Source organism: Amblyomma americanum, chromosome 10 (assembly GCF_052857255.1).
Source record: "Amblyomma americanum isolate KBUSLIRL-KWMA chromosome 10, ASM5285725v1, whole genome shotgun sequence".
NCBI classification, from domain to species: domain Eukaryota; kingdom Metazoa; phylum Arthropoda; class Arachnida; order Ixodida; family Ixodidae; genus Amblyomma; species Amblyomma americanum.
The window spans coordinates 104,151,383-104,223,471 of record NC_135506.1 but is presented as its reverse complement, the minus strand read 5'-3'; the positions used below and the strand labels follow the sequence as shown (position 1 = coordinate 104,223,471).

Sequence of the window (72,089 nt, the reverse complement as noted above, 5' to 3'; positions counted from 1 at the left end):
AAACAAGCCTTAATAAATAATCAAAACCGTAGTTTGCTACAACGCCCTTTGACTGCTTTTAGAGGTCATTACGCTGCATTCGGCTGTGCCTACGCGACTTTCTACAATAGCGTAGAGAGAAATATCCTTATAATAAATTGGATACACAATTGGGAAAATTCGTACAGTGCTTGTCTACTAATCCACATCGTCTATGAGTGTATTATTAGAAGCTGCATTTAAGTTAATTGGTCCGACAGGATTAATTGCCCCAGTGAAAGCGTTCCTTTGAGTTAAAGGCTTCGGGCTGTGCATGGTGACAGCGTTGCCACAGTCGTCCAAATGAAGTAACTTGCTCTGTTAGTGCATAACGCATTAACCTTAGTTTGCAGTACGCTTGCATGCCTGGAGTAATGTCCAGTTTTTAATTCTGTCAGAAAAAACTTTACTTCATTGCACAAGGCAAAGTGTATGCCAGAGGACCTGCCATTGTACTGTCCCCTTAAATAGCGAGCAGCCGTACCAGCATCATCAGCGTTATCAGCAACGAATCACCAGATAATCCAACAATCCGCTTTCTATGGTTGTGCAGTATACGAAATTTAAAAGTGGCAGTAGCAAGGCGTTTCTTGGTATCTGAAAAACACCCAAAATCAAGTCCGCAGAGTCGATAGTTCGTCCAAATAGCCTGAAGTTTCGGCTTTTAATTCCTTATTACACGCGAATTCAAACCTGAAATTACGGCTGACTATTGATAGATAATGCATCACTAAGGAACACACATGCATGCATGGGCATACAATCCGCCTGCGAACTCTGCACAGAATGTCATGCCACTTGCATTCGACCCTTCTGTTCCCCAGTCCAGACGCAATTCTGAACCAGTGACCCCCGCTTCACCGCAGCAGTCGCTCTACAAATCGAGCCGAGCAGGACGGAAAACTTATGGTAGGGCGAGAGCGAATTGATCAATAAATCGAAGTGGGAACAGTTTTGGTCAAATGTTTCAGAGAATCCCCCAAGGTGGATTAAATTGGTAGTAAGGGAGTAATTTCTCATTCGCATCCACTTAAGCGCAGCCACACGGCTATAAAGGAATGCTATAGAGCTTTGCCACCGACTCCGCAGTTCAAAAAAAATTTCCTGGTCCGAGGCTCGAACCAGGAACCACCGCTTCACCACAGCAGTCGCTCGAACCCCGGACGAGGACGAATTTCTTTTTAACTGCGAATTTTCTGAGAAAAATCTGTATAGCTTTCTTTGTAGCCGTATGGCTGCGCTTGGGTGGATGCCATTGAGTAACTGCTCCCTTATTACAAATTTACCCCACCTTGGGGTTTCCCCTAAACATTTGATGAACACTGTTCGCACTTCGAGTTATTGATCAATTCGCTCTTAACCTAACATAAGATTGCCGTCACGGTTAGCTCAACTGGTAGACCGACTGCTCCGGTGAAGCAGTGGTCCCGGGTTCGAACCCTAGACCAGGACGAGTTTTCTTTAACTTCGAAGTTTCTGAGAAAAGCTATACAGCTTTCCTTTGTAGCCGTATGGCTGCGCTTGGGTGGATGCCGACGAGTAATTACTCCCTCATTAAAAGGAAATCTAAAGACACACCATTAACCGGAATACGGTGCTCTTTTTGCCCGACCACTACTCGAAAACGTCCCGGCAACTATTTTAAAACATCCCTGCCCTAAGCGGCCGAATGTGATGGCAACAGGGCTATAAGAAGGTTTTTTTATTTTCAACACAGCATCAAACTGCGTTCCCACAACTTCTTGCCTAACTCAAATTTGTGTATCCAGCACAACCCCTGTGGTTGATCTAATCGGTCAAGCTTGCTCTGAAGAGCAAGCAATGAGTAATGACTACACTGCTCAAACAGGTAAAGCTTTAAAAGACCGCCAAGATTCATTTATTCAATATAGGGCAGTATAACGAGCCATTAAAACGCGCACACGGCTCGGATGCTTTAAGGACCTTTGTACACAAGTATACATTACGAATAGGCGGCTTTCTCTCGGATGTGCCCCATCTATGCTAACAACCATAATTTTAGAAATAGGCAGTCTTTTTGGCAACTAGCAAACGCAGCAGATATTTTTAAAACTTCATTGCAGCACATCCTCCGCCAGTTTGTCCCCGGTACTAATTTCATTTTTTTCGAAATTGTAGAGGCAGACGATTCTTCGAAAAAAAATTTGACGGCTGCTAGCATAGTAATTTTGGGAGTACTATTATATGAATATTGAAATTTCTAATTTGACTGCCATTCTTGAGGCCCGTATTTAATAGAAAAGATATTAACCAAACCAGATGATAAATGACGCCTAAAAGCATTCGACATATCCGTAGTCTTCTGCGGAGATTGCCAAGCAGTCCGGCTACATCAATTCCATCGTTAGTACTTCAGTGTTTTATAGGCCACTGACGTCAGTCCGGTTTCATTTGTGAAATAGTCAGTTTTATACATATGCATACTGATTTGCACAACCAAGCATAAACAAGCAATCCTATTTTCTACAAAACTTATTATTTAGCGATTCAATGATAAGGACACCACATAGCGAAGAAAGCTGCATATGCTCAAAAAGCCAACTTCTCGACCCACTGCTTTTCAAAGCAATACCACCATTGCTTTACTAAAATCTGTTTAATTTAGGGTCTCCTATAAATCAGTGAAAGGGCACGGAAAACGAAGTACACTATATTGCGCGGACTACGAGCCTCAAACACCGGCGCCCATCGTTTGGGCGAAGAAATTCGCACACCTCCGCACAATATGCGCATTCTTAGTTGCCTTGAGTCGCAAGGCTCCTTTCATTTCTGACGCAGTCTAATTCTCGATCCTGTCGCTTACCTTTTATATTGCTTCCGGGGGTTAGGAGCGTTCAATGCCAAAAATTACGCCTTTAATCCTTTTGTTGCTAATTAAATAGGTTTGCGAACGCCACTTTTTAACATCTTGAACACATGACAGATCAAACTATGGCAGGCTTGCTAAAGCTTTCAGTTCTCAATGTGTATATTTCGAACACATCATTGAACTTCAAAAGCCACAACACAAACACTTTGGAGAAAGCTCGAAACATGCTCTTAAAATAACCTTTGAAAAAAAAAGAACAGCAATATTCTGAGCGGCGTACGTTATTTTCTATTAGTGCTAACATCTCTTTTGAGTTCGCTAATGCAACTCCCCGTAACAGCAAACACACAAAATATTAAACAACACAGCTGGCCGGCCACATGCACTCTAATTTGCCAGCCTGGGCCTGAGCCAATTTTGCAGGTCTGTCCCCTTTTGCACAATTAAAAGAAGTGTATTTTTGCGCAACTTCAGTGAATTGACACGGCAGGGAAATAAGTTTTTACGTACCAGCCATAGTCGGCCGCGCGCTGCTGCTACCGTTTGTCTCGTCTGCAAGAAAGAAAGGTATTAGTATAAGGCCTCGTTTAAACTCACTTCAACACCCACCATTTAGGAAAAATGTTCGTTTATTATTAGGCGAAAATTAATGGAAGCTCCTACGAATGCCACAAGCGTGGGAGCGAACGCGGTGGTGCTGCGGGCGGAGGCCAGACTCCAAATTTTCTTAACGGAGATCAGTGAATGCTTGGGAGTAGGTGCGCAACTACCCTGGGCACAAGCAGAGCAAGCGTGGAGTAAATGTTGACCAAAAAGGGAGAATTTTTGCTGCTTCTGGCGCACAAAATTGCGGCCACACCCACTGAACTCTTACTGGCCACGGACATATGTTACGAGAGGTTGATATCTTTGGCTCCGTTGCATACAGGCTTGTTATGCAGCATGCATCCGCCCGCGGGTTGAAAGCAGTTGCACTCAAACCAATGCTGCGTGATCCGAGCGGAAACGGGAATGCTTTCGAGCACTCAGACTTGCCTTAGTATGCAGCATACCATCCTGGTTCGCATTTGTCCTCCAGATGCCCTTAACGAATTAGGTTATGCCACATTTGCCTACTTGGTAAAGAGAAATCGGTATGTACTAACGTAGCCAGTGTGAATAACTTCTACGCTTACCGTATGTGCCACGTATCGTAAAAAAGGCACAAGCGTATTATGCGAGTGTACGTCATAAATAGGCATATGCGCTTCGAGGGGCGCCACTTTGGGGGGACGTGATTTTTTTTTCAATTCACTGATTTAGTGCTTGCGAGATGAGCATTTATGATATCAAATGGCATAGTTAGCCTGCTGATCATTGAGTAGGCTCACTAATGTTCCCTTAATTTGATAAGGAAAGCTAGATGATGCAAACAATTTTCATAAGATTTAAAAAAAGGGGTTTTGCGCTTGATTCTAACCCTCCAGGTTGTCTGTGTATCTTGGTCTGCATTTATTACTGGTTTATTCTATTCCTAGAAACTATACTTTCAAAGCGGCTCTAACAAGATGAATTATAAGGTGGCAGATTCAATAGCTATCAGTCCATTCCAACAGTGTCAATTCCTTCGAAGTTTTCTTCTTGTAATTCAGTTAGCCGTCCACAAATGCAACTGATTCATCCTGTCTCACAATCTAGCATCGATAACAGCGTCTACGTCTAGCTAAAAAATTACCGCACTGACACTAAATTTGGCATATCAAAAATTTCTCAGCGCTAGCTCCTTACCATCTTTTTTTCCCCGAGAGTGTCGTGATCAGAGACATGCGTAGCTCTACCCGCTGCAGCCGCCAGATGAGACTGCGAGATGTCTGCACATGGCTCAGGTTGTTCTTTGGGGGCGTCAAAGTCTCAGGTACGAGTCAGGAGCTCTCTATGCGGCGTCCCTCAAAGCCCATGTGTTGCTACGGGACATTAAACCACCCATTTTGCTATTTATACTGCTTGCTTTAGTTTTAAAACTGTTTTTGAATTCTCTGCGCGCCATTAGTAAGATTACCTTATTGGATGGCATCATAGTCAAGCTGCTGGCACTATGTTAAGTATGAGGAACCAAAGCTTACCGCGGAGGAACGACAGCTGGCTAATTTCGGTGAAAAGCTGCAAGGGATACTTTCCGCCTCGACAGCCTCGTGCTATACCGCTTGTGGGGTAATCCTCAAATGAGCGGAATTGCCCCTTCTGTCCTTTACATTCATATATCGCAGAGTCCTCATCCCTATCAAAGCGCGCGATGGTAAAGCGGGTAAGCCATGTGCCCCGGCAGGTGTCTCCTTCAAGTACAGCCATCGATGTGGCTTGTGAGACCCAGATTGCTCATTTCGTCTTCCAATCAATAATTTAACTCCCACCGAGCCCAATAGGTGGTTTGCACACAATCCTGTAAGCTGGTTGTGACGATTTCGCAAGGTCACGTGACCTAGGTGGCCCATCTGCCTCTTATGTGTCTTATGTGTGCTTGTAAGCAGACTGCACGACCCTCGTCTTAAACTGTAAATATTCATCATCATCACGCATCTTCGTTTTCGGAGGAGTGGCCGCTATACTTGCCAGTGGCAATTAAGCCTGCTTTGTCCACAGTCTCACAAGTGGTAGAGGCTGCTCTCCATCCTGCGTCCTCTCCATCGTAACACTGCAGGTCGTCGCCTGATCGGACCTTCTCCAAAGATGGAAACCGTCGATCAACATCGCAGTGACGCCTCCGTTGTCCTTGCCAGTGCCTCGGCAGGTGTGATTTCCCTTCCTGCTGATCCCTCCGCCCATCTCCCTGACTCCAACGCATCTGCTGCCCCTCCGTCATCTGGACACCAGACATGGACCGTCACCACCCTTCAGCGCGAGCCTACTACATTTGCGGGCCTCTGTGGTGATGACGTCGAGGTCTGGCTCGACCAGTACAATCCTGTAAGTGCCTAGATTCGTTGGGACTCTGCCATCAAGCTCATCCACGTCTCATTCTATTTAACCGCCGTGGCGAAGACTTAGTTCATCAATCACAAGGATGCTATCTCGGACTGAACCCACTTTACCTCGAAAATTTTTGGAACTGCTGGTGCAAGCCCGGCCATCTACAAAAAAAAGATGCGCGTTAGATGCGTTAGATGCCCGGCGAATCTTACACGTCTTACATTGAAGATGTATTAGGCCTGTGTCGACGTGTCAACAGTGCAATGTCATAGTGCAATAGAGTCCGTCACATTCTAAGAGGCATCGGCTCATTTGCTTTTACCACGCTTGTTAGCCAATATCCTAAGTCAGTCAACGATTTCCGCACCACATGTCACCGTCTTGACAACCTCCAATTGCTCCGCTTGCAAGACGCTGGGGACCCCCGCCTTTCAGCCGTTGTGAACTTGCCCACTCTCATTCGCTGCATCATCCGAGAGGAGCTGCATGGCTTCACCTTACCGCCGGTGGAATCCCATCAGCACCGGCTTCCGACATCGCCATTGCGAAATCTCATCAAGGACGAGCTCGCTTTCGTCTCTCGCCCTGCGGCACTCGAACCACCTGTACCCCTTTGTGTGCCCACATATGCCCAGGTTGGTGGGTCTCCCTTCCTCCCATATATCCTTCACATTCGCCTCCCGCCCAGCAGACTGTCACCTTTTTATCCCAGCGACCCGAAATGTATCCAGCGATTTGGCGGCCGTCTCCGCCTCGTCATATCTGCTACTACTGTGGAATTCGTGGACATGTTGCCCGTGTTTATAGTCGGCGTCAGCGCGACGAGCGTAACCAGTTTGGTCACTTCCGCAAAGAAGAAACCTACTCATCTTATGGTTACCACCCCACTTTTGCCGCTAATGTTCCTCATCACGACGACACGTACGCGTCGTATCCTTGCCAGGCAACGTTTCTTCCCAACGATCCTCCCCGATTCTCTGCGTCGCCCTCTCCAGACCGCTCGTCGAACGTCTGGTCGTCGCCCCGCCGCTCCCCGACACCGTTCCGCCGCTCCCCATCGCCTCTACGTCCAGCCTCTCAGACCCCTGGTCGCCATACGAAAAACTGAATTGTGCAGTTTCCGGAGGTAAAGCTGCACCACCGCCCACCCTTCAACTCCTTCTCCGCCACAATCGAACCTGTTAACCGTTGATGTTGAAGGCAGTCTTGTAGAAGCATTGATTGATACGGGCGCCGCTGTTTCCATCATCAGTTCTGGTTTGTGTTCCCATCTTCGCAAAGTGCGCATTCCTTACTGCGATCCTTCTCTCCGTGCTGCTAATGAAGCATGAATGCATCGTTCCGGTCTGTGTACAGCACGAGTCACTATTAACGGCATCCTGCAACACATCCAGTTCGCTGTACTTCCCTCCTGTGCTCACCCCCTCATCCTCGGCTGGGATTTCCTCCACTCCGCTCAAGCTTTCATTACATGTTGCCCTCCTTTGCAAGTTGCTGAATCCGATCTTTCTGACGCTCCTGCAGTGCCATCTCATCACATGATACACACCGCAGACCATGTACTTTATCCAGGCTCCGAAGGTGTCCTCTCCGTTGCTTCTGCTCACGTGAATTCTGGCGACGTTTTCGCCACACCTAATCCCCGTCTTCTCTCCAGGGGCATTCTTCTCGTCGCATCCGTTCTTCGCTTCGTCAATGGGACTGCCCTTCTGACTGCGTTCAATACTACGTCGGTGCCCATTGGTCTGCATGCAGACACTAAAGTCGATTCTGTGTCTACCGCTCAACCGGTCAGCGTCCTTTCCTCGCCTCCATCAAGCTTCGCCATTTCGTCCCATGCTTCTCCTACAGCTATTTCCGCTACTATCAGGAACGATCTCTCGCCTGCTCAAAAAGTAGAATTGCTACCCCTCTTGATCAAACATGCGCTTGTTTTGATACCCAGTCAAAAATTTTGGGCGAAAGCTCGGCAGCCAGGCATCGTATTCACACTGACGGATCATGCATCATTCGCCGCCGCCCGTATCGCATGTCTTCTACAGAGCGCAAAATTATTCAAGATAATGTAATCGACATGCTCAAACGCAACATCATAAGCCCTTGTTTAAGTCGTTCGTCATCTCCAGTTGTGCTGGTCCAAAAGATGGCTCAGTACGCTTTTGTGTCGACTATCGTGCCCTCAATAACATCACTCGAAAGGATGTTTATCCACTTCTTCGGATTGACGACGCCCTCGACTGTCTCCAAGGTACTCAATTTTTCTCGAGTCTTAATCTAAGATCCGGCTACTGGCAAATCCCTATGCATGAAGAGGGCAAAGAGAAGACAGCTTTCGCCATACAAGATTGCTTATATGAATTTAACGTTACGCTAATCGGCTTGTGCAATGCTCCGGCCACGTTCAAACAATGATTGACACCGTGCTCCGCGGGCTGAAATGAAAAACTTCTCGCTGCTACCTGGACGACATCTTAATTTTCTCCTCGACTTTTTGTGAGCACCTCAGACCAGTCCCTTTTCCGAGTTAAAGATTAAAAGCTCTGACTCCTTCTATTTCCGCTTTCGCATTGCCACGGTAGAGGTGGAACACTCAAGCGTGGTCAATACTATGTCCGCGACAGCGCCATCCACCTCATTCACGTTTCGCTCCCTTGCATATTTTGCGCCTTTGAAGCATGTGCACATTGCTGCTTGCATCCGCTGTTTAGTAAAAAGTGCGTTGACTCCAACGTACTTGGGTTCATTTCTTTTTAAAGTATTAGAAGTCGATTTGGGGTAATGTCACAGTCGGGGAAGGTCTTAGTAGTGTGGCGATGAAGCAGGCGAGGAACAAGGCCAAGGGGTCAGATGACGGCGTGGAGGGCTCGTCCCAGGTCTGCTGAAAAGAAGGAAACGAAGCAGAGGTAATCAGAGGCCATGAGTGTTATCCATTTTCTTATTTGTTCGGCACGATCAGGAAAGAGCGGTCTTCTTTTTGTTCTATAATGGCCTACACAAGTCGCCCACAAGCAAGCCAGCTGCTACGACTGCTGTGCAGCATACCCGCGGAAGTTTGCGTGAGGGCTGCGTGATAGACGGCGGCCTACGTACCGGTAACGTCGGAAGGCACCTGAAATCTTGTACATTTTCCTCCCCTTTTCCGTTGCACTAGCAACAACTTTTGAAGGCATCATCGTCTGCTGTCTGGCGCGCATGCTAATTACAGGGAGTTTGTGCCTCAATTCAAGCTATCACTTATCACGCTGTGCAAACCTCGACGATTCTTTGATATAGACTGAGTAGGTTGTGCCGCGAACGTATCTCTCTCATTGATTCTGAACTCAACGTCGGCGAATAACCAATGATTTTCTTCCATGCAATGATGCCTTAGTCACTTTGTGGCCTGCATTGAGTTAAGTCGCCATTAAGTCGAACACCACTCGTATACGTGGAGTTCGGTTTTGGTTCATTGTTTTGGCTTTGAAATTCAGGGTTCCACAGAATCCAGTCTGGCCAGATATGTTCATGATGAATTCTTCAAGCGCCGATCATTCGTTAATAAAGGACGTTTTGGAGCCGCTTCGGGGGCCTTGTTCACAATGAAACAAAATAAATGTTAGTAGCTTATATATATTTTATGATATCACGGAAACTGTGGAAGAATTTCAGGGGCAGATTGCATTCGGTGCGACTAAGCGTGTTTGCCTTCGTATGAATATGAAAACATTCGATGTAAAGCCTTGTCGCCTTTCTCTTTACTTTTTCAATTGTCTTCGCACCATCCCAGTCGATGTCATGGCCCTTCCAGACGGCATGATCAGGCGGTGCGTTGGTTGCCACGCGCTTGTTCTCCACATCATTTTGGTGTTGCTGCAGCCTTTTACGCAAATCGCCTGTTTCACCAATGTAGACATGCTCACAATCAGCGCAGGGAATCCTGTACGCAATTCCCGGGAACTTCTCTTTTATTACCCTTTTCTTTTCTGCACTGTAACCATTGCATATCTCAGCTTCCGCGTAGGTACATGTGCGACGTCTACTTCGTAAGATCGGAATCTGCGGGATAAGCTTTCGCTTACTCCAGGGACCAACGGTAGCGGAATCGTTTTCTTCTGTCGCTGAGGCTGCTGTGCCGGCGGGTGAGCTAGGCGATTCTCGACTTTCCGTATAAAGGAACTTAAATAGGCCGAAGACATCAGGTCACGGCGAACGGTATACACATGCGTTGCTTTCTCTTCCGGCGTAGAGTAGAGCATTTTTGCATGGCGGAAAAGTGAGAACAAGGCGACAACTTCTTGTGACAACCCGGGTGTACAGAACTGCAGTTGAGGTACATGCCAGGGTGCGTGTCCTTCTAGAGTGCACCCAATGACATGCCGGGGCTGTCGCGTTTCACCAGCATGTCCAAAAAAGGCAGACGACCGTCTACTTCCTCTTCCTCTTCCGTAGTAAACTGTGTGACAGGTTCAATGCTGTTGAGGTGCAAAAGGAATGTTCTAAGAGCCGGTTTCTTGACTATGCAAAAGCAGTCGTCTACATAACAAGGAAGACTTTCTGGTGTGGCGTGTAGCTTGAGAGGGCGCGGGACTACAGTGACTTTACGTGGACGCCACCGGCCCACATCACGGGGGTTGGTACACAGCCGCAGTCGTCCGCCAAAACATCACAGTGAACATAATTACGTTCAAAGCTCAAGACCCAAGCAGCACAAGTAATTGGCCCAACATTGGAGTCGTATTGGCAAATGCCGGCCCTACAAAGGACCAGAATGGGACCATCTTATTGCAATATTGGGCCGATGACCTGTGCTCCTTGCGACATTACTCATGCAGAAGAGGTGGCAATCGCGCTCGCCGCCGCCGATCAGGACTCGCGGGTAATCGTTACCGACTCGCGGGGGGCCTGCAGGAACATCGAAAGGGGCTGTATTCCCTATTTGGCATACCCAATTCTTCAACATAGTAACTATCTCGGGGCTCCCACGTCCCGCACAATAGTATGGACTCCGCGCACACTGGTCTCGAGGGCAACGAAGCAGCTGACGCCGCTGCCCGCGCGCTCACTCTCCGGGCATCACCCTCGCCTCCCCCCGATGCAGACTCCGACCCTAATCCGGCTTTTGCCTTCAAGGAAATCATCCAGTATTACCAATTCGGCCATGCAATCTTTCCTAAGCCCTGCCAGGGCCTCACGAAGGCGGAGGAACACTTACTCCTTCGCCCTTGTACTAAAACACTTCTGTGCCCGGCAATAATAAAACATTTCTACCCTGCGTGCACAGGGGAGTGCACGCACTGCAGTGAAAAGTCTTCGGACATTTACCGCATGGTGTAGGCATGCCAATCAACTCCACATCTTCTCACTATCTCCGCCCCTGCCCGGGAGGACTGGGAGGCGGCCCTGCTCGGTTGCTCTGACCTGGCGAGCCAAAAGGCCCTGGTCGGGCGCGCCCTAGCAGCAGCTACCGCCAATGGGCTACTGTAATGGGCAGCCCACCTAGCATTTGGAAGGAACGTACCCTTAAGGACCGCTCCACTAGCTCCCTGTATATATTTTGGAAATAAAGTTTTTCAGTCAGTCAGTCCAGTGACTCCACTGTCAAGTTCGCAGCAGTGGGGACTGAAATTGATGCTCCGATAGCCGTATCATGAACCTGGTATTATGTTGTCTTTTAACATGAAATAGGTGTTTGAAAGACAAAACTGAAGAAGCCGACTAAGGTCTGGGGTTCTTTCCGGTAGGGATGTATCCGCCTTGAGCGGATCTGTGCAAACCCTGATGGCCAGGTCAATGGGTACGCTCCTTTTTATGAAGTTCCAGACCTCAGACGACTCCTTCAGTTCTGTCTGTCGAACAATTATCTCACATTTCAAAAGAACATATATAAACAACTCCATGGCACGGCTATGGGCGCAGCAGTGAACTTGACAATGGAGACAAAGGAGTATCGCGCCTCTCAAGCTTCATGCCGCGCCCGAAAGTCTTTCTCGCTATGTGGACGGATGCTTCTGCATAATGAAGAAATCAGCTCAGAGCATTTCTTTTGCACCTCAACAGCATAAAACTGGACATACATTTTACTACGGAAGAGGAAATAGACGGTAGTCTTCGTTTTTGGACATTCTGGTGATACGCGATAGGCCAGGAATATCATTCAGTGTATTCCAGAAGGACACGCCCACTGGCATGTACCTCAACTTGAGCTCCGTATACCCGGCCTGTCACAAAAAATCCGTTGTCCCCTCACTTTTCCGCCGTGCGGTAAAGCTTTGCTCTGCGCTGGAAGAGAAAGCGACGGATCTGGGTACCATTCGCCGTGACCTGTTCGTCTTCGGGCTAACCCAGTTCTTTTGTACGGAAAGTTGGGAATCGCCTTTCTCAGCCGCCACCGCAGCAGCTTCAGCGACAGAAAAAAAGGATTCCGATACCCTACATCCCCAGAGAAAGCAAAAGTTTCTCCCCCATATTCCGATCTTACGAAGTCGACGTCACACATGTACCCACGCGGAAGCTTAGACACGCGATGGTCGCAGTCAAAGACAAAGTAAAGAAGAACATGTTCCCGGGCATTGCGTACAGGATTCACTACACTGATGAGCATATTTATTTATTTATTTATTTATTTATTTATTTATTTATTTATTACAACCTCAAAGACCCCATTAAAGGGGTATTACATGAGGGAATGGAATTCAGGGCCCATAGTTGATTCGATTGATTTTTTGAATGATGATGGGTCGGAGTGAAGTACGACAGTGTTGAGCAAGTCATTCCAGTCCTTTGCAGTGCGGACATAAAATGATGACAGGAGAGCACTAGTCCGGGCAGGGGGAGGGTAAACGGGCTTCTGGTGGTTCGTGCGGCTGGAGATGCGGTGGGCAGGGATGATAATAGACTTGATCATGGGGTGATAGTAAAATTTATGAAAAAGGCATGGTCTGGCAATAGTACGGCGGTCTGCGCAATTTGTAAGATGAACATTACATTTTAGTTCTGTGGCACTTACTTCATAGGAATAGGCCGAGTGGATGAATCTTGCTGCGCGGTTTTGTGTTGCTTCTAGTAAGTTATAAAGGTTACATTGCTGAAACAGAGGACTGGCGGAAAAGGTTACAGCAACATCACAATAATGTCAAGAACAAGCTCGTGGCAACAAATGCACTGGCTGATCATGCTGTCTCCGAGTCACATGCCATCGACTGGGTAGCACGAGGATCATTAGAAAAGTAAGGAGCAAGACGACAAGGCTTTATCTGAAATCTTTTCATATTGAAAAGATAACACATCATTAATCGCCTCGAAGACAATCTGTCCCTGAGAATCTCCCACTGCTTACGTCATATCATGAAAGATATAACCTAACTTCATTAATTTTCTTTCATTGCGAACAAAGCCCCCGTAGCGAGGCCGAAAGGTCGTCTTTACAACGAATGTGCGGCGCTTGATTTTCCGTCGTGTTGGCTTTAAAACTTAGCGCTTCAATACCCGTGGCAGGCAGCTTCAGTCCGTGTTTTGCTGATATCGTTCTAGTAAGGAACATTTAGAAAACAAAGTTAATAAACAGCTATATTCAATTGTATTTACAGCTCCAGAGCACCGGCAGTGCAAAGTTTATGCACTGAGCCTTAAGGAAAAGGTGCGCATTAGGTCTATGCATTGAAAATGTTACAAGCATGAGCGCTGACATAATGTAACTGTCTGACTGACAGCTGCTAAAATCCATGCCATATCTCGCGATAAATTTTCATCTGGCCACATCGCCAACCTGAATCTCGGTGTGCAGTGCAGCTGTAAACAGGAACGAATTATTCGTCAACCAGCAAACCGTCGTGTTTGAAACATTTGGGATAGTAAGCGGACCCTACTTAAGGCACGTTCCCGAATCACTGTAGTCGTCTGGACATTATTCAAGCAAGCCCTGCGTCCAATGCTGACCTTGTAAAAACAGCGTCAAAGTATACCTAAATATCGCTTTTTATTGTACTGGAAAAGGACTTTATCTTAAAGAAATGGAGAAGCCTGATGAGTAGTTTCTTCTCTGTTGGAAGAGAACGAAGGGTTTTCTTTTATGAAAGCATGAAACTATCCTGCAATTTGAGCGCTCTTACATAGCGGCACTTCTCGAATGTGCTGACGGGCACGTCTACAATACTGTTACACTAATAAAAAATATTGAATAAAAGAACGCTTCTGCCACCTCTGCAAATGGGTGTATGCAAAAATTACGAGCAACGTGTAGAAATGACAACATAAATAGTCTACTAGCATAGGTCTTTCCTCCAATGTAAACGTTCTCGGTACCGTCCAAGGTGATACATTGGTGGTAGTGGTTTTTTTTTATTAAAATAATAGTAAAAAGGAAGGAAAAGATGTTTGCTAGCCCCGACATCTGTCATCGATACTGAAGCACCTGAGTTGGGGAGCGGAAATAAAGCATAGCAGGCCAAATGGGAAAATGAAATGAAAGAGGTGAGGGGACAGGTGATACATTCATTACCACTTTGCTCAAACCCAAATTATCAATAAATGCCAGCTAAAACGTTGACTTCGGCAAAGAAAACATTGCTATATATAAGTACACTCGGTGAGACATCTCTTGGAGATTTGGTAGTTGAGCTCTTTTTGTAGTATAGCGAGGGTATGATTTGTGTCCTACAATATTCAAATAACATGCATGAACGCTCGCGCTCGTATGAGATTGTTAACGTAAAGCGCTGGAAAGGTGCAGCGGTGACGTGCAAGCAGGGCATCCGGCTGGCGTGCAAGAGGTCCGGGATTCGAATTCCGCGGCCGCGCAATTCTCGACCGGGCTTTTAGAAGAAGAAAAACTGCACGTGTCGATGGAATTCTATTACGGTGCGGCCTGATCATGACTAGAACCGACAACGCACTCTCACCACAAAAAGATTTGGCCACGCTGGTGTAGTACTTGGCTAAACAAAATTAAACGTCGGCCCTCAGCCGCGCGTCGCAGCGCAGCAACTGACAAAGGCTGCGGTCAGACCTGTGACGCATCGGAGGGTGCTAGAATCTCTGGCTCCTGACAGGGCGCCACAGGAAATAATCTAGTAGCGCATACCGCTAGGACCATATCCAGTGAAATTAGTCGGTGAGGCTAGTGAGCAGTGCTGTTGAAGGAACTAGCGGCTATTGAATGGCACGGCATAGGCGACTTTTACATCGACGATAGGAAATGACTAGTTGACAGTGTTCATGCGCGAATCACTCGGGGTCACATAGATAACAACCCACTTCAAGCCGCTGCAAGAAATGCATCTTGCATTGATTTCATCTCTGCACGACACGCCGGTGTAACCAGCATAGACTATGCTTCTTACTTCAGATACCACATGCCGTTACTCGCTGTCCTGCGCCACAGCACAAAGCACACTTGTGCTTAGAAGTAGGTTTCCTCAAAAACTGTACTTTGTTTATGGCAACATAACATGGGCCGGCGCCCATGCATTTCTGGAGTGGAATAATCTAACCTTAGCACAGAATAGTCAGCTAAATTCTCAATACACTCTGTCTCTCTGAATCTCTGGCTCCGGACAGGCCGCCATTGGAAACATTCTGACACCGTTTACCCCTAGAACCTTATGCAGAGACGATAGCCTAGCAGGGCTGTTCGAGTAACTATCGGGTATTAAATGGGATATGTCATAGGGCTCAGTGGAATTAGGAGGACAGAAGAAGTGTATGCAGTGTTGAAGGGTGTGGACGCACTTTGATAATACAATGATAACGCAAAGAATGAAATAGGCTTCAAACTATATGCGCTCACTCTGGCATCGTGAAGGATGTGGAAGTTGTCGGAAAGGTACGTTGTAGCGACGTTATTGTAAGGCCTCGAATGCGATTAGCGGACCGACGACAACTAGGTATGGGATTCACACGCCGCGGTGGGGGGACTCAGTGGTTAGGGCGCGCGGCTACTGATCTGGAGTACCCGGGCTCGAACCCGACCGCGGCGGCCGCGTTTCAATGGAGGCGAAACGCTAAGGCGCCCGTATGCTCTACGATGTCAGTGCACGTTAAAGATGATAATAATAATAGTAATAATATTAATAATTGGTTTTGGAAAAAGAAATGGCGCCTTATCTGTCTCATATCGGCGGACACTTGAACCCCGCCGTAAGGGAAGGGATAAAGGAGGGAGCGAAAGAAGGAAGAAAGAGGTGCCGTAGTGGAGGGTTCCGGAATAATTTCGGCCACCTGGGGATCTTTAACGTGCACTGACATCGCACAGCACACGGGCGCCTTAGGGTGCTGCCTCCATAAAAACGCAGCCGCCGCGTTCGGTTTCGAACCCGGGAACACCGGATCAGTAGCCGAGCGCCAAGTAGCCGAGCAAGAGGTATCTCTGTCGGCTCTGTACTTATACCACGCCATGGCCACGATCAGTACGAGGTAACATGTGCCAGCAGCTGGTAACCTAAGCACTGAGCCACCACGGCGGGTAAAATGCCCAGGTGGTGGAAATAATTCCGGAGCACTCAACTACGACACCTCTTTCTCCCTTTCTAATCTTAGTCCCTCATTTATATTTTCTCTTACAGCGCGGTTTAGTTGTCCACCGATATGCGACAGATGCTGCGCTATTTCGTTGCACGTGACAACAGAGGACTTCTCTGGTATTTTATTATAGGACAGTGCGGCTTAAAAAGAGGTACAAACACACTGTGACGCAGGTTAACGGGCCTACATCTAGCTGTGATAAATAGATCGTAGAAACCTATGAGGACATGGAATAAGCAATGAGCAAAGTAAAAACACAGAACACTGCACTAATGGGAGAATTGTACACTAAGGCAGGGGACGAGCAGTCTGGAGACCAGGCAGTAGCCGACTATGGCTTATGCTCTATGGGAATAGCAGGGAGGAGTTATTAGTCGAGAGAAACAATTTCGGATTATGAAAACCGAATACCTTCTTCCGGAAACGAGTAAACAACAAATTGACGTGGGAGAGCTCAATGGTAATGCTAAAATTCAAATAGACTTCATACTATGCACTCACTCTGACATCGTGCAGGATGTCGAAGTCCTCAAAAACGTACGTTGTAGCGACCGTTGGATGGTAAGGCATAGATTGAGACCAGGCTTGAAGAGGGAATGGAAGAAACTAGTGAAGTGGAAGCCCATAAATGAGTTACCGGTTAGAGAGAAATTAGAGGATTCAGGACCCATCGCAGTGGCGCCGTGGTTTGTGTGCTCGGCTACTGATCGGGTCACGGTGTAAGAGTAGGCTAGCTGAGCGAACGGCAAGGGAGAGGCGCCGCTCCGTGCAGGGAGGATAATGTAGTAGTTAGCCGGCAGTTCAAGAGAGGCCGCACCAAACTGTGGCCCGCTATAGGGAGTTTCCATGCACACTTGTGCCCATCATATTACCCGCGTAGCGGCTGTTACGCGCCTTTTCCCGTCCGGATATCGCTTTTGTGTGGGTCGTGTTTATTGCTGATGCACTGGTGACATGGGGAAGTGCTTCGTGCCGTTTTGTAAGACAGGCTACAAGTCTTGTGGGGATAAGTTATCACTTTTCAAGCCACCGAATGACGACGCCAGGTTGGAGGCATGGAGAAGAGAGATCCCGCGCAAAGATCGCGTGCTGCAGCGGACGGACCGTGTGTGTGAGAAACATTTTGCTCATTATTTTATACTAAGAACGTGGCCCTCCGAAATAGATGGTCACGTTCTGATGTCAGGGAATAGAAGAGCCGGCCTAACCAAGGACGCTGTGCCTTCAATTTTCGAAGGAGCACCGAGTTACCTTTCCAAGAAGATCACGAGTCTCCGAAAAAGAGTGAAGCGGATAGAGAAACCTGCGGCAACTTCTGTGCGTCCCCCGAATTACACCAGCATATCTGAGGGCTCATCACATGGTGCGGAAGTGTCCAAGACCGCAGCCACAAGCCACGAAGAGGAAAACAGCGATGGCACTGAAGCTCTAAACCACTCTTCATTCGACGACTTATTCGACTTCGCAGCGAACATGTGCTTACCAAGGTCATCGTGGGCAGTACATCGGATCGATGAAGAGGGGACCAAAGACGTTCTGGTCATTGATGCTCGCATAGTGTACGGTGACGGAGGCTGCTGTATATTTAATAAGAAGTCTTTGCACGTAAACTCAGATATGGCGGTCCAAGCCTACATTTTCGACCGGCCAGTCGACTGCACAGCAATAGGAATCAGCCCGTCTGTCTCAACAACATCTGATCTTGAGAGCATGGTAAGAACGTTTGACAATGCGAACGTTTGCTGCGGCGAACCAAGTTTAAAAAGCTTTCCGTCTGTGCTGCCAGAATGTGCTTATGTGGACAACGAAAAAAAGTGGAGGCATAACAAATGCCCTTTATTATCGCCTGCAGGTGGCATATGTCGGTTATGCAGTGGCCTCCACAAAACATTGCAATTGCATGCTGATCGCCAAATGGCAAGGGCAAAACAGAAAGTACCGCTTCAACGGATCAGGCTTTCTGCTGTAAGGAAAGGTGTACCGTCTGCCCAACTTGAAAGAATCAACGCATTGCGCGATGCAAAAGCCACTGAACTGCGGTCTCGAGCACGACTTTTAGCACGAAACAAATTGCTTATGAATCAGCTGAAAAACTGAGCAAGAATTCGCAAAAGTGAAAGAGGAAGGGCTCGCAGAGAAGCTAGAAAGTGTTGATTTAGCTGCAGCACAGTTGCTTCTTGTAAAGGAGTGCATTGCTGCAGCTAAATGCACGACGACGCAGAACATATGGTACACTGACGACTCGCTGCTGCTGTGCCTTTTGCTAAACATCCGAAGCACTGCGACATACTCTTTTCTGCGCAGCAATGCCATATTACCTCTGCCATGCGTTTCCACTATCAGGAAGTACATCAGCTTAGTGGGGCTGAAGTGTGGTTTTGACGAAGCGTTTTTTAAGGCCCTTAAAATGAAAGTTTCCCCGAAACCAGCATTTCAACGAAGAGGGATCCTCATTCTTGACGAGATTCAAGTCAGAAAGGAGATCACGGTGAACTCACGAACAATGACATGTGCCGGGCTTGTTGACTTCGGTGAGAAGAACAGCCAAACCAGTGAGCCGGCTGATCACGGGCTCGTTTTCGCCTTCGCACCGTTCGGAGAAAAATACTTGCAGCCAGTGGCTGTGTTTGCCTCCAAGGGACCTACGAAAGGGACGCTCCTAGCACAGCTACTGCTTCAGTGCATTGTACACTTAGAACAAGCGGGCCTTTTAGTTGGTGGTGTTGTTTGTGATGGCGCCTCTACTAATAGAGCAATGTGGAGACAGCTTGGAATCAGAGGTGCTCTGGGGCATGTTGTAAATGCCTTTGATCATCCACTAGATACATCGCGAAAGGTGCATGTCTTCGCAGACGCACCTCATCTCTTCAAGTGCATACGAAATCGTCTGTATGAGAAAAAAGTGTTGAAGAAAGGCGGAAAGTTCACTAAATGGTCTTGCTACGACGCCCTGTTTTTAGCAGACACCAAAAACGCAACTGAGCTGAGAGTATGCCCAAAATTGACGTACAACCATGTTAATCCTTCCAACATGCTTAAAATGAGAGTGAAATTGGCAACCCAAATTTTCAGCAATTCTGTAGCAAAAGGAACTTTGTTTTACGAACGTAGAGGAGCACCTCGGCTGTTTAATGTCAAACCGACCGTTGAGTTCACAATCTTTATGAACAATTTATTTGATGCCCTGAACCGGCGCTTTCCAGGAGAAGGTCTGACTCTAGGCTGCAATGATCTTAAAGTTATTGAGAGTGCCTCTGATTGGCTTGACGAATGGGAGGAAGAAATTGCAAAAGAAGAAATTCCTCAAGATCTTTTCATAAGCCGGTCAACTACGGAAGGGTTAAGGGTGACGCTCAAATTTGCTCGTGAGCTGTCAATCTACCTGTTGAAAAAGTGCGATTTCAGGTATGTGCTGACCGGAAAAATGGATCAAGACCCGTTGGAATGTTTTTTTGGTGTTATTCGACAAGCGGGTGGCCAAAACGAACATCCAATTTTCCCAACGTTCTTGCAACTATACCGTATGCTGTCGCTTTACTCCCTCCTGAAGCCACCGCGGTTTGGTAACTGTTCAGCTTCCGAGAAAGAACAGTACGGCGTTGTGACATTGGCTGACTTTAAGAACGCATATAACAGCTCAGCATCGAAGGAACTTAACAAGCTGGACCAGCTGAAAGAGCGGCTCGACGGCCTAATCGATGAAGGGAGCTGGGAGTGCGATTAAGTGTTTGTGTGTGATGATAACAATGCAAGTGTTGTTGAGTGTATAATTTATTATGTTACAGGGTTTGTATCCAGGAAAATTTTCAATCAGACCTCCTGCACTACGTGCAAGAAAGCACTGGAGGGTCAGAAAGGCTTGTCAAAGGTGCCCGAAGCTGAGCTCGTTAATTACAAAACAAGGGGCAGACTCACGCACCCTAACGTGCACCTCTATCAGCTTTTTATGGAAGCTGAAAAATTTTTCTCTAAATACGCGAATCTGGGAGATGCCTACGATAAAACAATTGATGCTGTACTAGAGAACTTCACTTTCACTTTCCCTTGTACTATCCACAGGGAGGACATTCTCGCCAAGCTACTCCATTATTATATAAGCCTTCGTATGCGTCAGTACTGCCGTCAGTTGAAACGCAAGCACGTTGAAAAAAGCCAGGACTTGCGTAAAATGTCCAAACTTGGGTGACCACAAGCAGCCGAGCTGAGTGTACTGTTTGTTATTTTGATTGCATACACAACAGTGGAATTTAGGTGTTCCGTGCGTAATCCAGTTTTTCAGTGACTAATTTTTGCTTCATGTGTGAAATAAACACATAAGGTTCTACCTGGGTTTTAAATTTTTCTGGGCTACGGAAAACACCCACTTTCATCCTCACAGAAATCGCATGCAGTTCTCGCGTAACAGAACTACGGCATCCGTTCAGCCGCTTTCACACACAGACGATGATTCACAGTATAACAAACGTCTAAAAAATCTGCTGATGACCGCAAGTTTTTTTGGAGCTGCATACGGAGACGCAGTGCTAAAGCCACGAACGGCGCCGCTACGGGCACAAGTTGGAAGCGCCATCTGACGAGCGAGAAGGAAGCACAATAGTATAGTCCGAGGGCTGGCGGCGGCGTTCGCTCACCTAAGCTATGTCTTTCACCGTGGATCGGGTGTACATGGGTTTAATCCGGAACGCGGCGGCTGCATTTCGAGGCAGGCGAAACGCAAAAGGTGCCCGTGTTCTGTGCAATGTCAGCGCACGCTAAAGATACCTAGGTGGTCGAAATTATTCAAGAGCCCTAAACTAGGGCATCTCTTCCTCTTACTGCCTCTGTATCCCTTGCCTTAAGCCGCGGTTCAAGTGTCCACCAAAGATGTGAGGCATACTCTGCCATTTCCTGCCCTCAAAAACCAATTTTAAATGTTTTAATCCAGGATAACGCTGCCGAACAGATGTTCGGCTTCAAATCAGCCCCGCGACTTAACTGTTTAAGCAAGGAAAGATGGGTTTCTTGTTCATAAAGGGGGGGGGGGGGGGGGGTTAAAGTCCCAAATCTCGGGCTATAAGGGCACCGTTGTGAATGGCTTTAGAAATTTTGAGCACCCGGGGTTCATTAATGTGCACTGACATCGCACCGTACACGGGCCTCTAGAATTTCGCCTCCATGGATATTCGACATCACGGAGCTTCCATCAGAAAAGCCCAGCAGAAGTAAGCAGTAGGTTGGTACGGCATGATACCGGCAACCTATCACAGCAGGCGAAATATAATACGTGAAAGCATGAGGGCGTCTAACTCCATAGACAAGGCAGAGCTGGCAAAGCTATCAAAGTTAATAAATGAAAGGTAGCCTACATAAGGAAGATTATTTACGAAAGAAACGAGCACGCTGTAACGAACGGAGGCACCCTGAAAGCGGTGAAGAGGAAACTAGGCACAAACAAAAAGGAGATGTATACGCTAAGAGAAAAAGGTGTACCTAAACGTATGCAGTAGCCAACAGTGGAGGAAAAATCGGAGGTGCAAAATTTAAAATTGCTTTTTGAGCGAAGAAAATGGCGCAGAAACTGTATCGCATATCTCGGTGAACACCCGAACTCTGCCGTAAGGGAAGGGCTAAAGGAGGGAGTGAAAGTAGAAAGGAAGAAAGGTTCCGTAGTGGAGGTCTCCGGAATAATTTCAAACGCTTGAATGTCTTGAACGTGCACATACACCGAACAGCACACTACAGCGTTCTGCGTTTCGCATGAATCAAAACGTGGTCGCCGCAGTTGGGTTCGAATCCGGTTGCTCCGGCTCAGTGCGCTATTTTAATTATACTGTGTATGAAGTAGTGCGACACTAGACCAGATGCAAGAAAGAACGTCTTTTATAAACGAGACAAGTGAAAATTGAAAATTTTAAACATTTTTGCCCACCCTCTTATCTAAGGTTCTTACATGCTGCGAATGCAAATGCACCCTTTGCTTTAAACATAAAGGTCTTTGACCTCTATGCATATAATCTAAAGGAATGTTTCTTTAATGCTTTTACCTTCAGGCCCTTTAACCTAAATAACTTTACATGGAAGACGTTCCATTGAAAGCCTTCACCGTAAACGCCTTTAACCTGAAGCAATTTTAACTAAAGGCTTTTGCCCCTAAAATCCTTTATTCTGAAGGAATTTGCCCCGAAAGCCTGCCAGGTGTCAGTCATAATCTAATGGGCAGATGGGCCGCCTGCCACAAAGCAGGCTTCAGGGCCATACGTACTTATGCATGCCCGAAATCAAAACGCGCACAGTATTGCTACTACACTAAAAAAGATTGGCAGAAGAGGGAGAAAAGGATTTAGAGATCCACTTGCCAAATAGGGGACGCCAACGTAGTGCTTCGTCGTGCACAACGACAGTTCCGACGAATTTTCCAATGCCTTACAACAACAGCGAAATTTCTGCAACTTCGATAAATACATGTGATCTGCGAACTACGAGCGCATGCGGTAAAAGCAGCGGGACCTCCTCATGGCACGAGAAAGCACAGCTACACCAACGAGCGTTGAATGTCGGGCAACCAGCAGGCGAGCTTTCTATGTCTACGAGAAACGTTCCCAGGGCGTGCGCCGCTGTACCCGAGGGCAGTGCCGCGAACTAATTGAGAAGCAACGCGAGGTGCTATTATGCTGCGGTAGAACTACCGAGCATGTTCTACGCGGCGCCGCTTTAACTAAGCGTATTCAAGCAATTCCCGCGTCTTAGAATGTGACATATTTAAACCGAAGCTATCACTGTGCCAAAGAGGCATTTCACCAAGAGTGCCGCCGACTGGGGCGCCTGGATGCCACGGTCACGATATAGGGAGGCAGAAGCCACTGTTCAGTCCCATTTCATTTTAGGCGGAAGGATTCCGAACATCACTCAAGCACCGCAGCAATAATGCATGGTCTCATTTCCAAGAGCACAAAAATAATGCGGGTATGCCATTACGGCTGCCGATTTGGAGGCGCAGCATCGCCAGAAAGGCCCAAAAATGGCGCTGGGCGTCGAGAGAATCTAGCCTAGTCACGCAAGCAAGCATGTTGACTCGGTTCGCAAGCCCTGAGACAGTGCCTCGCGCTACGGACTACGCAGCTCTGCAATCGTAAGGTAGAAGCATTTAAAGTCATGAGATGGAAGACAAACCGGCGCTAATACTGTTAAGTAATCGTTATATGCATATTCACTGAGCTGCCATGCCTCTGAGATAATTGAGATGCTTCAAGAATGGCGAGGCACAGTAGTGTTTACTCGAGCGAGGGTGAAATTCTGTGCCTTCCGAATCGGCCTGTCGCAGCCGATTTGATCGGGCGCGAATGCCGCATAAGTGGCCAGCAAAGAAACCAGCAGGTTTGTTGCTCACGCAACTACTCACGGTGTCAGCACAGGCACAGGCGTAGACCCTGGTGGGACGTGGACGGGTCCGGGGCTGGGAGGCTGGGCCGGCGGGATGAGGGACAGGTCCGCGCTATGAGATCGTCAGATAGGGCCTGGCGCAGATCGACTGCGAAAGCGAAAAAAGCGTCTGAACGAAGCGAGGGCTACGACCGTTCTGGAGGGTCGGCCGGCTCGGCGGTTCTCGTGGAGCTCGTTGCACGCAGCACGTTTCACGCGCGGCGCCGCCCCTGGCTTCGATGGCAGCGAATGAACAATGTTGATGAAAATTTGATGGAGATTTCAAGATTCAGATTCAAGGAAGAAGAACATATGTACCTAGCTCTGTGGTTTGTCTCAAGGCGTAGTCATAATCACGCGCATAATTCCGGTGTAGTGGTCGCGAGCTGCTCATACTAGGATAGAAACTATCTTACAGAGACAGCGACCAGCTCATTGAATCTCTTCCGAGAAGAAACGTTTTTTGCCATGGCTCCTCTCACTTTTCCTAATGGGAAGTAAGGCACGTTCGCTGTACTTTAATCAATATTCTGGTGGCTGTTTGCTGTATTATTACAACAGCTGTCGTCCTAACGTTATAGGTATTAATGAGCGCAGGACGGTAACAAAATAACATAATTCTCTTTTTTCCTTAGTTATTTTACAGGACATAGATCTCAACTTTTGTCGGATCGCAGACCAACCGTTTTGCAACGGAACTCTGTTAGCACTGGCCGTAAGGGCGTCAAGGAATACTGTACGCGGCTTCTGACCATCACCGGGTTTTACACAGCTTCACTTATTAGGCAAGGTGAGAAAAAAAAAACGTAGGGACGTTCTTAACGACTTTCTTAAATTGAATGCGATATCATTTCGAATTTACTTCGCACCCAAAAGGTCCGAAAACCCCTAAAAATTGGGTAGGCCGACTTACTGGTAGATTAGAAAGGAGTAGAATAATTGTTAGATGAGAGGGGAATTGGAAAAAAGTACATTGTTGATTAACGTGGATTACTGTGTATTGGTGGGTGAATTCAAGCGAGTTCCTGGCGATTAGTTAGTAGACTAAGGGGAGTTACTGAGTCCATTTAGTATAACTCTTTATATAAGTATGATGCCTTCTGATAATCCAACGGAAGGTACTCGTATAATTCTTGTTCTCATGTTTCAAATTTTAAGTGCTGATGAGGACGCGAACCTCTCCGCCAGTCAGAGAATTCAGTGAACAGTGCCAGTGAATAACCTACATCCTCTCGCATTTATGAAGCATTTCTCGGCATTCAGTGGCAATCAGTGCCGAAACAAACGTCTAAAATTTTCTTCAATGTATTTGATACCGACAGCCTTAACGCTGCAGTAACTAAAATTTAAATTTTTCTGTGTTTATTGAAGTTAGTCCCCATCTCTTATTTTTAATGCAAACCTGGGGAAGCTCCTGCGCGCATGTCAAAGACAGCGTGTTTTCCTCCCCAGAACTCTTTTATACTTGTTAATCTAGGTCTGTCTCTTATTGACCAGCTACTCAATGGGAGTATATTGCACTACAGTACTAGAAGCTATCTAGATAAGGACAGTTTCTATGTTCGTGACCTCTGGTCCGCCGGTATTCCCTAAGCGTTGTAATATTATAAGCGCGAACAAAACCCAGCTAGAACACGTGGTCGGCATTATAGGTAATTTAATGGGCTTGCATTTGACGGCTTTTAATGTCACTTCTTTTTTTATTTGCATTTATTTCACTTTGAAACTAAGTTAATTCAACAAGTCCGAACTTCCTGGTGTCATTGAAAACTTCATTCATCTGGTGTACTAAATTAACAACTGTGCTAAATTTCTAGTTCCATAGTAGTGGAGGGCTCCGCAATAATTTCGACCACCTGAGGATCTTTAACGTGCACTGATATCGCACAGCACACGGGCGCCTTAGCGTTTTGCCTCCATTAGAACGCAGCCGCCGCGGTCACCATGTCAGCCAACTGCCTTTTTGTGATGCGTGCGCATTACAGAGTGTTGGCATTGGAAAGCAAGCCATTGCTCGCTGAGCAGAGACAAACTTTTATGACCTGCAGATTACTGTTAGAAGCTATACCGCGCTCTTATTTGCATTGATTTAATTCACCTGTTTACTGCATTTCTTCACGCCTTCACAGCGCGATTAAGGTGGCCTCCAGTTCGTAGGAGTTGCCACGATTTTTATATCTTCATACGATGATTCGCTGCCGTGCAACTCATCATGACGCTAGACTCTTCTGATTCCGAATATCACAATTCTACACGTCTTTTCTTTGCAGTCTCCTGTGACTTACAATTAATTTAAATCCTACCTGCCATGGCAGTAATGTTTGCTCACAATTTTATTGGGCAGGCTATGTTGACGTCAAAAGGCCGCATGACATAGACCACCTGCCTCACGGGTTAGAGAAATGAAAATTGGGTTTCAATTACAGGAAGTGGCACAGCAATTGTCTCACACATTACGGTATAGACCGGAACCGCGTCCTAAGGGAATGAAGGAAGGTTAGATTGGAAGAAGACAGCGATAAAGATGTGCCGTAGACTCAGTGGAAGCTTCCAGTTACATTAAGGTGCCGTAGTGGAGTGCTCCGGAATAATTTCGACCACACGAGAATCTTTAACGTGCACAGACGACGCAAAGCACACCGGCGCTTATTGCATTTCGCCTCCATCGAAACGCAGCCGCCAGGGTCGGGATCGCATCCGGGTTCTCCGGCTTAGTAGCCGAGTGCCCTAACCGCTGAGTCAACGCGGCGGCTCCATCGGTTGCTCCTCTGGGCGATTTTTTGTCCATTTGTCGCTTACGACCACCGACGCCAACGATAACGCCGGTTTTTCTGGACGTGGGGTCTTTACGCTTTCCATTTAACACAACGCTGTCCTCCATCTCCTAAGGCGTCTGGAATCCCTTCCCGACTTCCAGCGGTTTATGCCGACAGGCCGGAAGCTGTGGTCTCGACTAGCTGCGACGATCTGCTGCAAGGCGTCAGAGACAGCTCCTGAGCTGCAGGTGGCGTAGCCAACGGCAGCTAAGCCTCACGGCGGGCGGGTTGTGCCGTGGCAACTGTCAAACAGGCGCGGTTAGAAGGCGCGACCACTGCTTATTGAAAGACGCCTCTCACAACAGCGATGGCGAAGGGGCCACCGCTTGTGGGAGCCACGGCATTCCGGGCCCCGACCGTGCATCATGCTGGAGCCAAACCCGGCCGCCGCCTTCATTGAGCGCATCCAAGCATACATAGTGCCTTTCATGAATGACTCCTCTAGGGGCCCAATCTGCACCTCCGGGCTCCCTCATGACCACGATGTCAAGGCTCATAGGGCTCCGCTAAGCACTGGTGGTTCCATGCCTTGGGTACGGAGCGAAGTCTTCCTAGGCTTGGGGGATACAAATGACACAGAGGTCGCGGACTTCAGCCACCGTTTAGAAATCGTGTGTGTTACTACTGCCGCGTCCGAGCGCATCGCGTTTTTCCCGACGCGTTGAATACACCGGCTTCACATCACGCCATTGCAAGAAGCACGGTTGCGAGATTACCCTGCCTAAGACGTTGCTTCATTCCTATGACCAAGATGCGATGGGCGGGATCTTCGGCGGGAGCGAAGGAGGTTTCGTGACATTAACTACGCATGCGACGGCGTTCTACAGCGCTGCGAGGGGTGCCGTTTTAGCAGAGGCGGCCCGAGAAGCAGTCGTCGCACAAAAAAAAACCAGCCCGGGCGTCATACTTCTAACAAGAGACACGGTTCTTCTAGGCAGTATGTTAACGTTTAGGAAAAGGATGTGACGCACGCAAATAATCGTGATGTCTCAAAGAATAGGCGTCCTCATGCAAACATGACCCTGACGACGCGGCAGAATATCTCGGGGCGCCATATAACCTGTTTTGACCTTCATCAAGGAAGGACTGTCCTGCGTTCTGCCCACACCAGTGATGGCTTCGCATATATAAGGACGCCGCGCGTCCACACCGAGGGCCAGGGCGTCTTCGGCGCTTCTTCTTCTTCACGGCGGTCGCCGGTAGAGCTCGCTGCATTCAGCATCATTATCATCAGCTCGGGCTCTTCTGCTTTTTCTTCTTTCTGCATGCAAGGTTGCTGCTGCTGTCCTCAATGGGTAAATTCCACGTACTTACTGCTGGGAAATAGCCGAGACAGAAGAGACGACTGACAGTTGCTGAGGAACGTTTTATTATCAAAGAAAAATAAGAAACAGTGCGGAGTGAGAGAGATTAAACTGAGGACGACATTAGTTTCTTTGACAAGGCCGACTGAAAATGAGAAAAGGGTATAGCGCAGTTGAAAAGGTTCTGTTATAGATGAATTTTGTTAATGAGCAGGGAAATGTTGAATGCAGAAATATTTCACATGTGACCCGTTTCGCGTCCAAAACTAAGATTTAAATGACAGAGAGCATATTGCTGTTGCTTTTTCCCAAGCACAGCAGCACGAAGAGGAAGAACAACCGCCGGTGCAGAGTGCACCCTGCAAAATCCCACGCCATGGATATGTGCCTTTAAGACTGAGGACATCATCATCATCATAAAACTCGAAGCGAGCTCTGGAAATGGATGTTCTAGCAGGTGTGCCAGGACAATAAAAAACGTTGTGTCTTTTCAGGTTTCATATGCCGGGTCTTCAACTGACGATGGCGATCTGCAAATCTGGCCCTGGTCATTTCCGAAAAATTCTCTTTCTTACATTTCGCTTTGGCCGGTTTGGACCGAAACAGATGTCCTATCTTGTTTGACAGTGTCCAGCATGATGGCGGCATCCAAATTTGGATAGGTTCATTTCCGAAAATTTTGACCCAGCCAACCCCGAGATTTGAACTATACCTATTCGGACCAAATCTACTAGGGCTTCCTTTATCTATTCTGATTATCTCTCCTTCGGGACAAGTGCCAAGGAATATGTCCTGAAACCATTGTGCGATTATATTCACAATTGTATAATTACATAAGGCAGATTCCTCTTCTAGAATGAAAATCTATTGTTTTTTCATCTCCGTTTTCTCTTAATATTTTTTCTAAGTTCCAGTCCAGGACTTAAAATTATCCAATTACTCCACTTCTTGTCCATGAGTGCGTTTGTATGCGCAATGCATCCTGACTAATTTCCCCATCCCCCTGTAGGTATTTGCCGTAGGGTATGTAATCATCACCATCATCATCCGACTCAGACACACACTGCGGTTCGGGCTGCGGCTCTCTGTTGGATTGCGGCTAAGTACCAGTGTGGTGTGTGCGCTAGCTCTTAAATTTCTGCTTGGTTTCCTTTGTTATTTTCCTGTTTTCTAGGGTGATTGAATGCTGGGAACGTGAGCTCTTGTCCACGAGCTTTTCAGGCCAGGGGAACTCCTTCTGGTCGGCCTGTCTCTCCCCAGATGCGTTGCCACTTGACTGCTTCTGTTGTGGCGGAGTAAGCAGCACCCAGCTCTGAAGCCATCTCAAGTCAACCACCCCTCACTAAATAAGGATCACTGATGTCCGGCAGTTCGGCCGTGGCGGGATCGTTTGGAGATCAGCAGACCAGGTATGCATGGCAGACCTACTCATGTGCACTTCCTTCGCCAATCACCTGGTGAGCATGTCCGTACCTCCTCATCTGGGGGTTCAAAATGATTAGTCCGTGGAGAATATCCATGACTGAGCTCGTCTGAGACGATAGAGAAATTAACTTAGGCTGGCGTGATCGCCATTCCCCGATGCAGTCGAATAAGTGACGGGACGAGAATACCAATCGAGACAGTTATTGCTACGTTTGCGAGGCTGACTTGCCCATCTGAAGTCATTAACGGCCATATATTTTTCGTGTTAATCAGTTCACATCTAGGACACAACAGTGTACAGCGCCGCAATTGCTGGAGGTTTGCCCATAGTGCCAAGGTCTGTAAATCGAGCTTTCGTTGCTGGCGTGCCCAGAGAGCCAGGACCCCGCTGGGTGTTGTGAGCACAAGAAGTGCTGTTTGTATGGTGGTGGCACATCACCAAGTTTTTCTGATTCTTTTTATGACCTACTATATGTACAGTGTGGACCGAAGAAGTTCAATTGCTAGAGTTAACTACGTGTCTAGACGAACTCACCCAGCGCCTGGAACCGCGTCGTTCTCAATCCTCTCGAAGAATTCTAATAACTCGGGAGCAATCATCAGAGGTATCACCACGAGTAAGCATTGGGCCACAATCAGGTGCCGACCACCTGCTAGCCGTGACTACCCCGACAGTGGATAAGATATTAGCGCTGATGAAGCAGGTGACATCCCTCACCGTGGAAGCTCTTCGGCTTCGTCATGCTTAGTGCATCATCATCGGTGGTGGTGCAGTGGAACTGTCGAGGATTTGCTAATAAGGCCTCTAAAGTGAACATCTGCCTTCGAGACGGAAAGCTGAGTGCATGGGCCTTCCTACTGTAAGAGCATAATGCACTCCCACGCCTTTCAGGTTTCGGCGCATGCCATTCACCCTCTATCCCTGATCGCCGTTGCACCGCCTCCTCTCTCAGCTCAGGTAAATCTGCAATTTATATTCACAGTTCAGTTCCGCACACACCGCTCGACCTTTCGCGGTGGTGCAACACACGTCAAGAGGTTGTCGCCCTTCTCGTAAAACCCGCACGCACACCCCTTGTCCTAGTTTCTTTTTATAGTCGTCCTGGCTCCGCATCTCTCAATCTAGGATAGGTTCGTTTTCCACATTCTACCAACTCGGGTATCCCTATTCTAGTTGGTGCTGACTTCAACGGCGCACACTCTGTTTGGGGCTACCCATCGGATTCCTCAAGGGGTGCACACATCCAAGGGAGCCTTTCGGATCATTCCTTTCAACTTTTAAACCACGCGAATACCTCTACCCGCCCACGAGGTGGCCGGTATTCAACAGATTTGACTTGGTGGTTAGGCCCCGGTAACCCTCGTTTGGCTGTTGATTCTGATATTTGGGGTAGCGATCACAGCCCTATTTTTATCTCCCTCACGCTTACGCGTCTACGGGAAAATACGCCGCACTGTACGAATAACGTCATGTGACTCTGTACGCGCAGACAATCATTTATCTACATTCAACCCTTCTTCAGCACTGTCTACTCTCTCTGCTGTTCTCGCTACTTACACTATTACCACTACTGTAAATGAAGACGACCCAAACCCAGACATACATTTCTTGAATCTGTGGGCTCTTCGTCGCCAGGCGGATCTTTACGCTACTCGTCACCCCGATGACCCAACGGCTCTTATTACTCTTCACCGCGCTACCGCACTGGCGCGGCGCTCTGCAAAGCGGCTAGGCAGGCAACGCTGGGCTGCATGTTGTGCCCGCCTGTCCTCTACGCAGGGCAATCGACATCTTTGGAGAGTGTTTCACGCCATGGAGCGCCCTTCTCAGGTTTCAGATTACACAAAGAGCATTCGCCTTGCGCTAAATTTGGATGAGGCCAGATTTGCACAACAAGCGGCCTGTCAATTTTTTCCAAACCATGACTGCACCGCTACGTCTCCACCTGACTTATCGGTTAGAGAGCCCTCCGATGGGATTACTTCTGACCTCATCATGACAGAGCTGCTGGCATCCACTGAACGTTTAAAAACTACTACTACTCCCGGGCACGACAGCATACCTAACTCATTATTCCGTAACTTGGAGGGAGGGCTTTGCAAACCCTACTTGATACTTTTAACGAAGTGTGGCTTTCTGGCGTCATGCCGGTAGACTGGAAGCATTCTATTGTGGTTCCAATACCCACGTCAGGTCAGCCTCCAGTATCTCTCTCGGCGCTTCGTTCAATTTCCCTTACGCCTACCATCTGCAAATTTTATAAAAACATTCTAGCCGCACGCTTGTCGTGGTGGCTGGAATCCCATGATTGTTCACCAGATTCCCAAATTGGTTTCCGCCCACAAATTCGAACGGAGGACGGATTTGCTACTTTGGCTGCTGACGTGCTTGACCACTCTCCGCAGAGTCACCTTGTACGAACCATAATCGCTACAGACATAACAAACTTAGCGCTTCAATACCCGTGGCAGGCAGCTTCAGTCCGTGTTTTGCCGATATCGTTCTAGTAAGGAACATTTAGAAAACAAAATTAATAAACAGCTATTTTCAATTATATTTACAGCTCCAGAGCACCAGCAGTGCAAAGTTTACTCACTGAGCCTTAAGGAAAAGGTGCGCATTAGGTCTATGCATTGAAAATGTTACAAGCATGAGCGCTGACATAATATAACTGTCTGTGACTGACAGCTGCTAAAATCCATGCCATATCTCGCGATAAATTAATTTTCATCTGGCCACATCGCCAACCTGAATATCGGTGTGCAGTGCAGCTGTAAACAGGAACGAATTCTTCGTCAACCAGCAAACCGTCGTGTTTGAAACATAGTAAGCTGACCCTACTTAAGGCACGTTCCCGAATCACTGTAGTCGTCTGACAATTTTTGTTGCATAGTGAACTGAGCGGACATTATTCAAGCAAGCCCTGCGTCCAATGCTGACCTTGTAAAAACAGCGTCAAAGTATACCTAAATATCGCTTTTTATTGTACTGGAAAAGGACTTTATCTTAAAGAAATCGAGAAGCCTGATGAGTAGTTTCTTCTCTGTTGGAAGAGAACGAAGGGTTTTCTTTTATGAAAGCATGAAACTATCCTGCAATTTGAGCGCTCTTACATAGCGGCACTTCTCGAATGTGCTGACGGGCACGTCTACAATACTGTTACACTAATAAAAAATATTGAATAAAAGAACGCTTCTGCCACCTCTGCAAATGGGTGTATGCAAAAATTACGAGCAACGTGTAGAAATGACAACATAAATAGTCTACTAGCATAGGTCTTTCCTCCAATGTAAACGTTCTCGGTACCGTCCAAGGTGATACATTGGTGGTAGTGGTTTTTTTTTATTAAAATAATAGTAAAAAGGAAGGAAAAGATGTTTGCTAGCCCCGACATCTGTCATCGATACTGAAGCACCTGAGTTGGGGAGCGGAAATAAAGCATAGCAGGCCAAATGGGAAAATGAAATGAAAGAGGTGAGGGGACAGGTGATACATTCATTACCACTTTGCTCAAACCCAAATTATCAATAAATGCCAGCTAAAACGTTGACTTCGGCAAAGAAAACATTGCTATATATAAGTACACTCGGTGAGACATCTCTTGGAGATTTGGTAGTTGAGCTCTTTTTGTAGTATAGCGAGGGTATGATTTGTGTCCTACAATATTCAAATAACATGCATGAACGCTCGCGCTCGTATGAGATTGTTAACGTAAAGCGCTGGAAAGGTGCAGCGGTGACGTGCAAGCAGGGCATCCGGCTGGCGTGCAAGATGTCCGGGATTCGAATTCCGCGGCCGCGCAATTCTCGACCGGGCTTTTAGAAGAAGAAAAACTGCACGTGTCGATGGAATTCTATTACGGTGCGGCCTGATCATGACTAGAACCGACAACGCACTCTCACCACAAAAAGATTTGGCCACGCTGGTGTAGTACTTGGCTAAACAAAATTAAACGTCGGCCCTCAGCCGCGCGTCGCAGCGCAGCAACTGACAAAGGTTGCGGTGAGACCTGCGACGCATCGGATGGTGCTAGAATCTCTGGCTCCGGACAGGGCGCCATAGGAAACAATCTGGTAGCGCATACCGCTAGGACTTAACCCAGTGAAATTAGTCAGTGAGGCTAGTGAGCAGGGCTGTTAAAGGAACTGGCGACTATTCAATGACATGGCATAGCACAATTTTACATCGGCGCTAGGAAATGACTGGTTGGTAGTGTTTGTGCGCGAATCACTCGGGTTCACATTAGTTAACAACCGACTTCAAGCCGCTGCACGAAGTGCATCTTGCATTCATTTCATCTTTCCACGACACGCCGGTGTAATCTAGGACGTGTATCTATATGAATGTCTCAAGGAATTCAGCTAAAATGCACTGCTGCACTGATAGCATGTAAGGAATATCCCGGATAAGGGATCACGTTATCATCTTATAAAATAACTATAAGGCTTAAAACAAAGTGTTCCTGTTAATCTTCCGTGAATTTGTGCCAATTATTGGTACTGCGCAACGCACTACCTTTAATTTTTTGCCGGAACAACTTCATCAAGCGACTTCAATGCATGCTAAGTTTTGAATTAGGAATTCTTTCTGGCATTTTTTTCAGTTATTTTATTTTGAAATTGTTTTATTTCCTTCTCTAAGTTGTACGCAATATGTGAATCTAGATAGCACGTTGAGATTATAAAGATTATTAAGAAAGTTCAGGCTGCAGATGTTATCAACACTTTTGCATATTTGATATGTAGACCAAAAAAGATATTATTTTGCAGTCGTTGTAGATAAAAGCACAGTGCTGTTTAATCCCAGAAAAAAAAAATATTCGTGCCCTCGAATAGAAACTTTCGCATCTATTTTTCGTCGGACTATTGCTTGCTATTTTGGTAACCTAATAATGGGCGCCAATACACGAATAAATTTTGGTCGGCAAAAACCAGCTCGGAGAATTTTCACTAGGGCAATACCATACAAAATACTTTTACAGTAAATCGGTGATGGTTCAGCTCAATGCCTGCGTCATTTCACGTGGAATGACCCAGATTACAGGCAAAAGCATGCATCGCTATAAGTCATCATGGCGAGTTGATAGTTTTCTGTACGTTCAAGGCAACGCAAAGAGGATACACTTACATTACAATGCAGCATGCCCATACAGTCAGTCCAGTAGCCGTCAGTATGCGGACTGCCCGTAGTGACTTCTGGCGGTAGAGCGATGGAAAAGCTGCGCAATTCAGCTTGCAAACTTAAATTTCTTATTTTCATTTATTGCAGCAATTATCAGGAATGTGTTCGGTTCCTCAAAATACCTGTTACATACAGTAGCAAAGAGTTGAAGATTGGTCGATGAAAACGTGAAAACGTTTACTGGTTAAAATAAACCTAGCCTGTTTTCATATCGTGTCTGTGGAAGTTTGTTCACTGCGTCTATGTACTCTGGCTATATCTTTTGACGAAAGCATATTTTGTGCTGCTGGACGGGGCTAACACAGTGTTACATGTTCCTTCCTGACCACGTAATCGCTTACTTCTCTCAAATAAAGACGTCAAGCTCCCAACTGCGCCTTGTCTTTCCTCTTGTTACTGCCACCGACGTTTACTTTTGCTTGCTTTCTCTTGGTTTTGGAAGGTGAGTTTGTTATCATTAGGCATGTACCACTATCACTAAGCACACCCGTGAGCTCTAAACGTTTAACAAAAGCGACGCATGCCCGGATGTTCAAGCAATAAACTGAATCTAGAATTGAAATAGAACCACTGTTTTGCAAGAAACTCTTTGCACACTGCCCGTGCCGAAGAGTGCCTATATTATCTAGCACACTGTTGCACAAACATTTTAAACAGGTTATATATTTTAAAGAGGTTATATTCTAGACTTAAGGAAAATTCATTACAAGTGATTGTCGCTCCCATAATGACGATCTGCTCTCTACTTAGTGATGCTGGAAGGTGTTCATGGGAATCGCAAAAAGTGTACAGAATCGCCAAGGACACGCCTTTAAAGGACTGAATAGTGCTACGCTATTATCATGAACGTGAGCAGCTGGATGTAGCGTCTTTAGCACATACCCCGAAGTAACCGGAAGACCAGCAATAAATCAGCCACTCACTTGAAACGCAGTGCTTGTACCAAAGAGTGGAAGATGCTTCCCACTGGGCCGGGGAGAACGTACCCGCCATTGGCACCACTGGCCACAACAGTGCGAGGGCTGTACTGCGAGTGATGTGTACGCAAACAACTATGACATCGTACAGGCTAGTGCTCTTAGAACTTCACTGTACAGATCACAAGCGGTGCTGGCATATTGATAATGGAATGGCGGAAAGGCGGCGGTCGCGTGGAGTTCTTTAAAAGGTTGATTCATTAACTACGTTTGAATGCTCCAAGACAGCAATTGAATGTTTGAGCTTTGTTACGTTCAGTTGATGGTAAAAGCGCGGGACGTAAGTAGAATCAAAAGGAGCCCTGCGGAGGCAACCATTAACCGTTATCTTACGCTCATGGTTTTCAGCTCCTTAGTTCATTTGTGAAATAAGTGGTTCCGTACATTGACCTCATAACGCTCCTTGAGAGGGCGACGAGTTTTCAATACCTACTGGCTTCACAATGTCGTTTGGAAGGGTGCTCTCAGGCTTTTATTTCCATTCAAAACACAATTTATACGTGAAAAGTCTTTATTTTTCGTAATAGTTCTACTGATACATTTTTGAAATGCTTTCTTAGCTTTTTCTATCAACCCCTACAACAGTCCTCCACAAGACTGGGTGGATAGAAGGCTAGCAGATAGGTGTCATGGTTACGTGGGTAATTAGGCAACATCAATTTAGTGATATTTAAATTATAGACCTTATTATTTCCTAAGCTACAATAGCCCTCAATAAGGTATTCCTGGAGCTCTGGCTCAGCCTACAAAACTTTCCGAAACTTTCCACGTTCATTCATGAATTCGGAATAAATTGTGTAACTATAATCTAAACCAGGGCATTAGGACAGTCCTGAATGCTTTGCTCATTATGGGACCTCAGGGTTTGGCGCACGCGTAGCGAAAGTCGCACAGATCTGCTCCGCGTCGAGAGGCGTGTGTCGCAGACAGCTAGTCGAGCTGCGCACTCAAGGTATTGTACAAATCGCGTGGTCTTGATATTTCATTTCCTGGCGAAGAACGCGTCTAGGTCTTCGCGGAGCCAGGACTGCCCATCGAACGAAGGAGGTAGACGGACGGTGACGTACGGGAAAATTTTTATCTAGTCTTTGGGCAGCCCCACGTACCTCAAGCAAAACGGAATCAACCGTAGTACCATGAACTTCGAGTATTAAAATTTGATATTCGGAGGAAAAAAAATCACGTTTATGACGTGGTAATGTCTTGAATATCGAACTATGCCCAAAACTCGAACTAACCCTCTCTAGCACTGCGATTAAATTGCATCTCGTATGTACACTTTGCAACCTAGGAAATACTTACGGGCATGATAGAAACTCTTAAAAGGTGGTCGTACATATTGGCGCTCAATGTGCAGGGGAAAATTATGAAGCGACCACTTGTCCCCTACTATTGCACCCTTGTGAATAGAGAAACGCTGCTTCACATTCAAGGTAGAAGAGCCTCATTGGCTGATGGAAGTGTTTTGCGGTGGTCGGGAAATGCGCAGTATGAAGGAAGTCAAGGCTGGCAGCCAGGCCGTAAAGGAGCGGTTGGAACTTCAGTAATGCCTGGATATCGCCCATTAAGTTTGCAATGCCGAATCAGAGGCCACCAGTGTTGCCCCTCACTTCGAACTTAATCCTTTCAGCCCCTCTATGACGCAAAGAGTTTGACCAATTAGAGGCGAGTCCATCTGTCACTCTGCTTCTACAGGTCACGAGAAAAAGTGGCGATAAGTGCGAACAAGCTGGCTCGTTCTTGATGGCATTCATTACATGTCAGTCCAAACTCAAAGCTTACTCATCCTATAAGAGTTCCAAGTTGTGGCCGCGGTATGCAAGTTTTATGCTAAGTAGAAGCGCGTACGGAGGCTTGAACATTATCGTGATCCTAAACATGGGAGATTGCAGGCGTCCTACAGGAGCTAGGGTTCCCAAATGAGAGCCAAATCTATCCTCACCTGTCGCAAGAGAATGCTACAAAGTGGGTTCGGTATCTCTTATTTCTCTTCATAGCAGGACCATTGGCGCCACCTGAAGAATATTTTTGTCGTTGTTTTTTTTTCGTGCCGGATTAGAAGAGTATGTCGAAATGAATCAACGAACGTATAGCGATTAGAAGGGAAACTACGCTCAGGTACACAAGGACAGGCTTCGTCCAGAGGAACCCATGAATAAAATGGCTTTCTCTAGGGAAGCCTGCAGGGTACTCTGTCTGCTGTCGCCACAGGCCACCCGTATTTACCCTCTTTCTGGTAACTTTTAATGACGGAGCTGTGCACGTTTATATGCGCAGGAAATCTTAGTGAATCTTACTGTTCAATATGCTCGTCTCCGGAGTTTCTTTTAGGCGAATTCATCTTTTGCTAGCACTGCGGTACTGGGGCCATACTACCCGGCTTTGTCTTCTGGCATTCATAATTGAGCGCGCTGTGTAGATTGTTTTGAGCATATGCTCGTGTGGAAATAAACGTAGGGATCCAGTATAGGCCTACCTTATTGAGAGCAAGGAATGACGTATTATATTCCTCTGCACTGCTATCATTTAGAACAGTGTGTCAGAGCTCACTGTTGCATACCCAGAAAGTCTGGAAAGCACATCCTTTTTTTATGGAAGTAATTGGAGGCTACAATTTTTTCGCATATATTAGAATTGCACAATAATGTTAATATATCCGCAGATCCCTCTTCGGTGTGCTTGTAGAGGTCTACTAATAATTCTCAAGAACTCAACTCATTGGTATTTTGTGGGAGGGCAGGAAAATCTTTAAAAACAAGACTTCCCTACGCATTCCCATCAATACTTAAAAAGAGTATGCTACAGTACTATACAGTAGCTCAAAATTAAAAGAGGTGTCCGAGAAAGCTTGAGTTGGTTTAAAATAAAAGATTATCCTCTCGTCAAACTATCTTTTGCCTTGTGATCTCAGCTTGAATACATCGTTCCCAGACAGCGTAGGCTTTGACTATAAACTCCATGCACTCGTCAGTGGCGGTGCAGTGCGGCGCCTCACTCAGCGCTACCGGTGCCGGGACAGCGATACAGGAAAAATGAACAGGTTGGTCGGCGCTGAATTTTGTATATCACGAGCGCAGGGTTTTCCTGCGTTGCTTCGTGTGCTTTTCTTTCCAATCTCGCAAGTAGTTTTTTTTTCTACTTTAGACTTTTCAAGGCCATAGATCGTTACGCTCATCGCACTGTTCTTGAGGCTGCACTGAGTCATAACTAGTGGTTTACTAGTTTTTCTGTGGTAATTATGGTGCTAAATAGTTCATGGTTTTCGACAAAAGGAACTGGCGCTTTAACTGTGTCACTTTGGTGTGTACACCGGAACCGCGCCGTGAGGAAAGAGAGGAAGGCGGGAGTGAAAGAAAATGGAGCGAAAGGTTCGTCGTTGTGCAGGGCTGCGGAAAAATTCTGACCACCTGGGGATTGTTAACATGCACTGTCATCGCACAGAATACGGGTGCCTTTTGTGTTCCGTCTCAATCGACACGAAGATGCAAGCAGGCCTCGTGTACTAATCAGACAATAGGAACTAACCCCCCCCCCCCCCCCCCCCCACTGTTCGAACCGTGCCGCACTCTACACAGACGCCACTTGATGACCGTCAGTCAAAGGGTTTGTCACGGTCGAGTTCGAGCACTGCAGCGGAGGCGTGTCTGATGTCACAGCACTCGAGAACACGCTGCATCCCATATATGTTGGTACAATAGACATTCTTCTAAAGGTGTAGAGCACAAAATTGAAAACGCCTACAAACGATAAGATATGTCTTAAAGGCGTAGGCAGATGCCTTCTACAACTGACAGCCCAGGGGTTGAGTGCTGCATAATTTATTATGATTTTGAATATTGTCCAAGCAGCCGCTCAGCATTTCCACGAGAATCGAGTGACGTCAAGTTGCACTTTCGCCAATTATTATAAAGTCACAAAACCCAGAGGTTGCTCACATGAATAACCAGTACTTGCCGGTGACGCTGACGTCATTATGAACGTGCTAGTTTTAGTTGGTCAATCTACTGTGATATCAAGGTGCCCTTCAGCGCTGGCACTGACTGAGACCAAAATTATTGGTAAAAATAGTATGTAATTAAGTACCAACGCAACACATTCTTCACATGAGATGTGAAGAATGTGTTGGGAGAGTATTTGCTGGTATTAAAATTTTGGGTGCTTTTCTGTCGCAAGATGACAAGGCAGAAACGTGTACTCTCAATTTGCTCTCTGTCAAAGTGCTCCACATCGACTTTAACATGCAGAATCCAAAACAAGGCCAGCACATCCAATTTACGCACTGTATTAGCCGTGTCAAAAAATGAACGGTCTTTTATAACACGTACTTTTTGTTTCGCTTGAATTTATGCGTTGCTTTGGCGAGGAAAAAAATTATAATCAAGTTTGTGTTTTGTGGCGAACATATTTCTGTGTCGGTTAGGATACTATCCAAGAAAGAACGCAGCAACACTAAGGTCAACACGAAGATATATGTCCAACACTTTTTCTGGTGTACGCCAGGGCAAGCCGCCACTCAGTGTGGGAATGAGCTGTGCAGGGCATGCCATTATACGCTGTAGAGTATGCCAAAATTTCGAAAACCACAATTCAACGCAGAAGCGGTGTGGTAGTTTTATGGAGCCTGCGCGCTTTATCCTCAAACCATAAAGTCTTAAAGCAGCCTGGGCTAGCTAAGGTAGCTCTTCTTGTTTTGGTATTTCCCTGTCAATATTTCCGCTGCTGCAATCTGTTCCTTCGTTTAAAGGCGATCTCAAGTAACAGTCGTCTGTGCACTGACAGGTGCGTCTTGGGAAGCAGTAAAGAACTTTTTCGAAAATAAGCAAGAAAAAGAATGCTGGCGGTTATTTTACCTGTCTTGGGTTAAGGACCCGCATAACTTAGCGTCCAAGGCTTTCCAAGGCTGGCGGCAAAATCAACGTTAAACAGACACCGCGACCTACTGCATCCAACTTTCTGTCTTGCTAAGATATAATTTTGTGGTTTTTTATGCGTTATGCTGTGTTTGTTTGCGTACATAAATACCAATTATTGCTGAGAAAATTGCATTGAAAAAATGTCCAGTTTCGCCCCAATCAATTGCAATATGCGACGTAACTATCGAAGGCTGTCTGCGATTACATTTACGAATGGAATATCAGTTTAGCCTAGCCTGAGAGATCTCGTATAAAAAGATGTACTGGCGTTATCGTGGTTCGGTCTTCAGAAAATGGCCGGTGATGGAGACAACTGCAATTTATAGCTTATAAAACGACTTTTTAAGTGAATATACCTTCTTTGTGACCAGAAAGCAGTAGTAGCTCGACGCAGACCCATCTCTAAATAGCACATTCGATTCTGGCCGCGGCGGCTGCTACAGGCCCGTGTAGTGTGCGATGTGAGTGCACGTTAAACAAGCCCAGGTTGTCGAAATTTAGACAGCCCTTCACCACGACATCTCTTGTAGCCTGAGTCGCTTCGGAACGTTAAGATCTAAGTAAACCAATCCAAATAGCACAAAGTGCATGCCCTTTAACCTGTCGTTTCGCGGTTACGTATATATATATATATATATATATATATATATATATATATATATATATATATATATATATATATATATATATATATATATATATATATATATGGGACGACTTCTCCGTCTTTATTGTTTCGCATAGCGATACAGAAAAATTTAATTCTAACATCGATGAACCCCTAGGATAGGGCATACATAAAACACCTACGGAGTAATGCTGAAGTTAAGTAGAGTCCACTTATAAGAACCACGATAGTCACGCGGATTGCGCTTGTTGTACCCGGAGGCCGTATTAACTGTACTTCTCTTATTAAAGAAAAAGTATACATTTAGACACAATTCGCTGTTATGTGTCTCTATTGTTTAGATATCGTAAACGTTGTTTTAGTGGCATGTCAGTGACAGCTGCCACTCCCACGACAGATGCTGTTGCTAGGATAATTGGGAATGCGCAGGACATCTCAGCTGCGAATATTCCTCTTTATGTTGGCATACAGGATCCCCTAGGGCTATTTGGAGATACGTACGTGCATGAAAGTGCAAACTGCTTTCCACAGGCTCAAACCTTAAACATTCCAAAGCCCCCGGCAATTTATTGATTTTTATAGAATTTAGTTTCTCTTTGTGGCCCATTACTTGCACGTCAGTTAACCGTCACCACCTTTTACAGAGGAAAAGACCTGTCCTAAACACCATTCCTAGTAGTCTTGGGAGCCGCTTGCCAACTCAAACTCATGCAGATATTTCTGCCGCTTTCTAATGCGCTCTCTATCGCATCGGCTGCATTCGATGCCTGCTAATTCTTGTAGAGATAAATCAGAGATATGTGTCGTATGGCAATTAAAAATATGAGAATAAAAATAAGTATATAAAAAAGCGAAAAAGTGGTAGGGTTATAACGTAGTTAATCCGAGGAAACATGTGAAAGCATATGTGTTTATCGTTGTTGGGCTCTTGCATTTGCTCTGGTGGGTTGTCGGCACGTCTGGCGACAATATTAGAATCAGGTTAAGCACTGGTCGTGGTTAAACTGATCTATGTTCGCTCTGCAGATGGAAGTGTATGAAGACGATGATGTGCAATGAACAGAACTATTGTGTGTTGCGCTTTAAAACGAGGCGTGATCAGCTGCGGCGATAGCATAGTGTTTTCGTGCAGTGGCCGGCGCAGCTGATCTGTTCGCGCCGCCGCGGGTTATACACTCAGTGGCGACATTATTCATTTCTGCACCCTCAAGGTCAGGCATGCCACAAGTTTGTGGGTTAAGTTTCACCCTGTCAATTAGTGCTTTCGCACTAAAATAAAATTGAACAAATTAAAGAACAATGTTTGTGTCTGAGAAGTGAGAAGCAAAGAAGACTTCAATCCGCTGATCGGACGCATTCACGCCCTGAAGGCGAATGTGAAGTGTGCCCCTAAAATTTTTAGCGTTGCCTCGATGACGCCTTACGGCCGTTGATGCGATGTACACGTTATGGTTTGGACAGTTTTTCATTACATTTTTGTCGCATGCAGTGAAGCCTATTTTTTACAGTGTGCTATAACATGCAAACCTCATCTTTCTTACAATGACTTGCCGCTATAATACCCCGCTTGAAAGCTAATAAAGAGGGAGCATTTGAGTGAACATTAATTTTTACGCGGTTAGACTTCCTGCCATTTTGTGCTGGAAAAAATGCATGTATGCCTACATATTCCATTGTGACCCATGCTTTTTCCTTTCATGGCTTCCCACCGCGATGTCTCCAGTCCTTGGTTATTGGAACATAAGAGGCATCGTGCAGCCCATACGCAACCTGCTAGTGTACCAGGGCATCGAGTTCGAAGACAAGCGCTGCAACTACGGTCCAGAGCCAGACTTCGACCGGGAAGAATGGTACGGGGAAAAGTTCTCCCTGGGCCTGAAGTTTCCCAACCTTCCGTACTATATCGACGACGACATCAAGATGACGCAGAGCGTCGCCATCATTCGCTCTCTGGGTCGCCAGCACGACCTAGTCGCAAGGTACGTGGCGAAGTAGCTTGTGGTCATAACTTTTTACTGCCTCATCTAGACCGCGGAATGCGCCAGCGACAATTACAGGCTTTACACAAGATGTAGTCAAACCACAAGGCTCGACTGTCTTTATTATTGGAGCAGGTAAAAGTCGAGCGCATTCCTTTGCAGTACAAAGACATCGCTTGTTTTATTTCACTTGGCATAACTTTTATCTAAGCGGCTTTATTATTTTTCTGTGCTTTATTATTCATAATCCATCCTTGAAGATAATATTTATATACAAATACTGTCTTTAGAATGGTGAAGCATAGCAGGATGAACATAATGCCAAGCAAAGAGGGACGCATACAGGAATGCACATATTTAGTATCACGTACAAATATTTAAGCAAAATGGCCGAAATGTTAATTTGTCACATAACTGGAAAGTCCATGAATAAAATGATTAATAAGGAAATCCCACTGAGACCCATTCCACTTATTCCACTGCTGAATTGTGGATGCAAAAAAACAATAAGGACTAAGGCAGTATTTAAAGCCATTCACATATGGTTATATTTGCATGATGTAGAGTGGCTATCACGCCAGTTAGTTTATGCTAAAGAGCAGATAGACATAGAGAAGATGCAAGCTGTGATGACGGTATTTTTATTTACGGGCCTTTTGAGTGTGATGAAAACGTTGTCTCATTGCCCTGTGCACCTGCGATCTAACTTATAAGTATTCATCATTGTTAGGCATAAACCACGGTGGTACCCTTGGTATAAACATCGATTGCTTTCTTGTTACGGGAAGAACGCGCAAGGAAGAGAACCAAAGCGCATTCATGCATTAGTCGCATTAAGGATTTGTGCGCTGTTAACATGCCTTTTTTGTCCACAGTTTTAATGTCAAACCTAAACATATTAGAGTTGACCGAGGTCTGCAAAAGATAATACCCATATGGCTTTACAATTCTAGGCTACTTTTGAACTTGGCGCTAAGTAAACGGAATCCGTTACGAGCTCATAACATTGACCCTTAGAATGATGCGTGCATTGGAATTGAATCTCTATTTCTGTTAAAAAATAGTAGTCGTTTCCGCAAACTTCTTTTTTTATTAATTATAGCTCCCCTCCGAAGACTTGGGAAAATGTTGTTTAGAAGCAGTTGCTTCTTGAGGTTAGCTATACGTAGTATAACGATAGAGTACATTGACCAGCCTGCCATCATGTTTTCACTACATTTATGAATAAACCTGATGGCGTCCTTATCAAAGGTAATAAACTGAAACAAAACCAGAAATAGCAGAAATAAAATAAATTGTGTGCTCTTGATGACTGAGCTATCTATAGAAGGAGCTTGTTACGGCACATATGTCTAAAGCTTTGTCAACGTCGATAAAGGTGGCCCCAATCTGATGGGCCTAATGGGATTCTGATTCCTGGAATTGCGATCGTCACATATACAGTCGGATCATAATATATAGAACATATATTTGTGCTCCTGTTAATGACACAATTTTGAGATAAGGATGATCGCCATACAGGACAAGGACATTTGTTGAATTGTTTTATTGAAAGCACATAGACGTTATGGCAGCCATTATTCCTACACAAATCATCATTTCTTTCCGGTAATGCTTTGATGACAGCTAAAAACCGGCTTCTGCTTCGGGTCCTCTCATCGCGTCAGTAACCCTGCTTTTTAGAGCGAAGGCTCTACTTCCAGACAAAAGCAGTAAAAACCGGGCCACCGCTGAAGGCTTTGCTTTGGCTTTGAATGAATGAATTAAAGAAATATTGCCGTGACTTCACTGGTCACGGTATAATCCATCCACCGCCACGGCCATCAGCTTCTTTGGGGACTGCACGAGAGCCCTTTGAATCCGGCGCAGCCTATCACGATTCCTGTTGAGCAGAAACACACTATCGCGCTGTCTATTGCACATCGTCGTCTTCACTTGCATCTGAGGCGCTGACAGACCAGAGCAGATTAACCTAGAACTCAGTTTAACCTGAACCTAATGTCGCAGCAAGACGTGCCGTCGACCCAGCAAATGAAAACTATGAGCCAACCAGGCTAAAGATATGCTATCGCACTTCTACTCTGTTTAACTACGTTTGACATTGTAATAATTTAACTGGTTAGGAGTTATTCTTTTGTTGTGATTCATATTTATGCAACTGTTGCTTCCTCTTGCCTTCTGACACTACAATAACTTGACTGATTGTAATCTTGTGTTCGGACAGTGTCCTGTATTCTGTAGTACTTACGATTTTAATTTCATATAATTCCCTGTTCACAATACTTCTGTTTTCAGTGCGTAAATAAAGATGCAATGTGTTTTTTCAACGGCTTTTGTAGCTTAGAGATTGAAATGTTTCTCGCAAGGAGGCAAGGCCTTGTCAGGCGTACATGAAACGCCTTTTGTCTCGTCTTCCTTGGAAGAATATTCCCCTTTCAAACTTTCTTGCTCATGATGTCTACCTGCTTTCTAGCTAAAATAAAATAAACTCTGAATTCCGAAAACGTTACCATGTGTTTCTCTTTTTTTATGTACCTGCGCCTCCCTTTTCACCTTTCCGCCGCGTGTGCTTTCTTGTGCAGGGACGAAGAAGAAACGCAGGAGTTGGACCAGCTGGAGCAGCACGCGCGTGACTTGGCGTGGAACCTGATTATGGCGGTCGCGTCGCCCAACTACGACGAGACTCGGCCCAAGTACGAACAGAGGATGGAGGGCATCCTTCAGCCCTGGGAAGAGCAGCTGCAGGAGAAGCTGTGGGTCCTCGGACAGAGGCTCACATACGTGGACTTCCTTCTCTACGAGGCCCTAGACTGAAACTACGAGCTGAACGCGAATGCGTTCGAGGGTTTTCCAATATTGACGGCTTACTTGAAGCGATTTGAGGAGCTACCAACCGTCGAGGAGTACCTCAACTCCGACAGATACAGCAAATATCCGATCCTGGGACCAATGATTCAATGGGGCTTCGAGAAGTAGTTGCAACTGGCTTGCATGTGGCCTTTTTCGCTCTCCTTTACGTAAATGTGCATAACTGTCGTTGAAATATATTTTGGCGCAAGCCTATGGGTGCAGAAAAGTTGTAACTCTGATCTTTCTGGTTATGTAAGTTTGAAAAGCCTTGCTACAAAAAACAAACAATAACCATGTCGCGGCATAGTTATTCGCACCAGCCTATAGATATTCTTCCTTAAATAAGTTTGTTTTCTATTAAGAATGGGTTAACTCTTTGCAAACTACCCTTCTTTGTTGTGCTTTCTCACTTCAGAATTTTGACCCACGAGATTTAGCACTATCGAAGCTACGCTAAGTTATTTCACTAAACAAACAACAGGAGTTACTTTCTTCTAACGTAACTTGTTTAACGGCCTCACGATGCAAATTGTAAATTAAAACGGTATTCAGAGAACATAGACCAGTTCCTTAGGGGGCTTGAGAAATAAGCATAGGCATGTCTGAGAAGTGTCGCCTTCTCTCCTGATTTGGAACCGCACTCGGCATATCAACATAGAGTAAAGCCAAGAAGAGAAAGCAAAAGGAAAGTACAGAAAGTAATTCACAACATGAATGCAAAGCCATGGACAAAGCAACAAGCTTAGAACAACCGCACCCAGGCAGAAGGGGAGCAGGATAATAGCGGTGGTTAATGATTACCAGCACAGAACTTTTACAGCGATGAAACAGTGTGCTAAATACCTAGGCTAACTTTCTCACGCTTTTTGTGCCTCAGGGGATAAATTTATTGGTGCTGTGCTGCGATCTCTGGAGATCATAACTACATTCCTGAAGAAGAAGAAGAAAGGGAATTTTAATGAAAGAAAGGCGGAGAGGTCGGCCGGTGGTAACAGGGCCCTGGCCTGCTACTCCACACAGGGGAAAGGGAAGAGGAGGAAAAGGAAAGTGTGAATGAAGGCTGATGATGGCATAATACAATGAGTTTCACGGGTGATGTCTATGCACACGCAAACACACACACACACACACAACACTGGCTGGCGCTCGCATCGCGGTTACTGGACACACATAAAACTCAAAACTGGTGTCTGCAACACAACACCGACACATGTCATTAACCATGTAGGTTGTGCACAGGCGGTCACAAACGAGTATCCAGGCCTGTTTCACACAAAAAGTTGAGCAGGGCTTTTGTCACACGCCACCAATCAGAACGTCTCGTCCTTGCGCCCAGAAGAGTTTCCTCAGAGAGAGGGCGAGAGTCCAGGTTTTTCACGGTCGCCTCCAATGTTGTTCTTTCAGAAGTATACTTCGGGCACGCGCAAAGAAGGTGTCCAATAGTCTCTGGTGTGTTGCACTGTGCGCAATTTGGGTTACTTTCGATGCCGATCTTGTGAAGATAGTGGTTGGTGTAGGCAACGCCAAGCCGTAGCCGGTGGAGTAAAGTCCCATGACGTCGCACCACCACAGATGGGAAATGTAATCGTGAGCCAGCGTCAAGCTTACACACGCGGTCCTGTTGATGACTCGGATCATGCCAGTGCGACTGCATTGCCGCCTGCATTAAATGCGCCAACAAGGCTCCAATGTCTGATCTTGAAAAGGCTATCTCAATGAAAGCACCATCACTATGTGCCATCCGAGCCTCGGCGTCAGCACGCTCGTTTCCCGCTATGCCGCAATGGCTCGGTATCCATTGAAACTTTATGATATGGCCGCGGTGGAAAGCCTCGGCTAACAAAAGCACAATCTGTTGAACCAGCTGCTCGCATGCTCTTGGTTTTAGATAAGTTTGTACGACCTGTAATGCCGATCTCGAGTCGCAGAATATAGTCCATTGCTGCGCTGGCTGGTGACCAATATAAAGGACGGCTTCTCGTATGGCTGCCAATTCGGTTGCCGTAGAGGATGTTTTGTGCATGAGCCTGAAACGGTGACATGAGGCATTTCCTGGCACTATCACCGCTGCAGCTGAAGAAGTGGTCGTAACGGATCCGTCCACGAAAACATGCTGGGTGTTAGTATACATAGATGTAAAGTATGACAGCGCCAGCTGTTTCAATCCGACTGTTGGAATGTGCGTTTTCTTTGTTATCCCTGGGATTGTTGTCCGTATAGATGGTTTTGGTACTGCCCAAAGTGGCACCTCCGCAATCTGGTGTGGCGCGTAGTTCGAAGGCAGCGCATTGCGCTGCATCCAAAGGGCTCTGGAAAAGGCTGCATCTGGACGCATCGCACTAATGTTAGTCAGGGGGTGATGACGATGCCTGGTCAGATGCCGCAAATGCACACGAAGTGGCTCCTGTTGAAAATAAATTCGTGCTGGGCAGGCGCGGGCCTCATAAAATGTGCCCCATGTAGAAGTTTTACATGGCAAACCCAAGCATACTCTTAAAGCACGAGCCTGCGCGCTTTCAAGCACACGCAGGCCTGATAGTCTGACCCCCGAGAGAACGGGTGCACTGTATCTGAGAAGGCCGACTACCAGCGCCTGGTACACGTGTAGTAAAGATCGGTCAGAGGGACCCCAACATTTTCCTGCCATACACCGCACAATGCTTGCAAAGCTGTCGAGCTTTTTCTTGAGCACAGAAATGTGCTTCGTCCAGGACAGGTCACGGTCTATCGTAACACCTAAGAATTTGTGATGTGTTACGTATGGAACAATTTGCCCGTCGATTGTGACCGGATACCACGCCATTATCTTGCGTGTGAAAGCCAATGTTACGCTTTTAGTTGGCGAAAGTTCAAGCCCCTGACGGCGCAAGTACGCAGACGTAATGGACACCGAACGCTGCAATCTTGCTTGCACTTGGGGACGCGTGACACTTGATGTCCATATGCAAATATCGTCTGCGTAGGCGGATATTGAAACAGTCTTCGGTAGTTGTTTGAAAAGTCCAATGAGCACGAGATTGAACAACGTTGGACTGAGCACTCCTCCCTGAGGAACACCGCGAAGCACGATACAGCACGATTAGTTTACTTGCTTGCTTCCTTAAATGGTGCTTTTATGTTGATGCAGCCACAATAAAAGCAATTGGTGTGCAGACATCTCAGGGAATTTTCTTCCGTGCATTCGTCCAAATGCAGAAGCGATTGCAAAGGAAGAAAGTTTGTTAGAAGCTGACAGATGGAAAACCTCGCATTGCGTATCCTATGTAAAAATTAAAAATTCTGTGGAAATAATGTCCCTGTGCGATAAATTCAGCGATTGCCTGTCTCAGGTATTTGAGGCTCGTATCTGCTTTCGCTGATGCTAAGTTTGTGTTAGATCAGGGTCGGCTAGTCCACATGCCTCCGTCTGACGTCTTTGCTGCTATACAGCCACGCCGATGCTTGCTTAGACCACGAAGCCTAAAAGCTTCATGTTGCCGCTGTCGACGGTCCATCTTTCTTTTCATCAATATTTTCTACTACTCATGAACCGACTTCTCATTTGCCTTGTTTTTTATTTTCTTTTCGCTTGGATGAGCGGCGGGTTATAAAGTGTAGCAACAGAGGGTAAATACCTGACGAGAAGGAAAAAATGTCTGCCATTGTGGATGACTGAGCTCCCAACCCCATATATGTGGCTTAAACAGATCATTTTGTTCGTTTATTTGATTCCTATAAAACAAACAAACAGAAAGACCTTTCGAAGAATGTTGTTTTTTTCAGTGGCAAAGCTTTTTCTCTTCTTCGCAAGACCGCTTTTAGTTTAAAGTTACTCAAATGCATCGACAGTGGGTCGTGCCACAACAAAGGGACAAATTGCAAACTTCTACGTGATGAACGCAAATATCTAGCGTGAAGTGACGTACTTGTTGGTTAATCAGCAGTTGCAGTGTAACTAGAGAGAGACTGGGAATCTTTGCCGACCCGCCGGGAATTCCGCTCCTTCTTCGTGAAAGAAGAAACACTAGCTGGCCGCTTCTTGCTCGTGCCGTTTGGTGGGCGTGTCAGCTCAGCTTTGCTTGTGCGTTCAATAACCTGCGTAAGGCTTTACTGCTGCGAAGAACGACCTTATCTGCGTCCCAGATTCCTGCCTGCCTTGCTTGGTGTCCGGTCCGGACCAAGGGACAAAGCTATCACCATGGAAGCGAGTGCGTACAAGTCATCCTTCTGCTTGTAGCGCCAAACCCGCCGCCGTGTTTCAGTTGCTATGGCGTTCGCCTGTTGAGCCAACAACGTGGGACCAAAACGCCGCCACAGCGGCAGCATAGCGAGGAATCCAGGACTTAAAAGAGCCCGTGTACGGCGCGACCGATCTAAATGTGCGGATCATTGACAGGAGTTGGGGGGATCAGGTTTCGCAGAAGAAAATAATTCCTGTGCGTTCGCGGAAAGCATGTCAGTGAAAAGAACTGAATCTTGAGGGGATATGTCTGCTCCATTAAAAGGGAAAACATCAGTTGACGGACAGGTGTGTCAACGCAGAAACTTTTTTTTTCGCGCCTTTCCGCGTCGATCTTTCTGTCGTCCGTATTTTTCTGTCGCGCTTTAGCAACCATGAATTCACATCCCACCAACTGTTGCCCTTGAGTGCATGTTGAGGAACCCCGGATGGCCGAAATTATTTCGAAGCCCTCCGTTACAGCTGATCTTGAGGCATGCCTGCACCTTTGGCTGCACTTGAGCATACCTTTCACTGCCGCCAGGGTTGTTTTTTTATTTAGATGCGACCGTTAAATGCGTAGCATTTGCACTGATACGTGGTAGGAATAGTCTGAAGATTTCATATTTGCAACAATTTCGCCCGCAAAATGCCGCCGCGTTGGCTCAGTAGTTATGGCGATCGGCTGCTGACCCGACTGATGCGAGTCCAATCCTGCCCACGGCGGCCGAATTTCGATGGAGGTGAAATTCTAAAGGCGCGTGTGCTATGCAATGTCAGTGCATGTTAATGATAACCAGGAGGTAGAAATTTTCGGTGCCCTTCACTACGGCTTCCATCATAGCCTGAGCCACTTTGGGACGTTAAACTCCCCTACACCATGAAGCATGAACCTGACCAACAAAGACATTCCAGTAGCACGACAATAAGACAACAGCGAGAATTATAGTTTTTCATGGCAGTGTTATCCGGTTAACCTCCATCCTTATGGTTTCCTCCTTTGTTGAAATCTTTATTTGTGCTGCTGGAATTACAAGGTCCATTGATAGTGACCGCAATGATGATAGTCAACAGGACCGCTCAATTAAGTCTTTGCTTTCCAATAACCAACCTCGGAGTAGTCTATTAAGCCCAGTAAATCTAAAAGTGCAGTCTGGTGCTTCGCAGAAGTACCGACTGTGGTTGTGCAAGGGCTAAGGCTTTCCGCTACCGAACGTAAGATAGAACGATCGAATGCTAGACCTGGCTGCCTCACCTCGCTAAAGCGTGCATGTTTTGCACTATGTGAGTGCATCTTCAAGCAGTCCAAGCGAAATGTGAGTCATATTCTACGCTATACGGCTTTATCAATAGCCTAGGTCCAGTGTGTGGACGTTACTTTTTAATCCTATGGCAAAATATACCTTCCTAATAGAAGCTGCGTCTTTTTTCTGTTAACGAATTTGCCAAGAACATATACGGTGGCTGCCACAACAATCTTTTATGATGAGAGGTACACTCACATCACCATTAGAATGCAGTTCACAGTAGTTCTTCGTTTGTGTGAGCACAAAAGTTGTGAAGAAAAAAGCCTAGAAGTGATAACTATATCGAATCTCTACCAAATACCCCCCCAAGTCTCGATAGTGCTCATGCTAGACTGTCGCAAACGTATCCGACGACGATATATTCCCTCGCGCAAGCATTTGACACAGTACTTCAGTGTTTAAAGGCCCGACATTCGAAGAAAGGAGGATGCCTTCCGCTGTGGCTCTATGTATCTAGGAGCGAGCGTAAGGTTTGGGCAAAGGAAAAGTAAGTGAACTATCGAAAATCACTGGTGCGGCCGTCATAATTGGTGGTTCTGAACCAACCAATGATGAGCGCAGCACCAGTGGTTTTCGACCAGCACATCTTCACACAAAAGTGTTGCACCAAAAACTCGTTCCACAATTCGCCAGTCAATCTTCTGTGACACGCCCAGAGCGTTCATACAACCTGCAGGAACGGGATTTCCATGCATTCTATGAAGCGTACGAACAAGGTTCACTGCGTGGTCCTTATAACTTAAGCTGAATATTTTCGTTAGCCTCCACGTTCTTGCCCATCGGTGAGTGCCGTTAAGACACAGCTGCTGTAAACTTTTCTCTTGAGGGGTACTGGTAAACTGCCATTCATTTATGAGAGAACCTTTCATATGCGCTCCACCCCATTCTTATTCCTCTACTTATTTCCTTCTCGTGATCCAGATCAGCTGTCACTGCCTGTCATAAGTAGATGTTAAGGACAACGCAGCGAGCAATAAAAAGAAAGGTGATAGCTGTAACGTTCAGATACCGGAAGCGGGCAGAGTGGGTTAGAGAACAAACGCGGGTTAATGATATCCTAGTCGAAATCAAGGGGAAGAAATGAACTTGGGCAGGGCATGCAATGCGAAGGCACCATAACCGCTGGTGTTTAAGGGTAACAGAGCAGGAGGCAAGCGTATCAGGGTGCGGCAGAAAGTTTGGTGGACGGATGAGATTAAGAAGTTGATGGGGATACGGTGGACGCAGGTGGCAAAGGACAGAGTTAATTGGAGAAACATGGGAGGGGACTTTGCCCTGCAGTGATTGCAGTCAGGCGGATGATGATGATTACTACGCTTCTGGTTTCTGCACTTTGCTAATTCCCTTTTGTGGGCAATAGTATATCGCACTCAGTAGCCGGCACGCTATGGCGGATGTTTGAAGAGTAGGCACTTGCATTTTCCGGTTAAGGGGACAGGGTAGGTCCAATTTTTGCAATGAATTTTAGGCTATGTTCGTGACCCTTTTTCTCATGATCTGCTGGGGTTAGAACATTAACCTTGGTGGCATTGTAATTTAGCAATGTTAGGTAGTGTTACTGAACTAGGATAATTTCTTTTTAAAAGTTAGGTTTTTTGTTATCTTTTTTTTTACTGGACCCACCAAATTTTAGAGCCATAATCTGCAGTAAATAGCCTGTAAATAAAACTCTTCTGCAATAATATTTATAATCCTAGTTCAGTAGACTATCTGTAATGTTTGCTCAATGTCTGTAAAATATTGTCTCCCTTGCGCCTGTAGTTTCTTAAAAAAAGGGTCAAATGCAGCAAAATTTGGTGTTTTGAGATAACTGGCTTTGAAGTGGAAGAAAGAGCTTTATTGCAATATAGGACTATAGGAACAAATTCTCACGCATTTTTTCAATAGCCACCAGCCTGGTAGTCCCCTCCATCATCAACACTTCTTTTCTGCGCTAGCTGCCTTGTTTTCCGGGCCTCCTTAGTGACCAGTCGTGTAGCCCTCTCTGCAAAGTACAGTCGCCGCCGGTCAGCTTCGCGCAACCACTGGACTGTAAACCGTCCTGGAGAAACTCCGAATGACCTCAGAATCTCGGCTCGAGCAATGCTGCCATCATTGAAAGTTAGCACAGCATCCATTGTCGCTATTTTCAGCGTGTTGAGACCAAGAAAGACATTTTTCGGAGCATGCTCCCATACAACGTTGTTGAACGCCTCATTCGCGTTATGTGTTTTTCCGTGGAGACATTTCCGGAGAAGCTCAGGCTTTGAGAGCTGCTGAAACACCGGCTTCACTGCTTCAAGGACCGCTGCCGGGAGGGAATCCTTGTGGATGTAAGGTTCTCCATTCATCTCGCTCTTGTTGAATCGGCACCACGTGTCAGGACCCTTTGGACACAGGCCATGGGAAGGATGAGCATCAGTGGAGGCCATATGAAAATAGGTGGCCCATACGGCCTTCCGCATGTCGTCCAAGCTCCCAACATGTCTCCTAATGGCCAAGCCGTAATATGTCTGAAGTTTGTTCATCACAGTATCAGTCAAGCGTCCTCGGCCAGAGATAATCCGTCGGGCACCTTGTTTCCTTCGTTTTCTTTTTTGAGCCTTCGCAACCGGGTCCCCATCCTTTTTTGGACGTGGCCAATGCACTCTAGCTTGGAGACTTCAACATGGTCTCCACATGGCTTTGCTGCTTGCACAGCAAGGAAGCCTTTGCTGTCCCCATCTCCTAAATACTTAGTGTACCGAACACCGTGTAGTAGCATGCTCCTTTGAAATATACGCAAAGCACCTTCGGTCTCCATCCCTCCACTTGAACCTTCATAGTTCCGTTGGCAATGATGCTTGTCTAGGTCGGCAGGAGAGGTGGCTTTCGATATGCACATTGCGCAATGTTTCGTCATTACTTAGACATCAATGACCTTGCCAGAGTCAACACTGGTTGCGGACACTATGCCATTATTGGAGGTGTGCCCTCGCTTCTGCCAGCTTCCGTCAAGAGCAACAGCGATATCAGTATCTCCGTCATTGAGGTCCGTTGCTTCTTTAGCTGCGCATTCCATTGATCTTTCCGCGGCGGCGGTAACATGATTCAGTAGTTCATCAATGTACCGCGAAAAGTTTGTGGGTGATTTTGGCAAGTTGAGCATCGCACACAACGTAGTCCCGGCAGCTGCTCCTTTTCCTATGCATCGCAATGCATAAACAATCCTCACATTGACTTCGTAAAGGCCCGATGTTGTCCGTCTCGATGTCTCGAACCGGTGCGCTGAGAAGCACTTTACACACTGCAGGGAAAACGTGCAAGCAACTCCTTTTCGTGCAGCGTCTTCAACAAGCTGCATGTCGCCACCGCACGCTTTATACGCACAGCTTTCGGCAACGGCACACGAGAGAAGGTCAATGTCAATCAGGCCATAACCGCGGTCACTGTCACTTGCCTTTAGGTTCTTCAAGCGTTCCGCCGAGTGCGAAAGCTTCGATGCAGAGGCGCACGTGGTGGCCGCGGCGCCTACTCTTGGGTTGTGTTGCGGAGAATTGGCGTCATTGGAGATCGACTTATGCCGGTTTCCGTGGAAGAGACGTTTTTTAAACACTTCTTTGGCTTTGTCATTGCATTACCGATAAATAACCAGCACAAAGGTATAAACAAACTCGTATGTCCGCGAAAACACGCCGAAACACGAGCAAAATGCCGCGCGTTGCGAATAATCCAGCTGCGTCTTAGGATTCGTTTGGCTAAGTGAAGTATGCTAGCTAGGTTTTCACTGTTGCCAGATGAGTGACTGCCATTCCGCTAAACGTGACAGAAAAGAGGCGCTGAAAATTTTTTTTTTAGTTTAGGAGAGGCACAGATCCCGAGCATGTGTCAAAGGGGGCGTGGCTGGATGCTGCCTAGGGTTCGAAAAATGTTTATTTTGAGGTAAATATTTCCCGTGCGCGCAAATGAAACACTGGGCTATGTTAAGGAAAGAATAGAGATTTTAAATTACACAAAAACAAAAAATCGATTTTTTTTTCGGAAATTTTGCCTACCCTGTTCTTAAACTCGATTCTCAAGAAATGAATGTGCGTACGTTTACCGTTTTTTGCATTAAAACAAAGACACAATAATAAAGGTAGCCCCTTGTGATAGGTAGACCCTTCTGAATAAAGGTATTCCCTTGCGATTATGAGAGAGCATAACATTAAATCACAGAACAGTAGTTATGTACGGATTTTGTAACTAGGGTATAGAAAAGGCGTGCTGGGAAGCGTCAGTAGGAAATGCGACGTGAGCACGGTCCTCCACACGGAAAGTGATAAGTCCCGAATAATGAACGGCGTGAGGAAGGAAACATAAACATGACCTTTCAACTGCAATTCAATATGTGCTTGTAGGAGTATTCGGTGAACTGAAAATGTAATTGAGAATGCCTAACTAATCCTGCAATTAGATATGACATCGCCCTGCTTTTCACGCCCCTCATCATAACACCGTTTCCATTTCAAGCCCTCCTGCCCCTCAAGGGCCTTCCTTCTTAACAAGCTCTGAGTTTTTCTCCTTCTAGGTTCACTTAAGAGACGCAGCAGTACGGTTGGTATAAAGAATAATATGAATAAAACTAATGTGAAAACGTTCAGAAAAGGGAACAAGAGCTTACCACAGGAACGAGGCACTGAAAGTGGGAGGGCGATTGCGTGCGCTTAGGGCAAGCAGACCCAAAAGATACGAAGCACAAGCTTGATATAAGTCGGAGAATAAGAGTGTGGCAAAGTACATCTGCCAGGTACAGAATTTTTCAGAAATCCACTGTTCACCGAGCGTGAGCTGGGAACAGCTGTGGGCAGAGACTGGTGAAACCAGTGTCTCGGAAGCCCGCTTGAATGAATAGATAAATTTTACTTCTTAATAAAGGTATTACGAAGCTTGGTGGGAGAGCCACTGGTCCAGGGCCGCTGCGGCTACTGCAGCGGTACAGGCCCGGTCGAAAATTCTGCGTTGATCTTCAAGCTGATCACTAGACTTTGCTGCCTCCCACTGCTCGCTTGTGGTGTTTTGTATGTGGGAGAGTTCCGCGGTGTGTTGGCAGCCACATTTTATATGATAAAGGTTTGGTATAACCCCACACCAAAGGAAAGGGTCTCGGTACTGGGTGGTATGGATTTGGAGCAAAACTTAAATAGGTTTAGAAATCTGTTGGTTTGCAATTGTCTTGAGCGGCCACACTGCTCCATGCTGAGTTTTCAGTGAGGCGTGGAATAGCGTAGTTTGGCTCCTTGAAGATGCTCCAGCATTGCACCGTACGTCTGTAGGATCGGCGTGGATTGCGATTCAACGCCAGCTGCTCGGTTGCTGTGTCTGCGAGTTATGGCGTTGGCTGCTTGGTTCTGGTTAGGCCGGCGTGTCTTGGAGCCCCGGTGGTGGTATTATGATTCATCTGAAGTTCGCATTTACTAAGTAAAGCCAGTGTTTTTTCTAAGTCAGCCGTTGGGGTAATTGCGGCAGGTTGCTTGGGATTCAAAAATAATTGCAAAAAATTAGCTCTTTCCGTGTATTCGGCGATGGCGAGAGCAATAGATATCTGCTCGGCTTCCTTCCCGTTATAGTTCTTCAAGGTGACACTGGTGACCACATGATAGGTAGCATCAACTACTGTGGCCACTATTGCTGTATGGTCTACGTAGCTACGCCCTCACTGGTATAGCCTCTGTCGCCAGCCTCCTTTTTCAATCGATTTGGCTCGGGCTGATCTGCTGCCTTGATGATGTTTAGTGTGCATACAGCGATTATTGGAGACCGTGTAGGTGGCTCTTGTACGATCAAGGACGTCTGCCGTCTCCTTGATCTTTCTGACGCTGTCCGAGTAACTGCGTTGGGTCAGAAGAGTGCATCCTGTAGTAGATGAGACTACTCTTTCTGGGTGAACGGCAATTTGGGTGTCTTCGAATTTATTTTAAGTGTTGGAGATTCCGAGGTCCTTTTTTTTGCAGTTGGAGGTATTAGGCCGTGGACCTAATACTTCGTGTAGGCTTTCAGTAGGATGGTGTGTACTTGATCTATCTCCGCCTTGTTGAGCTGCTCATATGGTGATCTGTAGGTGGCTCTGCAGACTACTTTGGCCCTTACTAGCCTAAGCTTGTCTTCTCCTTTACTTCCTCTCCTGCGGTTGGGGACACGGGAAAATATCCAGGTCACTTGTCCTACAGAATTGGAGAAATGTTTGAGGCTGTGTTTTGCTCGCCGTTTAGAAAGCGACTGCACCTCAAGAAACCGCAGTTTGCACTTCCGACATCGTCTTTAATTCAAACTGAAGTCTTAGCTTGAAGAAGCTGTATACGGACTTGTAGATTCTGCTGTCTGGATATTTCAGGAGAGCAATGAAGGCCTCATTGCTGTGTGTATTGGACAAAGGTTTGTTCGTCTGCTTGTACTTTTTCAATCCAGTCTCCGGGAGATCCCTCGGTTATCAATCCGGTGACGTCTACATGTAGTGCACGATATCCAGCCACACGGGGTATGGTATGGTACATTTATGGTATGGTGTCGAATCGCCTGGGGAAGGCTCGTAATTGCGATAGTGAAGATCAGGGGTGAAAGAACAGAGCCTTGTGATGTATTCCGGTTGGGAATCTTGAGTTTGGCTTCGCGGAGATTTCCAATCTCGATTGTCGTTGTCGTGTCAGTTATAAGTGCTCTATTATAGTTGCATATTCTGCTGCCGCTTCCCAGACGGCGCAGCCCATTCAGCACCGCATCATGGCGGACACTCTCGAACTTAGTGTGAAAGACTGGGGCTAGGATAATGTTGTCTATGTACTTGGGAAGCATTTCCAAAACCTCTTCTTTGGAGTAGAATGTTCTGGACGGACCGCCCCTGTCGGAGGCCAAACAGTCTTGGGCATTGAGGCATTGTCGTCGAACTAATTCTGGGGGCTCAGTTGGTTGAATACATACAGAGTTCGCATAGACACGAATTTAAGAAAATTGGTCGTACGCTGTGTAAATGTGGTGTCCTTTCTGGACTGGCTATCTTCACTCTACCGGGATGTCTCCAGGCCAATGGGACTGCCCCAGCTTTCCGTGCTTCATTAAAGGAAGCAAAAAGGTCGGTAATTGCTACGGTGGCATAAAAAGTGAGAGAGATATAGTCAGCGTTGTTCTCGGGAGCCCGACGGCACATTGTTACTCAAAAACGTGTAGAGGAGAAAGCTCCGCCACCGCCATAGATAAGCACACATCTGTGACGTAATGATGATGCGGTGGCGCTGATACCGCGGGATGGCATGAATAGGAGAAAACTTGGAGGTGAAAAGGAGGTTTAGTTTCCTTTGCAATACATGAAAGCAAATGTTTCCAAAGCACTTCTCTAGTTTCATCATGCATTGTGATGCCGTTTATTCGAGTACAGCAAACAAATTAATCCTAGATCAGGTTCTGAAAGTGTTAAGCCGCATTCCGAAGTAGATGCGTTCTTAAAACTGCGGGAGTCTCCCGCCGCTGGGAGCACGAGCCGGATGTATGACTCATAGAAACACATGTGAGCCAAAGATATCAGATTATATTTCTCGTTTCACATAGCACCAATGTTGGTGGCCCTTCGTTGTCAGTTGGCGAGTGCTTTGAAGAAGAGTTTGGCAAAGTACCCTTCGTATTTTCGAAGCTGTCTTCGTAAAACACCACGATAAATGTGTGTTGTGGTTCCAGACATACCAACAAAAGGCGCACTATCTGCTAGGCGTTACACAGAATCACGTAAGCTTCACGTGTAGTCCGGCAGGCTGCCGCATACACTCCATATGCTCACAAATGCATTCGTAAAAACAAGATATTAAGAGATCAGTACTGAAAAAGCAGTTTTCAAACAACCAAGGGCAAGTGTACGAAAGAAACCCACAGGCTGCAGGAGACGACGTCTCAGAGGACACATTGGCAGCCTCCGGCTCCGGCGTCCGACAGCGCCACCTATGTGTGTGGTCATGGTGTTAGCCGTCTGCTACAGTACCTGGGAGCTCCGCGATTGGCGCGTGCTGCCAAAGCCGCAAAACTTTTGCGGGCGGTCAAGGACCGTTGGTTTGGTGCTAACGCGACCTTCTCATAAAAAAAAAACAAAGCAATCGAGAAGACTTCTCGGGCGTTTCATCGGTGAAAAAATCTCTCAGCCCTCTTTCTTTCTTTGCAAAGACGCAGCCACCCCCATAGAATCGATTCTTTTGCGCCCATTGTAATCTGTCGTTTTAGATTAGAGGTTGGAAGTGGGATTCCTATTCCCCGAGTCTAGGATATTGTAATTTTTATTCTCGATTTTGCGACTTGATCTTCCCTCTTTCTCTATTTGCCTAGAATCCCAGCTGCACTCTTTGATGTTGATGGCATCATGCGAACTTTTCTTTCTTGCAACTCATGGCTTTATTTTTCCAAAGCCGCCTCCTCGAGACGCATACACTTAATTACAGCACTGTGAAGTCTCTGAAGCAGTCAGTTTTCAGTACCGTCCCAGTTAGCGTTCACCACATTTTGTGCCTTGAAGCTGCAATGACTGAACGTCAGCTGTTCCAGTAGCGCGGAATTTTCTAACAGGTCTAGACTGGCTTCGAAGTTCTTGAACTTTTTACTAGAGAACAGGATCCTGCACTCTCCTCAGACCCAGTCAACCATAATTTTTATAAAAGAAAAAACGAAAGCAATCGAGAAGGTTCCTAGGGTGTTCTATCGGTAAAAAAAGCTCAAACGTTGATACAATGCTACGCTGGTAGAAGTACCAGACATAGCTAAATTGCTAAAAATAAACTGAAATAAAAGTACTATGACTAATACAGTGAAATGCACAAAAATTTCATCCTAATATGACTACCTCCTCTGGATAGCAAAGTGCTCAAATTTATATTTCCTGCTGTCCTAAAATTCATAGCAGTTAGTCATATTTTTTGTCAAACACTCTGCCAAGCGGTCTTAAATTTGTAAGAGGATAAACATATAGATTTAACAAACATTGCTGTCAAGAGGAGCCTTGTTCTTTAAATGTTTCGAGTTTTCCAGCTGATACATGTCATTTTTACATATGTAGCAGTTTTATGTCGTTTTATTTTGCACAATATAACAAAGTCCGCATCCAACAATCGGTTTTCAGCTGAGATCGAGCGGAGCTGTCGCCTGACACACCATTGTCTTAAACCTTCACGACAACTTTGTGATATTACAAAGGTTTCTGCCACTTTAAGGGTTCACGCATCCCGCACTGCGGTCGCCAAGTAGTGTATGAAGTATGTGCAGGAATTCTTTGACAGGGGCGCCTTAGTCAGAAATGTTCTAGTTCTTTCAGCGTTCTCTTATGCACGTAGACCTCAAGGTATACTTAACTTAAACCCGTACTTAAACCCGTTTGTGTAGTTCTGTTCCGTCAAGTTCACGGTATCCAAAACACGAGATTCCACAAACGCGCAATTGGCTTTTATGGTGAGACGGAAACCCTGAAAAAAAAAAACCCGGAAAATTAAAGAAATAATAAAGCTAGCGCGAATGCAGTCGAAAGCCTCGTCATCCGGTCTCCTTTGGGCTTCCATAACATACAGCAGCTCCTGGAGACACTACTGCGCAGAGGTTCTGCATGCTCCTTCTTGCTCTACAGAGCCGCGCAAAAGAATACCAGATATCGCTGGTACCAGGACACAGTGTTCTAGTCTGAAAGTTCTACATACATAAAGTGGCTCATTATTACCAACTTTGACTTTTAGAGAGCTGCTTCCACCACTAGAGGATCGGAGGATTGGAGGATCTTTTCCCAGCTGCATGTTTGTTTCTCTGAAAAGGTAAACTGTCTCGTAGGCGTGACGGCAGTCAGGCACAGAGCGAAGAGGGCTTACAATAGATAATGTTAATTGGGCTGCCGTTCACCCAAAAAGAACTTACTGACACGGCGGCGGCGATATGCAACAAGCAAGTGCGGCGGAGGTTGAACAGGTTACCCGCCGCTCTCGTCTGTGACAGTTTAAAGCTGACAACCAACTTTCGAGATTCGGCGTGCAAAGTAGCCACAGCAGTCTCCAGCAACGTATAACCGGTTCCGCCAGTGTGCGACCGGTCGAGATGAGTCTGGTTGCAACTTGCATCACTGACACAGTGGCTAAGCCTAATGCCGGCAGCACTGAAACGTAAGCGAAGAAACATAACGAAGCTTTGCAGAAATATTCCTCTTGGTATGATAGACGGCGCTATGCTCTCCTGCTAGCGGAGCGAAATATGATAATTTGCACTACGCATCAATGTAACTCTAGGGAAAGAAGCACCTGGGCGGCTGCGTTAAGCTACTTATGAGAAACTCTATGTGGCATTCGCCGCCAGTAATACTTAAGTAAAGTTCACATTTGAACGTTTTAAATAGAAGAAAAACTCGAGCCCGCTTTCACTTGTGACTGTACGCGCATCATATTGTGCGCTTATAGTCCAGCATTCTGTTCTATCTGCTGTCACAATTCACATAATCTTAAGCGTAAACGTGGTATCCTAACTTTTGTGATAAACTGCTCTCGCTTTAGATTAAAAAAAATCACAAAGCGTTCATTGTGTGCCTTCATGTTTTACGCATTTGTAGAGTACTCGCCCTTCCTGGGTCTCAGTTCAAGAGAGCGCATTAATGCGATCGCACTGCGCTCTCGACGCGTCTGTCATTAGAGCACGCTGTTCGATTTACGTTATTTTATCGGTTAAATGTTCCCCTTTGTGACTCCGACTGATTGCAGTTTTGTCTCTCTTGTCTCCCCTTTAGGTGAGATGTCATCGATGACCGAGACGGGTGCGTATGCGATTTTTATCTCTCCTTTTTGCTCACAACCTGCCATGGTGGCACAGTGGCTTAGGCGATTTACTGCAGACGATGAGGTTTCGGAGCAGAAAGTCGCATACTGCTGGGCCTCTTTTCCATGGCGACAAAATGAAAGTACCCCCGAGCACCCGACTTGATTTCGCCACATAGACCCCGTGCAGACTCAAATCATTAAACTCTGCCTAGTGCACCTCCGACCAGGAGGCAGCCCATAGCTGTTATATACGAGCCTTATATAGATCAATATAGAGCCTGTGGCGCTCATACGAAAGAAGCCTTGTGATTGGTTGCTGTGAAGAGTGTGCTGCTTTTACTTAGAAATAAATACTCGCGATATTTACGAAATGGATTCCAATGGGTGATGCGGCTTTTTTAACAACAAGAAGTAGGTGCAGCATGCGTGAAATCGAGTCACCGCGGCTATTTTTGTTTTTGTTTTGGTTAAGGAGCCTCGACCATAGCCTCGACTTTGAGCTTTGATCAAGGCTGGCATTATATTTTGCTTCTTTGCACCTTGGTGCACACAAAAGCTAGTCAACCCATGACGCGGCCTTCGATTTTGATAACCCTGATAGGCACTGGCCTTGCGCTCTTCTTTTGTGATTACCGCAGGAAGCAGGATTTTTTTCATTCTTTAGCAACATGACAGTTTTAGCAAAGGAAAAAAGCCACGCTTCTGTGATATTGTGCAGGTTATTTAAGCGCTGCTGGTTTCTTCACACGCCTTAAGTAATCTTAATTACCAATTTATTTCGTTTACATTTTATCGCCTTCATATTTAAATTAATTGATAACTCCTTGGTAGGAAACGTTTCGCCTTGTAGCCTGAATTTGCCTCCATCCAGATGCCTAAAATGTTCTGCCGTGCGAAGACGCACACGTGTTTTACAAGTGGGAGCCCATGTTTGGGAAACTTGCACTATAGGTGTTTTGAGGCGTGAAAAAAAATCTGTACATTTCAATGTGTCAATTAGTTGCAGCACAAATAGGAAACTAATTCAGGAAAGCAATATCAATTAAGGCGACAAGACAAGTTTTGTAAATGCACTATAATTGCTTTCTCTCTATCGCGATGCGCAAAACAATGCCTTTCGTGGCGTTCACAGTAGATAAAAGCTTATCTCTGGGGACGCCTTCAAGTGAGATTCTTAGACATTTGTCTGACTTTGACTCATCCTGAGGGGAAAAAAACCAAGGGTGATAAAGGGGGAAGAACAAGCAGACCAGGCTTTGGTTCCACCTTCCCGATCCATTGGTTGGGAAAGACCTCGTCCGTTAATTGCCAAGCCGATGAAGAAAAATGTGACTGGGCTCCGTGCTGCAAGCGACACAGTTTTTGGACAAATCCGAGAAAAAATCAAAGGCAAATTCAGAGGCGACGCCCTTTAGAGCGCAGACTGGGTACTTCTTTCCAGTAACTTTTCTGTCAGTCAAGTAAGAGCCGGCAGCACGGCTGTCGCAAATGCCCCACCAAACGTTTGCTCACCGTCTTGCCTGGTCCTTGCTCACGTAGCCTGTCAGCTCTGGCCGCACCAATAACAGACTGTGTGTAAAGAACATTCGATGCCCAGCAAAATTGAGGCTCGTCAATTCTGGCCCATCGTCGATTACAATCAGGTACCAGTTGCAAAATTTTAGCCATATCTGACAGTCACTTGTTTTCCGCTCCTGGTGTAGACACTAATGATATGGTTTGCAGATGTCTTGAAAGTAATTTTATAGTACAGAAGCCGGGCTCGTTTTCTATGCGCCAGCAATTTTCCTGATCTTGTTTCCTGTTTGATGGAGGTATACGCAACGATATCGCTATCAGAATACTCAGTAGCACTGGCCGGTCACTTGCTTTCATGTACATGGACTCATCTAGTAAAAAAAAAAGCTACTAACCTCGATAACAGTGGAACCTGTCGGAACAGGATGGCCAAGATATTGGGCAGCATGCACTCTGGACGAGAACTGCCCGTCCTTTTGCGCGCTCACATAAACGATCCCAATGCTTACCTTTTCGGTAACGGAGTATGTCAGTTTCACTGGAGCAGTCATTCTCACAATATTCACGATGTGACATTCAAGTTTTTTTCTGTTGAAGGGCGGGGCAACACTTCCGTTCATTTAAATAATTTGAGGCTCCGTCCCTACAATAGAAAAGTCGCCCACGCGCAACCAAAAGCAACGCTTCAATGGTAAACGGGAAAGCTTTTTGTCAAGCTTGTTATGCAAATCATATGAACTACTGATTTATAGCCTACAGCCACTCCCGCGTAAGCTCTCTTTCGCGCAAGAAACGTTCCTTTGATGCACATCGTAACACGCAGAGGTTATACACGAACAGTTGCACCTGGTGACTGAATGAACGGATGATGACGCCTCACATTTAGCCTGCCTGGCAGTTGCTGCTTTCTGGCTCCTCTTGTCAGGACTGTGAAAATAGATGGCCGCGTCTTTGGCAATCGCTTAGATTGTTTCATTGCGCAGAGCGCCGAAGAAAAACATAACGCCGCCCGCATTTTAAGCTGGGCCTCAAAACTCTCTTGTCAGGGAAATTACCACTTCAATTTAATTGCGCGCCGCGGTCTATGGTTTTGCATGAGATATGCTGCGGTCATCATGCGCTGAGTTTTGATTTTGTGCGGAAAAAATACGTTTTGTAGTACGGTGAAAGTATAGAAAATTACTTTCTTCCCTTTGAAAACTATGCAAAAGTGTCTCCTCTGGGCTACAAAATAGCTATTTCACAATAAACCGCAAACTTTGTTGAAAAGTTAGGCAGTAAATTTTAGTTAATCAGCCAGCTCATGCCATAGAGAGGGTGGGTAGATCGTTCTTGATCAACACAAGGTGAACAAGGCAGGCCAAATCATCTGGGTGCTTGCCAACGTTTCGACAAGTAGACTGGTCTTCGTCTGGGCAAAGGGTTCAGTACTCGCGGAGTTGAAAAAAGGGTCTTTACTCATTACCATGTTTTCATAATTACTGACGTCTGCCGCAGCATATACCTTTCCTTTGTAGAGGTGTTCTTTTTTACTCGAAAACTTTACTTTTAAGCATTGCTGAATATTCGCTGAAACAACTGGTATAACATCGCTTGTTACAACGCATCGAAACTTTTTATCCCTTGCGGTGTTAGCGTACTAAGGGGTAGAACTGAAACGCCAATACAGGGCGGCGCAGCTCCGTGCTGCCGCCCTTCGGATTAAAAGTTAGAGAAGATGGAGAGAAACTCAGATATTCCCGCTTCACCTGTTTTAAAAAAGTGGCAAGAATGCAGTTTCACTTCTCTACCTTGATTAGAGGTATACAGGTTTCCGGCTGCCTATCCGCCACAGGGCCGCGATGTTAACACCGTCAAACTTGCCAGATAGAAGGAAATTGGTTGCACAAAGCTGCAGTAAAGAAATAAGCGATCGGTCCCAGCGACGGTTCTCGGATGGTGGGGCTGCTTCGTTTTCTTGAAATCGTACTGTACGGCATAGTCTCAAAAAATTTGAACTGGGAAAAGTCTGCGCCATGGCATAAAAGGAAGAAAGTAAGGTCGGGCTAGTGCTGCAGCATCACGACTTGCAACAGACCGCGTGGAAGGGCTATTGGAGGGCCAGTATTGAGAACGGCGGGCTTTGTAATGAGTTAGCTGTAGAGCTCCAATAATCGTGAATTAAAAGACTAGCGCATATAACAAAGACACAGACATAGAAGTAGACAGGACGAGCGCTAAACATCAACTGAGTTGTTTACTGAACATAAAGGAACATATAAGCAATTCGGTGGTGCATGCGCACACTGGGTTAACAAAACATAGACAATCTAATCAAGGTGTGGCAAACTGTTCTCTAGGTACATTTTTTCTTTTTTGGTCAAGGTAAGTGAACTAGTGCTTACACAGTTATCACCTTCTCTGTCAATGTGATAGGCCTCACAAATCTCACGACCTAACTTTGTGCCTCCCCTACCAAGCACACACGTGGCACCAAACGCCGGCACGCACCCGCACCGCTTACAATGCTTGGCCAAATGACCGCCCCCCGCCAATGAATCTACCAGCGTGCTGTGCTCTCGTAGCCGCTCGTTCAGGCACCGTCCAGACTGCCCCACGTAGCATCTACCGCAGGAGAGGGGTATGCGGTATACGATGCCAGCAGTGCAAGGCACAAACTTGCATTCATGTTTTGTGGTGCAGACCGGTTTCCTTTCTTCGTTGACCGCTTTGCACATGCGCACCAGCTTTTCGGGGGCAGTGAACATCACGTCCACACCGCACCTCTCTCCAACTTTCTTCAGCCGGTGCGATAACTGGTGCACGTACGGTATAGCGGTACGCCTCAGCCTCCTGCAGCTAGTTTCCGCTGCCACGCCAGGGCGGCCACCTGCCCTGATTTCTTTCAGGAGGCACTGCGCTACAGCCGTCACGGTATCCATAGGAAACCCGGCGTTCTGCAACCGGTGCACTTGCGTCTGCAAACTGATCTCAATTTTATGCTGGCAAGACTTCTCGAGAGAACCACGCAGGCAATGTTTTGCAATGCCCCGTTTTACCAATTTCGAATGAGCCGAATTGTACGCTAAAATTTCCTTTTTTGTGCGTGGCTGGTACGACCAGCAGATGTGCCCCGTGCCAAAGAACAAACAAATCTCGAGGAATTGAAGACACCCGTTGATCGGAACTTCATGCGTGAATCTCAGCTTGAGAGAACATTCACCGAAAATATATAAAACACTTTTTACAACCTGTGGTTTGTCACTCTCGTTCTCAACATTCACAAACACAATAAAATCATCCACATATCTAAAACACCTCACTACACCTTTTTCCCTTTTGATGCACGCTGCAACGCGTTTGTCAAATTGACCTAAAAATATTTCGCTAAGTATTGGAGCTATGCATGAGCCTATGCAAATACCGTCTTTCTGCACGAACAACTTGTCGTTAAAACAAATAAAGGTGGATGAGAGGTAACACTTAACTAACGCTACAAAGTCATTTACAGAAACCCCGCTGCTATTTTGGAACTTAACAGCCCCCCCAGCTTTCAATTCGCTCTTTTACTGCGTCTAATAACTCTATTTGGGGAATGGAATAAAAGAGCTCCTCAATATCTACTGCTGGTCGTACCTGCTGGTCGTACCAGCCACGCACAAAAAAGGAAATTTTAGCGTACAATTCGGCTCATTCGAAATTGGTAAAACGGGGCATTGCAGAAAATTGCCTTCGTGGTTCTCTCGAGAAGTCTTGCCAGCATAAAATTGAGATCAGTTTGCAGACGCAAGTGCACCGGTTGCAGAACGCCGGGTTTCCTATGGATACCGTGACGGCTGTAGCGCAGTGCCTCCTGAAAGAAATCAGGGCAGGTGGCCGGCCTGGCGTGGCAGCGGAAACTAGCTGCAGGAGGCTGAGGCGTACCGCTATACCGTACGTGCACCAGTTATCGCACCGGCTGAAGAAAGTTGGAGAGAGGTGCGGTGTGGACGTGATGTTCACTGCCCCCGAAAAGCTGGTGCGCATGTGCAAAGCGGTCAACGAAGAAAGGAAACCGGTCTGCACCACAAAACATGAATGCAAGTTTGTGCCTTGCACTGCTGGCATCGTATACCGCATACCCCTCTCCTGCGGTAGATGCTACGTGGGGCAGTCTGGACGGTGCCTGAACGAGCGGCTACGAGAGCACAGCACGCTGGTAGATTCATTGGCGGGGGGCGGTCATTTGGCCAAGCATTGTAAGCGGTGCGGGTGCGTGCCGGCGTTTGGTGCCACGTGTGTGCTTGCTAGGGGAGGCACAAAGTTAGGTCGTGAGATTTGTGAGGCCTATCACATTGACAGAGAAGGTGATAACTGTGTAAGCACTAGTTCACTTACCTTGACCAAAAAAGAAAAAATGTACCTAGAGAACAGTTTGCCACACCTTGATTAGATTGTCTATGTATTGTTAACCCAGTGTGCGCATGCACCACCGAATTGCTTATATGTTCCTTTATGTTCAGTAAACAACTCAGTTGATGTTTAGCGCTCGTCCTGTCTACTTCTTTGTCTGTGTCTTTGTTATATGCGCTAGTCTTTTAATTCATGATGAAACACCAACTAGCCCAGCTTTCCGCCTTGATTCCAATAATCGCTTTGGCGTGTGAGGCCTGAGTTTGTAAGAGGCAAAGGGAGTAGAGAGAAATCTTCTCTTCATTTTCAGAGAAGAGAAGGAAAAGAGAGAGACTAACCACCTCCCGAAGCCGATGGGGACGCCTAAGCTCCCGTCACCTCTACCCTTTCCCTCGTTTCTCCCCTTCATCTCACTTAAGGTGAAAAAATAATTTCGCTCCATCGCTTCAGCACTGGCAGCCTGTTACACCCTCTGCCTCTTCTCTTCCCCTTTTTTCAACTCCTTCGGTGCCATAAATGTGGAGAGACGATACCTCTTTCTCCCCTTTGTCACCTGCTGCCGAGGCAGGTGCTGGGGGCAAGTAGTGGGAGGCACTGCGCACGCTAGTCCTTGCGCTGATGGCGACACCAGCACGACGCCGACGACGGTGGCAAACTTAGGAACTAGGTAATAACAGCTCACATTATAAAAAAAGGCTTTCAAATAATGCAAACATAAAAAGCAGCGTGTGACCATCAAGCAACTGCAGATAGGCAGCGAATAGTAGGCAGTTGGTCTTTGAAAGGCAAGCCATTCATAATGCCTCGGCCTAGACCATACAGAAAATTTACAATGCTAATTAAATACTAACAAGAAAGGCAATATAAGTGACTTGATATATTACATTTTTCACTGCTTGTAAATTATTTCGTGCTGACAAGGTATTTATTGAGGTAGTTGCCATTAGAATTGGCAATTCCCTATCGGCTAATTGCCTATTGCTTATTCGCTATTTACATATTGGCTAATTACCTATAGGCTTATTGGGTAATGGCCATTATAAAGCAATAGTCAAATGAGCTACAACTGGGGCGAGTTGGAAATGCATTCTTGAAGGTATTGGTGAGCGCTACCAAAATACGGAAAGGGACGAACTCACAAGACAAGCGCTTTCTAACAACTGTTTATTATCAGAAGAAGCATGCCTATATACACATATTAACGTCAAATCATACACAGAGGAGGGAAGAGCACACGACGCTGACAAGAGCGATATGAAGGAAAAATGTATAATAATAAAATATCAACACGTGCCTTTACAACAGCCGAAGATTGCTATTCCTGAGGTAGTTAAATTCGGTTCTCCCTAGCATCACCGAAGGGGAGCTGAGACATTGGTTACCTGGAGCAACGCGCATAGCGAAAGCTTCGATAATTTCGCGTTCCCGTCTGTTTCTGGCCCGACCTATTACCTTGGTGTTTTTTAGCATCGGGGTGCATTTGCAGTGTGCGCAATATGGTGCCAGATTTCCGGATTTTGGTACTTGCTCGCACAATCTTTCTTGCTCTCTGAGCCTCTTGTTCAGGCATCTACCCGTTTGCCCTACGTAGGTTCGTTGACAGCTAGGCGGAATACTGTAAATGACGTTTTCTTCACACTCTACAGAGGTGATGTCGTGTTTGACGTTGCACCCAGGTTTTTTTTGTGGTCTTCATTCTCGTTGATTTTTTTGCACATTCCAATAGCTTATTGGGAACTGAAAAAACCACCTCAACTCCGTACTTGTTCGCTGTCTTCCTTATTCTGTGGGAGATGTTATGAATGTATGGCATCATAGCTCGGTTTCTTATTCTTATCGGTTGTTAGAAAGCGCTTGGCTTGTGTGTTCGTCCCTTTCCGTATTTTGGTAGCGCTCACCAATACCTTAAAAGATAGCAATAGCTTCATTCAACTGGAGTTCCAGAATATACAGGTAGATATGCCAAATATGTAAGAAACCCGTGTGTACAGATTTCGTGCATTGCAAGAAAGTATCTGATTCAGTTGGAGCGCGAGAAATCTTGCAGGAACTTAGTGTTATGAAGAAGCCTATGCATCATGTAGTTGAAACTGTTTACGTACGCTTGCACGCTATCACCATACTTCACTAGGAAGGCTGCCAGGCAGGAAGGCATATCCTCTTCACTACTACTTTCCGTGTGGTTACAAGAAGTGTTCAGAGATTTTATTTTGGAACAGGTTTGATAACCGTTAATAGAGAATAACACAGTTATATGGAACTTTGCTGGTACATTTGTGCTACTAGTAACTAAGCAGGGCAACAGTACAGCGTGACTTCGGAACGAGGAAGTAAAAAACTATGTGGGGTCTAAAGTTAACTTGAGGAAAAAATTGTCTCAAGCAAGAGTTGGCAGTGAACCAGCGAGAGTATAAAAGACCTGCTCAGTAAAGCGGAGGAAGAAATTGAAGGCACGAAAGTCAAATACCTAAAAGAATAATAATGAAAAGCAGGGTATTTCGGAGGACCTCTTTCGACGAGTAACAAATATTCTGTACCTGCGAAAAGAAAAATATTTTTGTTTGGTTTTATAATGTAATTATACCCTTAAGGTGCAAACTTACAAAAAAAGGTTTCGCTTGAAAAAAAAACACGACAGTGCAGTGAGCGATAGAAAATAAACCTGTCGTTCTAGCCTTAATAAACAGAAGAGAGCTGAGTGGTACTAGAAAAAAAAGCGAGGGTATGATATTCTGACTAAAATCAAGGAAGTGAAATCGCCATGGGGAAGACACCGTGAACTCTGGGATTGTTTTGCCACGCTTCTCCCGCGTATAAAGAAACTTTCTAGCTACTCCGCACCAGAAAAAAAAAACAACGTCCACTCCGAGTCTTTCTCCAACTTTTCTCAAACATAAGTGAGATTTTATTAATGTACGGAATGATCGCCACTCGCTTTCTTGCTTAAGATTAAGTGCTCGGAGTGATAATTGGGGAACATTTAATGTTTTCAGCAACACATCGGCAGCAGACGAAAGAACGTCGAGTGGAAAGCCAGAACCAATAAGCCTAATCACTCGACTGCTAAAACTTGATTCTGTTTCATGCACACAGGATTTAGTGAAGGCACTTTGAAGTTGAGTCTGAACAAGCTGCAATCGCCAACTCCCGTCAATGACCCAGTTTTTCAAGGTTTCAGACCTTGTTATGCTTGGTTTAACAGCAGAAGGCGCGCAGAGCACTACAGCCGTGAACATACCGAGTTGTTTTAACTGGCACAAAAAAATGCATTTCCTCGCTCCAGTGACGTCGAAGAAAGGTTGCATGCTTAATTGAATTTCCATCCTCGTTGGACGCGGATGCTACTACGGACATTCCACATCAACGGCTGCAAGGCTGCCAAGCCGTGTTCACTAACGCCTCGAGCAAGACTCATTGGTTTTAATTTTGGTTTTTACGAAAGCTCTTTTTCTTTTCATTGTAGGAACTAGTGAACAAGGTAAGCCCTGTGTCGCCTTCATGTTTTATAGCAGGCAGCGTTTAATATTTGGAAGCCTGAACACCTTTTTCTGGCCGATCTTTTCCAAGACCGGTATTGTTTTCTTGGAATAATTGAAAAGAAAGCATTAGTGTTTTCCGTGTTTTAACTCTCAAACAATTTACATACACTGTGATAGTTTTCGTGTGGAGAAGTCCTTGAATTTTCAAATCCCGCGGGAAAAGCGGCATTCACAAGAAAAAGAGCCGGTGAAATGGAACGACTGAAGATACCTTAAATGCTTAACACGCATCAAGATCAAGTTCACACAGAATTTCGCAATAGAAAGCTGAAGTGCTCACAGTTCAGGGAACATTCAAAGAAGAAATTCATTTAGTATTTCATCATTGCGAGCAGGTGTAAGCATTAAATGCACTGTGCACTAAAGGTTTATCGTAATCTAGGAGTGCCCCTATGTATACTGAGAGCGGCAGTAGAGTCTTGAAGGGGCGTCCCTCAACAGCCACTTTTCTTTCCTTGAGCTTTTATTGACGAGTGACAGCGCGTCCGACTTTCTTTGCGCTTTCGATATATGGATACCAGTGCTCGCCACGTACTCAAGAAGAGCGGACGTTGCGAACTCATGCTATACAAGAATGCTGGGACAATGGCAAAGGCTGTACATACGCCGCCGTCACAATATCCAACGGCCACCACGCGA

At 46.1% G+C, this 72,089-nt stretch overlaps 2 long non-coding RNA genes and 2 pseudogenes across 2 annotated transcripts in view; 3 read left to right on the top strand and 1 right to left on the bottom strand.

Annotated features, from left to right (window-relative positions):
- The window catches only part of LOC144106379 (uncharacterized), a 24,522-nt gene extending 691 nt beyond the window's left edge, over nucleotides 1-23,831 (bottom strand). The window contains exons 1-3 of the long non-coding RNA XR_013308989.1: nucleotides 23,670-23,831; nucleotides 8,529-8,669; nucleotides 3,359-3,400 (exon numbers count right to left, since the gene is read on the bottom strand). This is a non-coding gene — a long non-coding RNA (uncharacterized LOC144106379). The remainder of the gene's footprint in view (nucleotides 1-3,358; nucleotides 3,401-8,528; nucleotides 8,670-23,669) is intronic.
- On the top strand, nucleotides 17,246-20,477 carry LOC144107288 (uncharacterized; annotated as a pseudogene).
- An 18,816-nt stretch (nucleotides 23,832-42,647) lies between the features above and the next one.
- On the top strand, nucleotides 42,648-45,889 carry LOC144107448 (glutathione S-transferase-like; annotated as a pseudogene).
- A 3,895-nt stretch (nucleotides 45,890-49,784) lies between these two features.
- Nucleotides 49,785-71,389, top strand: LOC144106684 (uncharacterized). Its single transcript, XR_013309093.1, has 3 exons — nucleotides 49,785-49,950; nucleotides 61,992-62,018; nucleotides 71,375-71,389. It is a non-coding gene; the product is annotated as an uncharacterized LOC144106684 (long non-coding RNA).
- Nucleotides 71,390-72,089: the final 700 nt, after the last annotated feature.